Genomic DNA, 72089 nt, shown 5'->3' with positions numbered 1-72089 from the left:
CGTCGCGACGTTCGGGGAATCAGGTGGCTATGTCACCGATCGCGCCTCAGCACGATCGGGAAGGAGCACACCTGTTTAGCTCAAGGGACACCCCGAAATTGCCGTCGCGCAGTTCGGGGAGCCAGATGGCTAGGTCACCAGCCACACCTTGCTGTGGACTGAAAACAAAAAGTTGACAAACTGAAAAAAAACAAACCAAACGAAACAGAGCTAAAGGCATGACAACCTGTGGCTGCATGGTGCCTGCTTAAATAAGCAGGCACAGCTGCAGGTTGTCAGCCTTAATTAGGAGGCCTCTAATTTAAGGCCTTTGTTCCAGAGGATCTGTAATTCCTGTGACGCCGGGGACCAAGGTAGGTTAACCCCAACGCCACAGGAAACCTTACAAACAGCACTGCTTTTATCTGCGAGTACTAGATTTTCACTGCTTATTTCATGGACTGGGGGTGAGGGGGATATGGCCCAGAAGCTAGTACCCTGTCAAACACATGTTGGACCAAGATCTGATTTGGGAATTCCTCTGCAACCAAGCAAAATCTAAAAGCAAGGCTCTGTAATGGGTCACTGTAATTGCGGCTGTAATTGTTTCCAAAAAGGTTTCTACACAGTATTGAACAAAGGTTCTGAATATTTTTGTGAATAAAAGACTTAATTTTGCAGTGATTTTCAAAAGACTCCAACAGCACAATTAAACTTTGAGTGTAGACTGATGGGTAAAAAAGGTAATTACATCAATTTAAAATCTAATCCACAACTCAGTAAAGTGTGTATTTACCTGCATGTTTTGCATACAAAACACAGATTTTTTTCAGTGCATATTGTATTTATAATTCAAAAATATCCTCACCTTCAATGCATGAGGGTCGACTTTGACTGCAGAGCTTTAACTGATCTTCTGGTCTGAATTCCAATGGTTCATCCTCACCTTTTAAATAATCCAGCTGTGTTATTTTCTGCCTTCCTGACTGCATGTCAGGATGTGCAATGCTGATAAACTCCTACCCAAAAAGACAAAATGCTGTCAATTAATGAAAAGGTGCTTCAACAAAATATTAGATTGGGAGTGTGTGTTATAGGTTACATTAAAGGTGGAAACATTTTGAAATAATTCATCTAGGTTTCATTTTTTACATTACAAAAACTTCATCATAACAGGGATGTGAAAACATTTTATATCCACTGTAAGGACCTTCTCTAAACTGGTGCTGCAAAGTGTATAATTCGCTTTATACAAAATGTATATCAACATTTTTTTTTGTTTAAAATCCCAACAATACTGATACATATAATACACTTATTCTAGTACAACACACACTACCATGTTATAACTACGCTACCATTTACAAATGATACAAATGTAGAATGTACAAAAACACCAGGACCAAGTGAAGTACATTCAGATCTTTATTCTACGATTTTACTGTTTCATTTACATTCTCAGTATGAAAATGTTTAAAAGTATGATTCAGTATTAGTGATTAATTGTTGCAGTAGTTGGTCTAACAGCAGACGTTCCCTTTCCCTTGACAGTAAGCCATAGTGGTGCATCTTCTTGCAACTAGAGAAAGAAAAAGAATAATTGTGAAACATTATTTAAACAAAAAAAATAAAGAAGAGCAATCAGCTGTTGCAAAAAAATGAAAACAGCAATGAAGAAAAGAGTAATGATCATAATACATTAATTTAATTAATATACTGCACACATTGTAAACCAGCACATGTGGTTTTTAAAAAATCACATTAAATGATCACACCAAACAGACTGTAGGATCAAACCTCAGGTAGCTGACATTGTTATCACAGTAATATAAGCTCCAGATTTATAAAATGTAAATTATAACTATTTTTTTTTTATTAAATAGGTTAGATTTAGCTGTTTAGAACTAAATGTAAACAGTTAAAGTCTCCTCTCAGGTGACCTCATGTGGGGTCCATACCTCAATGTTGTGAACTGTTGCTCTAGGGGTTAACACTCTTTTCGTTTAATTAGAATTAATCCCAAACCAAACCAAGAACACATGAAGTACTGAACTCACTCAGATTTAACTTATTGATATTAAAAAATGGATAAGTTAAGTTATCCATGTGCTTGGATAAAGTTAAGGTGTTCAGTTAAGGTCTTCAGTTAAGGTCTTAACATTCTGTGCACAGATATCCTGTCTGTTTATCTGTCAGCCTGTTAAAGATTCCAAATGTTTAAATGTTAATAAATGTATTTTCTTTGTGAAGTGCCTCCATAAATGGTCTATGTAGTTTAGGTCATATTATAATAATAGCAGCAGCAGGTCAAAGTGCTTTACAGGACAGGTCATTCAGTTCTGCAGCAGGGTGATCCAAAATACAGACGTATGTTAACATAATATTAACAAAGTCAAAATTAAAATTTTGCAGCGGCCTAGCCCACATTTTGACATTTGAATTCAATAGACATGCTGTGGAATCACCTAAAATCAGATCCAAGCTAGTCTGCCTGCAGTACAGACCTGTATTTTATTGCATTATGATCTGCAAAATTAAAGAATATTTTGTATAGTTTTGCAGCTGAAGACAAACCAATGTCAAATAGCAAAACTTCCAAAACTGGACTAATTGTTGACTTTAGTCCCAAATGATTACCAAGTCCCAAATCCTTTGGTATGTGGGCATTAAATTACAATAAAAAAAATCTGCATTTCATTATCTGAAACTGATATCTGTATTTGTTTATAAAGGTGATGTCTTCTGATGTCTGAAAACCAGTAGACTGTCTGATTTATAACAGATTTAAAGATTTAGAGCAGAAGTAAAGTTGAGCTAAGTGGAGCTAAAATTCCTCAGAAGCCACGTGAAAGTGTAATATCTCCAATATCCCAACATGACATTGAATTTTATTTTTTATTCATTTTTTAAAGCTACACTTTAGGAGCTGATTGGCTTAATCTGTGTCAGCTGGGACAATGCCTTAAAGCATGTGTATGATTCTGCTCCCTAGACTGTAATTGTTTTTTACTCGAACTAATCAACATCAGTGCCAGTCATGCTTTTAGTTTGGAAAAGTATAACATGTCCTTTTCATAACTAAACATAAACATGAAAAACAAATTAAAACAGTGTTTCATTTTTAAAAAAGTTTTAAGGTCCAAAAGGCACCAAATCCCAGGAATGACCCATGTGTGAACTACTCGACAACTTGATTCTGGTGGCCCGCTCTGTGAAGTTTTACAGTAAAACTGATACATTTACAGTTGAACCATAATAGTTCATAGTTCTGCTGTCACCTTTACAGTTCGACCATGAGCACAACTGTGAACTGTCATGTTATTATGACGCTCGTGGTCATCTCTTCCAGTGTTTAATAATACTGAGTGTGAAGTTGGTAGTTCAACTGTAAACATGATATTGTTGAACTGTGAAATTCAGTTTTGACAGTTTTAGTCAACTTACAGTTATAAAATAACTAATACTCAACTTAAGTGTATATGTGTGTGTGAAAAAATACAAAAATAAAAACAAATATTCAGTATATTTAAAATATTTTAATAAGAAACAGTACAGCACACATCTACACATTTATAATACTTCGAATGATACAAAATTAAATTTGCAACATTTATATTATCGACAGTCAGGGAAGCAAACTCCCCAGGGTAAAAAAACAAAAGTGACCAGACATAAACCCTCATGCATACAGGAAAAATATTACATTATATAATAATTTAGATAGATGACTTTGAAGAGCCATTTATTATGCTTATCCTCTCTGATGCCATGTCAGTCTCTGTCTACGGACACTTCACACATTCTTGCATGCGCACTTGACTTGAGACCGTTTTCTCAACCAACCGTTTCTGCCTCCTCACAGAACTGCATCGGGTGTACTGCACAAAATACAAATTTAGCGTAAGTTTTCAGTTATTTCATTCTCAGACAATGTGTGCTCTTGTGTATTTCTTCAAAGATGAACTTCCTGCCAAAGGTGTTATTGAGTCAGAACTCATTGAAGGGCACAAAAATCTGATGATGGAAGATGTCGACGGTTAAACTGTTGTAGTGAACTGCAAAGTGAGAAAAGGAAAAAAGACGTTTGTCAATCATTGCCCTGCTAAATCAATGATGATAAGTCATAAACTTAAAAAGATTTATAAAAATAACAGGAATATCTATATTATCCCTGAAAATTTCTAAAATGAGTGGAAAGTCAAAAATAACCCAGGTCTCAGCCTGATATATCTTTAAATTTATTAATTGGAATGTTAGCCAAACGTTAACATTAGCATCACTATGTTAGCTGACGTTTGTTGATTCTTAATCTGCTTTTTAAATGCTTTGTAATGCTTGCAACATGTTAAGACTGTTGCAATTACTTAGATTGTCGTGCTGTTATAGTGCTGAACTGCACCATAATAAACAAATGCTTCTGATATTTCTTATGAGACAATTCATCTTTGATGTCATATCTATACACGTATCTTTTCACATAAAATTAAATAAGCTTCTACAAAGTATTTAATAAAGAATAAATGTATTTGTGAATAAGCTATTTATAAGACTCCAAAAGCACAATTACACTTTGAGGGTAGGTTGATGGGTAAAAAAGATAATTATAGCGATACAAAACCTGATCTTCTGGTCTGATTTCCAACGGTTCATTATGATCATTTAAATAATCCTACTATGTTAGTTCCTGCCTTCCTGACTGCATGTCAGGATGTGCAATGCTGATGGACTCCTACCCAGTTAATCAAAATGTCCTTCAACAAAGTATTAGATTAGTAGTGTGTGTATTTATTTTTATCCAAAAACCTGCCAAAAAAACGTTTGATTTTAGATTGATATTTAATTGAAAAAAATTGGTTAAGTTTTGAAATGATTTAACTAGGTTTCTTTTTTTACATTACAAAAACTGGGCATTATAACAGGGATGCAAGGACATTTTATATCCACTGTTAGGACATTCTCTAAACTGGTGCTGCAAAGTGTATAATTATCTTTATATGATAGATTTATTACACCTGTTACCATGATTTAATAACTAGAAGGTGTAGCCCAGCACTAATGCCCACAAGCTATATAGGCATAGTTTTTTTTTCTTTACATGAATGTTTAAAAATTATGTTGTTCTTTTTCTATTCTCTGTGTGCAATATTATGTTTAAACACTGTAACATATACTTATTAAAACGTAAAAACACCGTAAAATTTTTTAAAGATACATTTTACAAGCTTGAATATTTTAAATTTCTCAGTCACTTTAGCATTAATCTCTTTCAAAAAATTCACTGTCCATTTGATTAGCTTCATCTACTATATGAATTAGATGCGTGTGTGGTTATACAATCGTTTGTTGTTCTGTGTACTCACCATTCCACACATTCCATTCATAAAAGAAACTCCCCCACTGAGTTTATGTTCTGAACCATTCTAATAACTGCAATGACACAAACATGGTAATGACATGATGGTAGTGTGTGTTGTTCTGGTATGTGTGTAGCAGGTGCCGCCGTGCTGTTTGGATCCTTTACCCACTTAGCATTGGCTGTAGCTGTAGCTAGAGCTGTTCTTCCATGCACAATGATATTTTCTCTCTAGTTATTTATCAACAATTTCTGACACTTTCTGATAAGATAATGCTGTTGGCACCTATCTTGCCTTAGCATTAAGGTGTTTAATATCCCAACAACACTGCTACATCTAATTTGCTCATTCTAATACAACACACACTACCATGTTATAACTACGCTACTACCATTTACAAATCTAGAATGTACAAAAACACCAGGACCAAGTGAAGTACATGCAGATCTTTATTCTACGATTCTACTGTTTATTTTACATTTGCAATGTAAAAGCTGAATGTTTCTCAGTTTAAAAGTGTGATTCAGTATTCGTGATTAACTGTTGCAGAGGTTGGTCTGGCAGCAGTTTTTGTTCCAACATTCAGCCATTTTGACGCATGACCTTGAATCTAGAGAAAGAAAAAAAGTCTTTATAAACCATAGATCATATTTTAAAGTCATGTAGCTCATGTCATCATTTAGCAAACCTTTTAAAAAAATATTTTGGGTAGTTTGGTGCACCAGTCTGTCATAGCTGAGATCCGGGTTCAAATCTCAGGGGTGCTTTTGGTCGGCCATGCAGGCAGCTACGTGACTTTTTAAAGGCAAATTTTTAAAGGAAGGGGGGGGGGGGGGGGGGGGGGTTATTGCTCTGAACAGCATAGCCATTAGGAGGTGCATTTTTCAGTACACTCTCAGTGCCAAGTCCAAGATTAGATACAAATAGGAGGATTGTGTCAATTTTTACAGGGCAGCACGGTGGCTAAGTGGGTAGCACTGTCGCCTCACAGCAAGAAGGTTCTGGGTTCAATCCCCAGGTGGGGCGTTCCGGGTCCTTTCTGTGTGAAGTTTGCATGTTCTCCCCCTGTCTGCGTGGGTTTCCTCCGGGTGCTCCGGTTTCCTCCCACAGTCCAAAAACATGCAGCCAGGCTAATTGGAGACACTGAATTGTCCTATAGATACCAAGCCTCTAGGATGCATAAACCAGTGCATTGTAGTGCCGGTCCCAAGCCCAGATAAATAGGGAGGGTTGTGTCAGAACGGGCATCCGGCATAAGAACTGTGCCAAATCAATAATGCGGATCATGATCCTCCTGCAACCCCTAAACGAGAGCAGCCAAGGAAATAAATAGAACATCATGTTTTTACACACTTTGGTTACATTCATGACAGGACAGGTAATTACTGGTTACACAAAATTAATCAGTTCAGGTCTATAATGTCACACAGTTATGGACAATTTTGTATGTTAATCATAATAGATCTTAATAGATTCATTGTATTAATAAACTGCACATATTGTAATCCAGCACATGCGGTCAAACAGACTAGGCGATCAAACCTCATGCACCTGACATTGTTATAACAGTAAAATAAGCTTCAGATTTATGAAATCTGAATTATAATTTTATCATTTAATGAAATTGGTTTGATTTAGCTGTTTAGAACTTACTCATATTAGAAAATGAAATGGTTAACATTGTGCCTAGAATATGGTACATTCAGGCCTATTGCTAAGGCTTTTGGTCCTTTATTCCCACACTTGCATTTTAATGTTTTACTTTAACACTTTCTACATACCAACTTCACACACACACACACTTTTCTAAGCTACATCTTTACATACACACTCACACATCAACACAGGAATCTAAAACCTGGCTCTCACACACTCATCTTGATTATATATACTGTATATTGCCAAAAGTATTCACTCACCCATCAAAATTCAGGTGTTCCAATCACTTCCATGGCCACAGGTGTATAAAACCAAGCACCTAGGCATGCAGACTACTTCTACAAACATTAGTGAAAGGATGGGTCGGTCTCAGGAGCTCAGTGAATTCCAGTGTGGTACCATGATTGGATGCCACCTGTGCAACAAGTCCAGTCGTGAAATTTCCTCACTACTAAATATTCCACAGTCGACTGTCAGTGGTATTATAACAAAGTAGAAGTGATTGGGAACGACAGCAACTCAGCCACAAAGTGTTAGAGCCACGTGAAATGACAGAATGGGGTTACAGCTGAGGCACATAGTCACCAACTTTCTGCACAGTCAGTCGCTACAGACCTCCAAACTTCATGTGGCCTTCAGATGAGCTCAAGAACAGTGTGTAGAGAGCTTCATGGAATGGGTTTACATGGCCGAGCAGCTGCATCCAAGCCTTACATCACCAAGCGCAATGCAAAACGTCGTATGCGACACCACTGGACTCTAGAGCAGTGGAGACGTGTTCTCTGGAGGGAAAATCACGCTTCTTTGTCTGGCAATCTGATGGACGAGTCTGGGTTTAGCGGTTGCCAGGAGAACGGTACTTGTCTGACTGCATTGTGCCAAGTGTAAAGTTTGGTGGAGGGGGGATTATGGTGTGGAGATGTCTTTCAGGAGTTGGGCTCGGCCCCTTAGTTCCAGTAAAAGGAACTCTTAATGCTTCAGCATACCAAGAGACTTTGGACAATTTCATGCTCCCAACTTTGTGGAAACAGTTTGGGGATGGCCCCTTCCTGTTCCAACATGACTGCGCACCAGTGCACAAAGCAAGGTCCATAAAGACATGAATGAGCGAGTTTGGTGTGGAAGAACTTCACTGGCCTGCACAGAGTCCTGACCTCAACCCGATAGAACACCTTTGGGATGAATTAGAGCGGAGACTGCGAGCCAGGCCTTCTTGTCCAACATCAGTGTCTGACCTCACAAATGCGCTTCTGGAACAATGGTCAAAAATTCCCATAAACACACTCCTAAACCCTGTGATAAGCTTTCCCAGCAGAGTTAGCTGTTATAGATGCAAAGGGTGGGCCGACATCATATTAAACCCTATGAATTAAGAATGGAATGTCACTCAAGTTCATATGCGTGTGTGAAGGCAGACAAGCGAATACTTTTGGCAATATAGTGTATATACATATATACTGTATATTTATATATATATAGTGAGAGAGAGGGGGGGTACATACAACCAGTGGCCATAAACATTGATTGCCTAGTGCATGCGTCTTCTCCACCACTGCAAGTTTGAACAGTCTTTGTACTTTCATAAGCATTGGACTTGTAACATTGAAGAGCAGAACCTGTAACAGAGTTAGCACAAAAGAAATGGATATACTTGTAGTTTTTGTTCAAACCATTAAGTATCAGATTGCAGAGAATTTTGAGAGAATAAATTGATCACATTCACCAGGCAGGAAGTTTATGGCAAGGTTTCAATTTAGAGTACTTAATCCATACAAACATGCTTTTGAAGGTTAAAATTACAGCCAAAAAATTGGGTAGAGAATCAAATAAAACTTCTAGTTAAAGCAAAAGTGTTTTCTAAGTGTGTTATAGAGTATTAACAAAATGTCTTATAGAAAAGGTACTCAAGTACTGCATTAGTTTTTAGCTTTTGAAGCCGATAGGCCCAAATATAAGTCTATTGGGACTTCATTATTAAAGCTTAAATTTAAGCACATTTAAAGCTTAAATCACTTACCTCCCACTAAAAGCAGGGAAAGAACCAGAGTCACAAGCAGGAGCTTCATGATTCTGTAACATGAAAAGAATGAACAGTGATGTTCCTTTTTGCAGACAAAGTTCTGATGTTCCTCATTACTAACTACATGTTTAACATAAAAATAACACAGTTTACTCAGTACCAATTGCATGAACACTTTAAATGTGTGTGTGTGTGTGTATATATATATATTATGGCAAGCCAAAAAGGAAGTATATAGCAAACGCTGATATATATAAGTTGAAACTTGATATATATAAATTGAAACTTGATATATATAAATCGAAACCTGATATACATTAATTGAAACTTGATATATATAAATTGAAACTTGATATATATAAATCGAAACCTGATATATATAAATTGAAACTTGATATATATAAATTGAAACCTGATATATATAAATCGAAACTTTATATATATAAATTGAAACCTGATATATATAAATCAAAACCTGATATATATATAATTTGAAACTTGATATATATAAATTAAAACTTGATATATATAAATCGAAACCTGATATATATCAATCGAAACCTGATATATATAAATCGAAACCTGATATATATAAATTGAAACGCTGATATATATACATTGAAACCTGATATATATAAACTAAAACTTAAGTACCCCCATGCACAATGCAAGCAAAAGGGTTTGTGTAACTTTGGTCATTAATTTTTCACTTCAAATACCAAAATTGAAAAGGTTTCAGTCTTCAGTTTCGTTTCAAATAACAAACAAACACACATTGATAGTAATAACGTGACAACATGATCTGACTGTTGTGATTTTTGTGTATAAAACTAACATGACCACGTTACAACGTCCAGTACAAAAATCGCTTCCCCACATTGTTTTTTTTTTTGCAGAGCAAATATGTGCACGTCACAAATACAAACACAAAAGTCAGGACAACAGGACGCGTCGTTATTATGACTTTTTTAATACTTGTGCTTGCTTTACACTGTCTACATAATATTATAAGCATGTAAGCGCGTGCAGGCGCATGCGCGTTTATTTTTGATTGAACTGATATAAATGCTGATTTCGGAAAATTAAAATACAAGTTGTTCACAATGTGTGTTTGTTGTTATTTGAGAACAAACTGAAAACTGAAACCTTTTCAACTGTTTCGAATTATATATCTCAAGTTTCCATTTATATATATATCAGGTTTCAATTGATATATATCAGGTTTCAATTTATATATACAGTATATCTCAAGTTTCAATTTATATTGAAACCTTATATATATATATGGTTTCAATTTATATATATCAGCATTTGCTTTATATTTCCTGTTTGGTTTGCCCTAATATATATATATATATATATATATATATATATATATATATATATATATATATATATATACTGATCAGCCATAACATTAAAACCACCTCCTTGTTTCTACACTTACTGTACATCTGTCAATGTTATCAGTTCCACTTAACATAAAAAAGCACTTTGTAGTTCTACCTTTACTGACTGTAGTCCATCTGTCTCTCTACATGCTTTGTTAGCCTCCTTTCATGCTGTTCCTCAATGGTCAGGACCACCACAGAGCAGGTATTATTTAGGTGGTGGATCATTCTCAGCACTGCAGTGACACTGACATGCTGGTGGTGTGTTAGTGTTTGTTGTGCTGGTATGAGTGGACAAAACACAGCAGTGCTGCTGGGGTTTTTAAACACCTCACTGTCACTAGCGGAACTAAGAATAGTCAACCAACCAAAAATATCCAGACAACAGCACCACATGGGCAAAGTCCTGTGACCACTGATGAATGTCTAGAAGATGACCAACTCAAACAGCAGCAATAGATGAGCGATCGTCTCTGACTTTATTTACTGAATTTAAAAACTCCAGCAGTGCTGCTGTGTCTGATCCACTCATACCAGCACAACACACACTAACACACCACCACCATGTCAGTGTCACTGCAGTGCTGAGAATGATCCACCACCTAAATAATACTCTGTGGTGGTCCTGTGGGGGTCCTGATCATTGGAAAACAGGGTGAAAACAGGCTAAAAAAGTATGTAGAGAAACAGATGGACTACAGTCAGTAATTGAAGAACTTCAAAATGCTTTTATATGGTAAGTGGAGCTGATAAAATGTACAGTGAGTGTAGAAACAAGGAGGTGGTTTTAATGTTATGGCTGATCAGTGTATATATATATATATATATATATATATATATATATATATATATATATATATATTTATATACAAAATAAATAAATGAAGGCATTCTATTCGATTAATTTATTTAAAAAAAACTCCATGTATCATTCATTATTTAATTAATAATTAATCCACAGTAATTATAAACTAAATATGATTTGGTAAATGCAAGCACATTTCTCTTTCACAATTCCCCCAAATGAACAAATGCTGAAGCAATCACAGTAATCTCTTTTTGTAGTAGTACTAAATAACAGTAATGAATAAAGTGTTTGATTATGTTTGTAAGTCACTTTTAAAAGACTACAAAAGAATGTTTACACTTTGTACACTGATTTATAAAAATGGCAATTATATCCATTCAATATCAATACACAACACAGTAAAGTGTGAAAAAAGACAAAAGGTCTAAAAAACTTTCTAAATCCAGTATATTTAGCTGTATGTTTTGCAAAAAAATTCCAGTTTTTCCAGTACATATTGTATGTATAATGTAAAATATCCTCACCTTCAGAGTTTCACCAGCACTGTATGAGGGTTGACTTTTACTGCAGAGCTTGAACTGAATCTTCTGGTCTGAATCCCACTGGTTCATCACCTTTTAAATAATCCTGCTATGCAAGTTCCCGCCCTCCTGATTAGACAGACAAGCAAACAGACAGACTGACAGATAGATAGATTTAACTTTATTGTCATTGCTTAGTACAAATACAAGGATTTTGTGTTGTGTGATTATTAACAATAATTTGCAGTGTATCATCTTCACTGTATACAATCATGTACTGTAAATATTATTTTAATTAATTCATTAACTAATTAATGTTTAAGATTTAGCTGCCTACAACCCAGTCTAACCAGTTAAAATCTCTTCTCAGGTCACATGATGTGGGATCCCGACTCCAATATTGTGAACAGTTGCTCTAAAGGTTAACACTTTCTTTTTTTCATTACAGTCTTTAGAGGCAAACACTTAATATAAATGTCTTAATAAGAACATACCAGGTTTCAGCAACACATTTATATTTTAAACCAGCACATCTCTGACACTGAAGAGCAGAACCTGTAACAGAGTAGCACATGATATATCTGCAGTTTTTTGTTGAAGCCATTAGGTATCTGAGTACAGAGAATTTTATAAATGGGTTCATGGCACTATCATGACAATATCAATCTGCTTTATATAAGCAGCAGTGGGTGATGTGGGATGAAAAAACCATTAGCTATTAACCCATTTTTTATTTTTATAACATTTTAAAGCTTAAGTAGCTTAAAATTTAGATTAAAATTTTATGAATAATCCAAAAGTACTCTAATTGTTCTAATCCAAAAATGATGTGCTATAAAGACTAAAAAGCTGGTGAAACTTTCATCATAAGTGGAAAAACCTAAAATCTGTTTTTTCACTTAACATCAAAAAATTAATCCCAAGTTAGTATAAACTAAAACAGACAATGCGAGCACCTTCCTCTTTTAACATTTCCCAGCAAATAAACAAATTCTAAACAAAGTAATCTTTATTTGTAATTTATTTATAATGTTCTCACTCTACTTTCACTCTACTACTTTATATTAAGTCACAATATACACAATAGTTATTATATCTAATTATTATTTAATTTCGAAATCAGATGCCTGCTTAATAAAATAAAGAACGTATTTGAAAATAAAGAACGTATTTTTAGCCACACGCACTGCTCAGTGTATAAAGTCAATTATGTAAAATAAATTTGTTGGGTAAATTCACAAAGCAAGGTCTATAAAGACAAGGTTTGATAGGGTATGATGGTCTAGAGGAATGCCAGTAACTTGCATAGAGCTCTGAACTCAACCTCATGTGGGGTCCATACCCCAATGTTGTGAACTGTTGCTCTAGGGGTTAATATGCTTTTCCTTTAATTAGAATAAATCCCAAATCAAGAACACATGAAGTACTGAACTCACTCAGATATAACTTATTGATATTATAAAATTAAATGGTTAACATTGTGCCTAGATAAATTGGGCACCATTCACTTGATTTGTCTTCAGCAATGTGTGCAATATTATATGATAGTTAACCATTGGAACATTCCATTACAGAAGCTATGTTGTTTTTTGGTAAATCTCACCCTATCCTCTTATCAACACACATTCAGGGCTGTTGCTAAGGTTTCTGGTCCTTCTGCATTTTTATTTTTTTCACCTTAACAGTCTCTACACAGCAACTTCCAACTTCACACACACTTTTCAAAGCTACATCTTTACGCACACACACACACACACACACACACACACACACACACACACACACACACACACACATTCTAGATTAGAAACCTGACCTTCACATACTCTTCTTGTTACTATCCTTGCAGTAAGCCACTTGGAATTAAACCGTAAAACTACAGAGTAAAAGCTATATAAAAGTGTCTTAATAAAAAAACATACCACGGCCAGTCATGGGCATTACTGCTGTCCTCATGCATGTGTTGTTTCCATTAGTGCAAAATTCACCAATACATGTATCCTGATAATAATCACAGTAACATTGAAGAGCAGAACCTGTAGCACATAAGTTATCACATAAAAATTATATATTTGCAGTTTTTGTTAAAGACATTAAATGTCAGATTGCAGAGAGTTTTATAAATGGATCACATTCAACAGACAGGAAGTTCATGGCATAATTTGGGATATATTCTACTTTATACAAGCAACAGTGATGATGTTGAATATAAAGCTATATCGGCTATGATGATGCAGGGATGCAGTGCAATGCAGGGCCTCAAGCACTCCTTCCATTGGAAAAGGTTTCAATTTAGAGTACTTATTCCATATACAAGCATGCTTATGAAGGCCAACATTTCAGCCAAGAATAGATATGGCATCAAATAAAACCTCTAGTTTATGCAAGTGTCATAATTCATTAAGAGTCATAATTAGTGCATCATTTTGTACTTTTTTTAAAGCTTAAATCACTTACTCTCCACCAAAAGCAGGGAAAGAACCATAGTCACAAGCAGGAGCTTCATAATTCTGTAACATATAAAAGGAACAGTGATGTTACTTTCTGCAGACAAAGTTCTTCTGATGTTCCTTATTACTAACTACATGTTTAACATAAAAATAACACAGTTTTCTCAGTACCTATTGCATGACTAATCCAAAAATATATATCTATATATGACAAATAGAGGCATTGTATTTGATTATTCTATCCAAAAAGTGTCCAAGTCCCCAAGCTCTGCACCCTTGTCTACACTAGTCAAAAGCCTGAGAAAATAAATATGTTTTCAGTCTAGACTTAAACATTGAGACTGTGTCCGAATCCCGAACAGAGGCAGGAAGATTATTCCAAAGTTGTGGAGCTTTGTAAGAAAATGCTCTTCCACCAGCCGTGATCTTTTTAATTCTAGGAACTATAAGTAACCCTGCATCTTGTGAGCGAAGTGGGTTGTAGTGATTAATAAGTTCACTCAGATACTGTGGAGCCAGACCATGTAGCGCTTTATAGGTTAGTAAAAGTATTTTGTAATCAATGCGGAATTTAACTGGCAGCCAGTGTAGAGATTATAGAACAGGACTAATATGATCAAATTTTTTAGTTCTAGTTAGCACTGGAGCTGCTGTATTTTGAACTAACTGGAGTTTGTTTATGGATCTACCAGAGCATCCAGTTAGAAGAGCATTACGATAATCCAACCGAGAAGTTATAAACGCATGGATCAGTTTTTCGGTGTCATTAACAGATAGTATATTTCTTATTTTAGAAATATTATGCAAATGATTATTATTATTAAATGATAGAAAGCAACTCTAGTAATATTATTGACGTGTGTATCAAAGGAAAGATCTGAACCTAGTGTGACAGTTTTTTACATCTGGGCTGGGATTAACAGAGAAAGTGTTTAGGTTTAGCACCAGGTTAGACAACTTGTCTCTTGCAGCTTTAGAGCCAACAAGTAAAACCTCTGTTTTATCTGAATTAAGTTATAGAGTGTAAATAATAGCGGTCCCAGTACCGACCCTTGTGGAACACCACACTTTTGTAGTTTCCGAGCATTTATGATTTACATAAACCAATTGAGAGCGGTCAGTCAAATATGATTGAAACCAAGAGAGTGCGAGTCCTTTAACACCTACTGTATTTTCTAGCCTCTCCAGTAAAATGTTATGATCGACCGTATCAAATGCTGCACTAAGATCTAATAGAACAAGAAAAGAGACACATCCATTATCAGAAGACATTAACAACTTGTTAACTACTCTAATTAATGCGGTTTCGGTACTATGCTTGGGTCTAAAACCAGATTGCAATTTTTCATGAATACAATTTTCATTCAAATAAGAACATACAGTAATTGTTTGGAAACGACTTTTTCTAATATCTTAGAGACAAAAGGGAGGTTTGAAATTGGCCTATAATTAGATAAAACATGTGGATCAAGGTTAGGTTTTTTAATCAGAGGTTTAATAACAGCACTTTTAAACAACTTAGGAATGTACCCAAGGCTAAGGGATGCATTGATTAATGTAAGCAGGGGATCTACAATGGCTGGGAGTAAATCTTTAAGTAAACGAGTTGGAACAGGATCGAGTATACACGATGATGACTTTGATGATTTAATCAACGCAGTTAGTTCATTTTGGGAGATTGGATTAAAGTTTCAACATGAACATGAACACTGTTCTACAACTGTTTGACAGTCCAGCCTCTTAGATGCTGTAATTTCTGAACCTGTAGGCCTCTGTATAAATGAAATACTAAACCCCCGAAATATTAACTTGTTGTTATTAGAAAACGAATTGGTTACAGTCTTTAGAGTCAAACAATTTATAAAAATTAGCAGGATTACTGTATTTATTTAAAATGTCATCAAATCATTTTGGTTTGTCCACAATCCTGATGTTGCCTGCAGGTTATACAGAGACCTACAGGTTCAGAAATTACAGCATCTTGGAGGCTGGACTGTCAAACAGTTGTGAAACAGTGTTTATGTTCATGTTGAAACTTTAAGATTCTAGTATAACCCTCTTTGGGTTATAAAGTTAACACTTAAGGTTAACAGAAGCACGTAAGATGGCTGACTCCAGGAACCACCTGTGATTCAACATCAGATGCACACAGAGCAGGATCACATCTAAAAGCCTGCAACTTAAATCTTCTGTCAAGGGTCACCAAGTTAGCAAGATCATTTACTAAAGTGTTTTCAGTTTGAGTGTGTATAGACATAAGATACTTAACAGCAATAATTGATGTTTCAATTTACCAAAGAGCAAAATCTATTTGCACTGCAAACGCATTGTTTTCTTTGACCACCTCCACTAAATAAACAAATGTTGAATCACATCAATCTCTATTTGTAGTAGTACTAAATAATTATGTACTCACGTGTACTGTATATTGTCACAATATATTTACATGTACTGTATATAGATTTACAGTATATTTACTAAATGTGTATGTTCAATTATTGTTTAATTGTGTCTGGTAAAAGGGAACAACCAATATTTCATGGACTGGGAAAGATATGGCCCAGAAGCAAGTTCCCTGTCAGACAAATGTTGAACCAAGATCTGGGGTGCATTTCCCAAAATGTTTGTGATGCTAAGTACTTCGTAACCAGTGTTGCCAACTTAGCGGCTTTATTTAGTGAGTTTTCAGACCCCCCAGCGACTTTTTTTCAAAAAAGTGATTTTTATTGGAGACTTTTTGAGACTTGGACGTGAAAGCACATATCGCTCTGCAGTTACTGTCCTAAACGAGCAGTGGGTGCTCTGTAGATTTATCCTACCCATCGATTTGTCCTACCGAGCATGCGCACACCTGTTTTTGACTCGTTTAGTGGAACGCCTAAGGTTAGTAATGTGTGGTTTTAGTTTTAATTTCTTTAAAAGTTTAAAGTTTAAGTGTATGTAATGCCGTTATTATGTGACTTATTTTGTATTCTCTTTCAGAACTATGCAAGGTGCTCAAATGAGCTATTCTTGATTGAATACAGTTGAATAACTGTTGTTTATCTAATGCTGTGTTAACATTTAATTTAACCACGTTTATACATGCCTTGCATGCACGAAAGAGTTTGTTGCTCTGTGTACTCTACTCCATTCATAAAATAAACTCCTACAGGACCCCAACTTAAAAAGTTATGGACCATTCATATATCTGCAAAACCACAACCATGGTAATGACATGGTAGTGTGTGTTGTCCTGATATGAGTGTAGCAGGTGCCACCGTGCTGTTGGGATCTTTTACCCTGTTAGCACTGTCTGTAGCCACACAATGTTATTTATTTATCAATAGACACTTTCTAATAAGAGAATGCTGTTGGCACTTGTCTTGCCTTAGCATTAAGGTCTTTAAAATTCCAACAACACTGCTAGCTACATCTAATACACTTATTACAGTACAACACACACTAACATGTTATAACTACAATACCATTTACAAATGATACAATTGTAGAATGGACCAACTGAAGTACGTGCAGATCTTTATTGTACAATTAAACTGTTTTATTTACATTATCAGTATAAAAATGGAATGTTTCTCAGTTTAGAAGTATAATTCAGTATTAGTGATTATTTGTTGCAGAGGTCGGTCTTGCAGCAAACGCTCCCTCTGATAACACATTCAGTCAGAGTGGTGCATTTATTTAAAGCTAGAGAAAGAAAAAGAAAATAATCAGTCATTCTGAATCATAGAACATAATGCTTTAGCATAATGCGAGCTTTTTTAACAGTTACAGTGTATCACGAAGAACAATGTTAAATTAAATTAAATTTGTATGATTTATTATTAAATTTGTATGATTTATTATTTTTGTTTGACTGTGCTGGTGGGCCACAAATAATACAATTTAAGACGCGGACCGTATAAAATCTGACCTGGCCAGACTTAATCCATATACAAGCATGCTTTTAAAGGCCAAAATTTCAGCCAAATAGTTTGGTAGGGTATCAAATAAAAACTCACGTTAAAGCAAAAGTGTCCTCTAAATGTGTTGTGTAGAAGTAAGAAAGTTACTTGATGAAAAGGTACAAGTACTGCGTTAGTTTTTACATTTTGAAGCCAATAGGCTTGAATATGAGCCTGTAGGGGTGTAAGAGTCATAATTAGTTCATCATTATGTACTTTTTTAAAGCTTAAATCACTCACCCTCCACCAAAAGCAGAGAAAGAACCAGAGTCACAAGCAGGAGCTTCATAATTCTGTAACATATAAAAGGAACAGTGATGTTACTTTCTGCAGACAAAGTTCTTCTGATGTTCCTTATTACTAACTACATGTTTAACATAAAAATAACACAGTTTTCTCAGTACCTATTGCATGACTAATCCAAAAATATATATCTATATATGACAAATAGAGGCATTGTATTTGATTATTCTATCCAAAAAGTGTCCAAGTCCCCAAGCTCTGCACCCTTGTCTACACTAGTCAAAAGCCTGAGAAAATAAATATGTTTTCAGTCTAGACTTAAACATTGAGACTGTGTCCGAATCCCGAACAGAGGCAGGAAGATTATTCCAAAGTTGTGGAGCTTTGTAAGAAAATGCTCTTCCACCAGCCCTGATCTTTTTAATTCTAGGAACTATAAGTAACCCTGCATCTTGTGGGCGAAGTGGGTTGTAGTGATTAATAAGTTCACTCAGATACTGTGGAGCCAGACCATGTAGCGCTTTATAGGTTAGTAAAAGTATTTTGTAATCAATGCAGAATTTAACTGGCAGCCAGTGTAGAGATTATAGAACAGGACTAATATGATCAAATTTTTTAGTTCTAGTTAGCACTGGAGCTGCTGTATTTTGAACTAACTGGAGTTTGTTTATGGATCTACCAGAGCATCCAGTTAGAAGAGCATTACGATAATCCAACCGAGAAGTTATAAACGCATGGATCAGTTTTTCGGTGTCATTAACAGATAGTATATTTCTTATTTTAGAAATATTATGCAAATGATTATTATTATTAAATGATAGAAAGCAACTCTAGTAATATTATTGACGTGTGTATCAAAGGAAAGATCTGAACCTAGTGTGACAGTTTTTTACATCTGGGCTGGGATTAACAGAGAAAGTGTTTAGGTTTAGCACCAGGTTAGACAACTTGTCTCTTGCAGCTTTAGAGCCAACAAGTAAAACCTCTGTTTTATCTGAATTAAGTTATAGAGTGTAAATAATAGCGGTCCCAGTACCGACCCTTGTGGAACACCACACTTTTGTAGTTTCCGAGCATTTATGATTTACATAAACCAATTGAGAGCGGTCAGTCAAATATGATTGAAACCAAGAGAGTGCGAGTCCTTTAACACCTACTGTATTTTCTAGCCTCTCCAGTAAAATGTTATGATCGACCGTAACAAATGCTGCACTAAGATCTAATAGAACAAGAAAAGAGACACATCCATTATCAGAAGACATTAACAACTTGTTAACTACTCTAATTAATGCGGTTTCGGTACTATGCTTGGGTCTAAAACCAGATTGCAATTTTTCATGAATACAATTTTCATTCAAATAAGAACATACAGTAATTGTTTGGAAACGACTTTTTCTAATATCATAGAGACAAAAGGAAGGTTTGAAATTGGCCTATAATTAGATAAAACATGTGGATCAAGGTTAGGTTTTTTAATCAGGGGTTTAATAACAGCACTTTTAAACAACTTAGGTATGTACCCAAGGCTAAGGGATGCATTGATTAATGTAAGCAGGGGATCTACAATGGCTGGGAGTAAATCTTTAAGTAAACGAGTTGGAACAGGATCGAGTATACACGATGATGACTTTGATGATTTAATCAACGCAGTTAGTTCATTTTGGGAGATTGGATTAAAGTTTCAACATGAACATGAACACTGTTCCACAACTGTTTGACAGTCCAGCCTCTTAGATGCTGTAATTTCTGAACCTGTAGGCCTCTGTATAAATGAAATACTAAACCCCCGAAATATTAACTTGTTGTTATAAGAAAACGTATTGGTTACAGTCTTTAGAGTCAAACAATTTATAAAAATTAGCAGGGTTACTGTATTTATTTAAAATGTCATCAAATCATTTTGGTTTGTCCATAATCCTGATGTTACCTGCAGGTTATACAGAGACCTACAGGTTCAGAAATTACAGCATCTTGGAGGCTGGACTGTCAAACAGTTGTGAAACAGTGTTTATGTTCATGTTGAAACTTTAAGATTCTAGTATAACCCTCTTTGGGTTATAAAGTTAACACTTAAGGTTAACAGAAGCACGTAAGATGGCTGACTCCAGGAACCACCTGTGATTCAACATCAGATGCACACAGAGCAGGATCACATCTAAAAGCCTGCAACTTAAATCTTCTGTCAAGGGTCACCAAGTTAGCAAGATCATTTACTAAAGTGTTTTCAGTTTGAGTGTGTATAAACATAAGATACTTAACAGCAATAATTGATGTTTCAATTTACCAAAGAGCAAAATCTATTTGCACTGCAAACGCATTGTTTCCTTTAACCACCTCCACTAAATAAACAAATGTTGAATCACATCAATCTCTATTTGTAGTAGTACTAAATAATTATGTACTCACGTGTACTGTATATTGTCACAATATATTTACATGTACTGTATATAGATTTACAGTATATTTACTAAATGTGTATGTTCAATTATTGTTTAATTGTGTCTGGTAAAAGGGAACAACCAATATTTCATGGACTGGGAAAGATATGGCCCAGAAGCAAGTTCCCTGTCAGACAAATGTTGAACCAAGATCTGGGGTGCATTTCCCAAAATGTTTGTGATGCTAAGTACTTCGTAACCAGTGTTGCCAACTTAGCGGCTTTATTTAGTGAGTTTTCAGACCCCCCAGCGACTTTTTAAAAAAAAAGTGATTTTTATTGGAGACTTTTTGAGACTTGGACATGAAAGCACATATCGCTCTGCAGTTACTGTCCTAAACGAGCAGCGGTTGCTCTGTAGATTTATCCTACCCATCGATTTGTCCTACCGAGCATGCGCACACCTGTTTTTGACTCGTTTAGTGGAACGCCTAAGGTTAGTAATGTGTGGTTTTAGTTTTAATTTCTTTAAAAGTTTAAAGTTTAAGTGTATGTAATGCCGTTATTATGTGACTTATTTTGTATTCTCTTTCAGAACTATGCAAGGTGCTCAAATGAGCTATTCTTGATTGAATACAGTTGAATAACTGTTGTTTATCTAATGCTGTGTTAACGTTTAATTTAACCACGTTTATACATGCCTTGCATGCATGAAAGAGTTTGTTGCTCTGTGTACTCTACTCCATTCATAAAATAAACTCCTACAGGACCCCAACTTAAAAAGTTATGGACCATTCATATATCTGCAAAACCACAATCATGGTAATGACATGGTAGTGTGTGTTGTCCTGATATGAGTGTAGCAGGTGCCACCGTGCTGTTGGGATCTTTTACCCTGTTAGCACTGTCTGTAGCCACACAATGTTATTTATTTATCAATAGACACTTTCTAATAAGAGAATGCTGTTGGCACTTGTCTTGCCTTAGCATTAAGGTCTTTAAAATTCCAACAACACTGCTACATCTAATACACTTATTACAGTACAACACACACTAACATGTTATAACTACAATACCATTTACAAATGATACAATTGTAGAATGGACCAACTGAAGTACGTGCAGATCTTTATTGTACAATTAAACTGTTTTATTTACATTATCAGTATAAAAATGGAATGTTTCTCAGTTTAGAAGTATAATTCAGTATTAGTGATTATTTGTTGCAGAGGTCGGTCTTGCAGCAAACGCTCCCTCTGATAACACATTCAGTCAGAGTGGTGCATTTATTTAAAGCTAGAGAAAGAAAAAGAAAATAATCAGTCATTCTGAATCATAGAACATAATGCTTTAGCATAATGCGAGCTTTTTAAACAGTTATATAGCTCATGTCATCATTTTGCAAACTATTTAAAAAGTCAAATTTAGAGTAATGCTAGCCATTCATCACTGAGGTCCGGCTTCAAATCCCAGCTGTGCTTTTGGCCGACCAGGCATCTACACAGACATGATAGGCTAGTTTTAGGATTATTGTGCTGAACAGTGTAGCCATTCAGAGGTGCAGTTGTCAGTAAGCTCTCAGTGACAAGCCCAAGATTAGATAAAAATAAAGAGGGTTGCATCAGAAAAAAGCAAAGAAGAGCAATTAGACTGCTGACTTCTCTGGGCTCTGAGGCATCTAAGATGGACCATCACACAGAATTTTGAAACAAAAAAAGCGACAACGACGACATCTTAAGAAATGCAGGAATGGATGTTTATTAATAAATGAAATGAAGTTGAGCAGACAAAACATGAAATATCTCAGGTTCATACTGTCTGCAATCAAATAAAAGTCAAAGTAAATGTAAGAAATTTAGTATTTTTTATTATTTACATTTTTCATGCTGTCCCAACTTTTTCTGATTTGGGGTTGTAGATTAGGAACCTGACCTTTACACACTCTTCTTGTTACTCCACCATCAAACCATATAGTTTAAACAATTTCCTTACAGAAAACTACATATAGTCAACTACAGAGTAAAAGCTATATAAAAATGTCTTAATAATAAAACATACCACGGGCAGTCATGGTATTTACTGCTGTCTTCATGCATATGTTTCCATAAGTGCAAGTTTCAGATGTACATGTGAGGTCATTCACATCACGCTTGACACACTGAAGAGCAGAACCTGTAACAAAGTAAGCACATAAGAAATTGATATAATAAAGCAATAAGCCACGATAGGCCGTGCGTTACTGTGATTTTAGCACGGGAATGACTTCTATCCCGTGCTAAAATCATAGCAGTAACGCACGGTCTCGAGTGGCTTATTGCTTTTATAAAACGGCGGTCAACATAAAATACAATAAATACAACAATGTTTAATTCATAAATGTATTTATTGTGTATAAACTTACATTATAAAACGGATAGTTCCGGTCCTAAAATCTGATTGGCTGAGCCGCGTTCGAAGCCGTTGTAAAATCCCAGATAAACGCACACCTAGGACCACCTCACATCATTCCATATTAATACGCCACTGAATAGGAAAAGTTAATGTTATTTTCGCCCTCATGTTGCCTAGCAACACTGTTAATCGAACTATTTTGCGTTGCGGAAGAATGCTTTATTGTAAGTTTATACACAATAAATACATTTATGAATTAAACATTGTTGTATTTATTATATTTCATGTTGACCGCCGTTTTATAAAAGCAATAAGCCACTCGAGACCGTACGTTACTGTTATGATTTTAGCACGGGGAAAGAAGTTTTAGAACAAAAACGTCATCCCCGTGCTAAAATCACAGTAATGCACGGCCTCTCGTGGCTTATTGCTTTAATAAAGCATTCTTCCGCGACGCAAGGTAGTTCGATTAACAGTGTTGCTAGGCAACATGAGGGCGAACATAACATTATTTTTTTTCTTTTCAGTGGCGTATTAATATGGAATGATGTGAGGTGGTCATAGGTGTGCGTTTATCGGGGATTTTACAACAGCTTCGAACGCGGCTCAGCCAATCAGATTTTAGGACCGGAACTATCCGTTTTATAATTGTATAATAATAATTTTATAAATGGATCACATTCAACAGGCAGGTTGTGGCAAGTTAATGGCATTGTGTGGAATATGTTCTACTTTATACAAGCAACAGTGGGTGATGATGTTGAATATGATGATCATCAGCTATGATGAGTGCAATGCAGGGCCTCAGGAACACCTTCCATTGCAAAAATGTAGATCCATATGCAAGCATGCTTTTGAAAGCCAAAATTACAGCCAAAGAGTTAGGTAGGGTATCAAATAAAACTTCAAGTTTAAGTAAAAGTGTTCTCTAATTGTGTTGTGTAGAAGTAAGTTACAGTACTTATAAAAAGGAACTCAAGTACTGCATTAGTTTTTACATTTTAAAGTCAATAGGCCTCAATATGAGTCTATAGGTGTGTAAGAGTCATAATTAGTGCATCATTATGTACTTTTTTAAAGCTTAAATCACTTACCCTCCACCAAAAGCAGAGAAAGAACCAGAGTCACAAGCAGGAGCTTCATAATTCTGTAACAGGAAAAGAATGAACAGTGATGTTACTTTCTGCAGACAAAGTTCCTCAGATGTTCCTCATAACTAACTACATGTTTAACATAAAAATAACACAGTAAACTATTGCATGACTAATCCAAAAATATATATTGTTATATGACAAAGGCATTCTATTTGATTATTCTATGCCAAAAGGACTCTGTTTTTGCAGGGTAAATATGTTTTGTCATACAGCAAAATGTAACATTACACATGTACTGTAAATGTTATTTTAAGCTAAATAAGGTTATAATCACAGTTCATCACTGGTGCACCCTACTGGCAAATTTAACCAGCTTGTGTCTATTTACACTCAAACTGAAGTTGATTCAAGCCCTGCATCAGCCAGGTTGCCACTGTTGGGCCCTTGAGCAAGGCCCTTAACCCTCAATTGCTTGCAATGTATACTGTCTCAATTGTAAGTCGCTTTGGATAAAGGCATCTGCTAAATGCTTAAAATATAAATGTAAATGTTATCAATTAAGGTCTGTGTTCATGACACCACAAACATTAACAGACTATGTAAAATTAGGATTTATTTAATGGTAGCAATGAAACAAAATCAGTGCTAAAAAAAAAGCCATTTTAAAGAAGACTGGATGATTGGGATAGTGTTTTATAAAAAAAAAAAATACTTTACAATATTTTGTACCTTGTCTTTTTCTTTGAACAATGTAGAAACTAGGGCCAAACAGAAATGCTTTAATTGTCAACAGAATTCCGTGTGTCTTCACTCTTTACAGCAATTATATTAATAAAATGATTCCAGCTTTACAGCAACTCTTGAGAGAAGGTTTCCCTTGTGAAGAGACATAGAGGGACATAGACGTGTGGGTTTGGAGTGTGGAAGTCGGTCTGGCAGCAGAGGTTAGGGCTCGGTTCCTGCTCAGCAGACCAGAGCATTCTGACCAGAGCAGCAAAACAAAGAAAATAACACAGGATTATCTGTATAAATTAAGTTTATTAATACAGTGCACACATTTTATTACAAAAGCATGCCGTTTAAAAAAATAGAATTAAATGATCATATCAAACAGACTTATATCAAATTTCATGTACCACACATTGTTATGACAATTTTTAATTAATGCTTTTTTTTTTAGAATTTCATAAGTTAGATTTAGCTGCCTACAACCCAGTGTAACCAGTTAAAATTAACTAAATAATTAGTTAAATAATTAAATAACACAAAATTATTCAGTCGTCAAAGCATATTGATGATACATTCACCTCATGACACACTGCTCCTCCCTACATGAAAGTAAATAAGCTGCTTTATAAGTAAAAAGTATTGGTATCGGTATCTGCGATACTGGTCCTGTATTTACTTGGTATCGGATCGATACCAAATTTTGCAGTATCGCACACCACTACTAGCAAGATCCTTCACTAAAGTGTTTTCAGTTTGAGTGTATATAGACACAAGGTGGTTAAAAGTTTTACAGCAATAATTGATGTTTCCATTTACCAAAGAGCAAAACATATTTCGTTCTGGCAATTAAATCCAAATGATTTGCTAGAAAACAGAACTGACCATGAAGCCACACTGTTGTAGGATGTACACAGGAAATGCTAAACAAAATTTTAAATTAATGTTTTTGTAATTTTATAAGTTAGATTTAGCTGCCTACAACCCAGTGTAACCAGTTAAAATCTCTTCTCAGGTGACCTGATGTGGATTCCGACCCTGGTGTTGTTGCTCTAACAGCAGGCACGTGCACAGATAGACCCCTAGTGGTGCTCAAGCACCTGCCCTTTTGCCATGGATGAGAAAAGTGCCCTTTCTGCTGGAGCCCAGTTTTTTTCTACATTCATCAATATTTAAAAATAAAAATGACCCTCTCTGTCATCAATTCCCCCCAAAAGTGTTTTGATATCTGACAGGCATTTATTTGAGTTCTTGTGAGAATTCTGCCCCGATCTGATCCGCGGCGCGCACAAGCTCCCGTCTTGCCCCTTCCTCCTCCTCCTCCGGTTAGCACTCATGCAGTGCTGAGTGCCAGGCCAAACCGCTGCTACACACTTCTCCTCTGACCCGCAGCATCAGACAGACAGGTAATGACAGTGTTTCATACAAAGGGCATCCATGCATAACGCATGGCCTACACGTTTTGTACTCATGAGTCATGAAATACGTGATTTCAAAGCCTCGTCCAGCTGTTTACTGATGTTTGTCATGTTTAATGAAGGGGGAGGGGGACAAACTGCAGCAGACAGACAGACAGACAAAGAATTTAAAGACAGTTTTACTGTTTTACAAATTAGACAAGTTCACTGGTTTTGTTTCATTTAAAATCTTACTTATTTTGTGAAAGCCTGAAGACAAAAAAAGCATGAGCACAAACATTTTGCAGGAGAATGTCAAGTAGCTCTCACAGTAAAGTGTTGAAAATAGATACAAACATACAATATTTTATAATTACAGCATCCTGGCCCAAACGCTGTGTAGCAAAAGCCACCTTTAGTCAAGGAGTTATTTTCATGCAAGCATTTATACTTCAACAGTTTACAAATGAGAAATAATTTTGCTAGGTAATTAACATTACAAACTAATATATGTAGAAGGCTAAATATAATGCTCTATGATATAGAACAGCATACAAAAAATTATGAATAAATGGGAAAATGTTATTTAGATGTCTATTTGATTTTATTGGCATAATAATAGGCCCATTGTTAACATTAACTACCCAAAGTGGGTTTCTGATTTGAAATCAAAGGTAGGTCTTAAGTTGAGCTACATGACAGTCTGGTGAGGTATATTTGGTTTAATGTTTCAACAGTAAAATGATGTATACTGTGTTCTCCCCTTTATGGAGATTCAGTAAGTCACTCTTGATTATTATGCACAACATTGATTTATCTCATTTACAAATTTTGCAGCATAATGCCAAGAAAAGAAAGGTTACAAAAACAGAAAGAAAAGGAACTACGGGTAGCAGCTCTCTTTTATCCTGGATTAGGCCATCTACCAGTAAAGCAAATGAGGGAGATGTATCAGTATCTTACATTGACTTTTACTATAATTTCATAGCAGACAGTGGGTGTGTTCAAAAACCTAGGGAGCTCTCTACATAAACAGCATTTTACGAAAGGCTGTCCGAAATCCTAGTAAGGTACAGTGGTGTTCAAAAAAATAGCAGTCCAACACCATTAACTTGATAAATCAAAGTTTTTAGTAGAAATGCTATTTCTACATAGCAAAAAATTTACTTGAAAGTGTAGTAGAGTATTGAAAACAAAACAAACCCAACAATTAGGACATGCATGCCGCTCATTCTGAGTAATCGAAGCATTGATTGAAAGGGGGTTGTTCAAAATAATAGCAGTGAGGAGTTCAATTGGTGAAGTCATTCATTCTGCAGAAGAATGGGTGTCAATTTTGGCCCTTATTTAAGGTAGGAGGGTGGCAAATGTTGCACAGGTTGGTCATAGCGCATTTCCTTCTGAAATACTGGGTAACATTTCAGGGTTGTTTCAAAAATACTGGGTTGTTCCAGACATTGTTCTGATGAACAGCGTACTTTGATTAAAAAGTTGATTTTAGAGGGAAAAAACATACAGAGAAGTGCAGCAAATGATAGGCTGCTCAGCTAAAATGATCTCAAATGCCTTAAAGTGACAACCAAAACCTGAAAGACGCAGAAGGAAGCATGGAACTACTGTTTGAATGGATCAAAGAATAGCCAGAATGGCAAAGGTTCAGCCAGTGATCACCTCCAGAAAGATCAAGGAACATCTGAAGTTCCCAGTGAGTACAGAAGATGATTAAGTGAAGCCAATTTACCAGAAAGAACTCCTTGCAAAGTCCCGTTGTTAAGAAAAAGACAAGTCCTGAATGGGTTAACATTTGCGAAGAACACATTGACTGGTCCAAAGAGAAATGGCTCAACATTTTGTGGACTGGTCAAAGCAAAATTGTTCTTTTTGGGTCAAGTGGCCATAGACAGTATGTCAGATGACCCTCGAGCACTGAATTCGAGCCAAAGTACACTGTGAAGGTAGTAAAGCATGGTGGTACAAAACTATGATATGAGGATGTTTTTCATACCATGGTGTTATGTCTATTTATCACATACGAGGGATCATGGATCAGTTTAAATATATCAGAATACTTGAGGAGATCATGTTGCCCTATGTCGAAGAAGAAATGCCCTTAAAATGGGTGTTTTAACATGACAATGACCCAAAACATCTTGGTTACAGACAAACAAGATTGAGGTAATAGAGTGGCCAGCCCAATCCCCTGACTTCAATCCCATAGAGAACTTGTGGGCTGAAATCTGAAACGCGTTTTTTTGAGGCAAAACCCAAAATTGCAGAAGAACTGTGGAATGTAGTCTAATCATCCTGGACTGGAATACCTGTTCAGAGGAGCCAGAAGTTGGTCGACTCCATGCAACACAGATCTCAGAAACAATTGTTATGCCACTAAATATTAGTTCAGTAATTTAAAGTAAAGTGAAACCTCAAACATTTTTTCATGTTATAGATACATTTTTTGAGTTTTTAAAGAAAAATGCTGGCACTGCTATTATTTTGAACAGCCTAATATTAATTTTTCTTAACTTTCTGTAAAGGATTAACACAAACTGGTTTGATTTAGAATTAAAAGTGTAGTATTTTCAGTGCATTTGCATTTATGGAAATAAAAGTTATTATAATGATTTTGTGCTTTATTCACTTTTTTAAAATCACTGCTATTTTTTTGAACACTACTGTATCTTAAAATTTCAACGCTATTTTGACTCAAGAACGAGTGAGGATCCGATGCTGCCTTAGCAGTGGAGACAATCCCAGCATTCAAAGAGGCACTTTTCTCATAGAAAAATACGGCGGACGATGCAAAGCAAAGAACGGACTTATTTTCAAACGTTAATAAATTATCATTGATTTTTAATTTGTATAAACATGTACAAGTGTATATATTTGCAAGTTCAGGGACAGTTGAACCATTTTTGGTACACGGAGGGAGATGTAATGACTTATTAGAATCCTCTCTTAGGCAGCTGCTTATGTCGACAGTAAGACAGCAAGGCAGCTCCCCAGGTTTTTGATGCCTTATGAGTCGATGACTTATTAGAATCCCCTCTACTTAGGCAGCTGCCTATGTCGACAGTAAGACAGCAAGGCAGCTCCCCAGGTTTTCGAACACACCCAGTGTAAACCTGAGATATTTCATGTTTTGTTTGGTAAACCTCATTTCATTTGTTAATATCCATCCACTCCTGCATGTCAGGTCTGCAACATATTTTTAAAAAAGTTGGGACAGGGCAATTAGGGCTAGTAATAATATCTATCCCTTTTTATCCTATTTGCTCTTAATCTATTTGTCTTCAACTTTCTCCTGTTGGAATTATGGCACTTAGCATTGTGTTCCATCACATTTCCTATTAATTACATTATTTAATGGTTTAAGAACTGAGGACACTAATTGTTACAGTTTTGCAAGTAGAATTTCTGCTCCATGGTGATCATTGACTGATTCTCTTTTTTATGATGCATTCTGGAGGGGTCAAGCACACCCTCTGTGACTACAAAGCCAAACTATTGTAGGATATGCAGAATGAGGCCTGGTATGTCTTGCTTAAATAACCACTGACCTCCAGGAAAGGAAAGATGTTGCCTTGATGCCAGGATATATCTCTCTAAAATCCCAATATATGTCCTAGCATCAATTGTACCTTTAAACATTTGCAAGTCACCCATGTTGTGGGAATGAATGCAACACACACCCCAAGTATGTTTGTTTGTTTGTTTTTACTGTTCCTCATTACTTGCCAAGAACCTGACAGTTCCTCATGAGCAAACGAATTAGCCTATAACGACTTTTCTCTTACAGGTTCTGCTGCACCTTGTGCCAACTGTGGCACTTCAAACAAAATGTGTCCTCATGAAACTTGTGGACAAGACCCCAGTATGGCCAATCCCGCCAAACCACAAGCTAAAGGTTTTATGCTTTCTTTTTGTTATTTTTTTTCTTTTGTAATTTTGCCAGACCTTTAAAAAACGACCATAGCAGATGAGCTGCCTAACATTGTTAACTTGAATTATTTATGGGTTTTATTTTCTATCTGGGATGTGGCAATCAGTGTAATATTTAAAAGTGTAAAATGTTAAACATTAGGGATGTAACAATGCATTCTACACACGATGCGATACGATTCACGATACTGGGTTCACAATGTGATTTTTTTCCCAATTTTTTTAAACAAAATGAAATTGAAGACAAATTATGACAAAGTTTCTTTTTATTATTTCTCTTTAAAAAAATTAAATAAAATACTGTATTTGTGCTTATCTTTTATTTATCTAAATAATGAATGTCCTTTTATTTCTGAAGTAGGTACAAACTATGCCGAACTATGCTTATTGTGTAAAAAAAACTGAAATGAAATTGTAAAACAAATCCATCATGATATAAATACGTGAATGATACAAATAAAGAAAGTGTCCTCACATAAATAAATTTGGCTGGAAAATTTGGTCGGGGACCTGGCAACTTTGTGAAGTGCCGTCAACCAGGCGAGGTGAATAGCGTCAGTGCCCTCTGCTGTTTAAAGTGAATACTGATTAATCTTAAATGAATAACCTATTCTTGTGGTGCATCGTTACATCCCTATTAAACATAATTGAATACTTTTGTTTTTTAATGGATGCATGTGAGCCTGTGTTGACATTAACATTTGTAATTGATTTTATGTCCTCAGCTGCTAATCCAAGGACTGGCCTGAACTTTAACACTTTCCATTAAAATGGGACTCATGCTGCAAGTTCAACCTTTGTTTGTTTGAGTTGTTGCTTTAATATAAATCAAATTTGTGAAATAAAGATGTTCTGAAAGTGAATCACATTGGTGTGGTATTACTGTAAACCCAAATAACAATATTTAATTATTTTATGACAGTGACAATTATGACAATCTTGAATTTTAAGAATTTCTGCTACTTTTTTAAATTAAATTACCAGACACTTTCATGTTTAAAAAGCTTTTTACTTTTTTCATTAGATTATGAGGGGTTTTCTAAAAAATATGACTTTCTGCTGGGTCAAAAACATACTGCCAAGTAGGGAAGAAAAGAATTTTGAAGTTTGAATAACATAACTATATATGTTAAATATATTAAAAAATTGTTGATGTGTTGCATTCTTTACACCACTGGGACAAAAGCAGTGATGTACTGCTACTGAAAAAGGAAATACACAAAGCAGATAAATCGATATACTTCAGATACTGTGACATAACAATTTAGTGTGACTCCAGTCAGTGACTCTAATGATCAATTCACATAATGAACTCCAAAAAAATAGACCCTAAAAAGTGTATCTACATGTAAACTGTGTTACAAACCTCTAAGCACATTTTCCTAGTACTACAGGTGCTCAAAAATGTTACCACCTTGTGTAAATCTTGTCCCATTATCCTTTAAACCACACCTGGGAGTTGCACGGCCCCCGGGCCACATCCGGCCAGTAGGGTGTCTCTGACCGGTCTTTTTCTTTATCTTTACTTTTCTTTTTTTTTGTTCTTTCTTTTCTTTACTTTACTTTCTTTTCTTTACTTTACTTTTTTCTTTTTCTTTATCTTTATCGTTACTTTTCTTTCTTTTTTTACTTTAACTTTTGTACTTTCTTTTCTTTTGCAAGAGAGAGAGCGCGAGAAACTTCCGTCCTCTACCCAGGTTATCAGCTGTGTGTGTTTACTCACATGAGACAAAAACCCAGCGATGTCTGATTGCCTCTCTGTCTTTTTATAGGCCTGTGCAGTGTGCACAGGTGTTGTGTATTAGGCCTGATTGCCAGCTCGCTGTTGGCCCCTAGTGGCTGGAGTCTGCCTAGCCCCAAGGCCACCCCTTACATATACAGTGATAATTACACTCGGATATTCAGCAGAACCCTTTTCCATAGCTTCTTACAGTTCTAACTGTAAATCCACTACTGTCTTAATTTGATCTACTCAAATCTAGGCTGTCCTTTAAAGTAGGAACACGTGGAACAAAATGTATTCACACAATAAAATGTATCTGATAAGTGCTTGGAAGACGCAGGAAACAGGAAAGACTGACTATTGGAAACTGTTCATAATAAAAGGTACAGTAAGGAGGTGAGTAATCAAACATTAATATACCTAAACTCAAAAACTAAAAGTAGAACCTAATCTAAAACAAGTCTTCTTTACTAAAAGTATGCAATAAATCACCATAAAATATTTAGCCACAATATTCTAACCTTGCTGTATCAGGCTGCACACAGGCAACGGCAGATTCCTGTTAAAGAAACATTTAAAAGTGTTGGTTGTCCTGCACTGAGCTGCTAAGGCAGCAATAATTATCTTTGTCCCCAAAATCTTTAATGGTAATCACCTCAAATCCTGGATTGTCAATGCCATGCTGGGCATGCTTGTGAAGTACAGGATCTTTAAAGCAACTAAAACAGTGTGGTGTGCTCACTGCAACAGTCTTCGAAACGTTGGAGAAATCAACAAAGTATTTGCCACCCCTGGTTCGCGAAATAACCGGCAGGAAGCTGTATCCCCACTGGATCTCACGCGGGATGAAGGAGGTGCGGACCTGGCAAGACGAGCTGGTGGACTCAGCCATGCCATCCAGGAAGACCACCAGCTCAAAGTCCTGCTTCTGCAGTGTGTCGGCAGCCATCTCCGAAAAGGGGCTTGAACTGTCAATCACATGGTAGAGAGTGAGGGGACTGACAAAGAAGAGGTTGTCCTTGCCTGCATCTACTTGGAATTCAACATTTACTTGGTCCAGGATGACGGGCTCTCCGTCGGGAGGGATGCTAGTCCTCACGAACTTGCCATAAATATGGCTCCTGATAAGCAGCGTCTTCCGGAGGTTGGCAACCCGGATCTGCAGGCAGAGCTTTTCATTTTTCAAACTGATCACTGCAGTGTCGCTAAAGGTAACAGTCTTTGCTCGCTTTTTAGGGAGGGACAATTTGGCCAAAATCAGGCCACACATGAAGCAGTTTATGATGGTGCCCATTAGAGATTGGATGATGAGAAGGACTACTGTTTTGGCACAGTTCCCTGTTAAGGCTCGTCCACCATATCCAATTGTTGTTTGCGTTTCTAAAGAGTAAAGAAAGGCGCTTGTGAGACTGTTGATATTTTCTACGCACTTTAAATGGCCATTAGGAGTACCCCCAACGTCAAGGTCTCCATTGCTTTTGGCAATCGAGTACCACAGCAGGCCAAAGATGAACCAGCTTCCCGTAAAAGCAGTGATGAAAAAAAGTATAACAAACCGCCATGGAAATTCAACAAAGGTGGTCCAAAAGTCTTTCAGGTACACTAAATAGTTCTGATACGTAACATTGTCATATTCTATGTTGCAGTGGCCGTCTTTGGTCACGAGCCGCCTCTTGCGAATCCTTCGTTCTGTTAAGTGATCCTGAATCGGCTTCCGGATGAACTTCAACATACCTGAAATGTATTTAACAGATTAGTCAATGGTCAGAGAGGTCAACTAAACAGACCTAATTTAGCTCATTTCATCTCTGTATTTGCAGGTGTATTTCATTTCTGTATAAGTTTTAGAGCCCTTTGAAAATGCCATTGATTAATCTTACAGTGCAAAGGCTGGAAACATTTGAACCCTTTGTACTCACTTATTTTGCAGCAATAACCTCCACCAACTTATATTTTATTTTATACATGCACACTACTTGTCTAAAATAAAATATCAGCATGTTTCTTTAATAAACTATGAGTATAAGTCCGTACTTTATCTAGCCGAATATGTACACCAATCAGCCATAATATTAAAACCACCTCCTTGTTTCTACACATATTGTCCATTTTATCAGCTCCACTTACCATTAAGAAGCACTTTCTAGTCCATCTGTTTCTCTACATACTTTTTAGCCTGCTTTCACCCTGTTCTTCAATGGTCAGGACTCTCCCAGGACCTCAGGATTATTTGGGTGGTGGGATATTCTCAGCACTGCAATGACACTGACATGGTGGTGGTGTGTTAGTGTGTGTTGTGCTGGTATGAGTGGAAAATACACAGCAGCGCTGATGGAGTTTTTAAACACCTCACTGTCCCTGCTGGACAGAGAATAGTCCACCAACCAAAAACATCCAGCCAACAGCGCCCCATGGGCAGCGTGCTGTGACCTCTGATGAAGGCCTAGAAGATGACCAACTCAAACATCAGCAATAGATGAGCGATCGTCTCTGACTTTACATCTACAAGGTGGACCAACTAGGTAGGAGTGTCTAATAGAGTGGACACAGTATTTAAAAACTCCAGCAGCGCTGCTGTGTCTGATCCACTCATACCAGCACAACACACACTAACACACCACCACCATGTCAGTGTCACTGCAGTGCTGGGAATGATCCACCACCCAAATAATACCTGCTCTGTGGCGGTCCCGTGGAGGTCCTGACCATTGAAGAACAGGGTGAAATCAGTCTAAAAAGGTATGTAGAGAAACAGATGGACTACAGTCAGTAATTGTAGAACTTCAAAGTGCTTCTATATGGTAAGCGGAGCTGATAAAATGTACAGTGAGTGTAGAAACAAAGAGGTGGTTTTAATGTTACGGCTGATCAGTGTATATGTAAGCTATACATTAACTATCCATTTGTACTTCCTCTATGAAATTAACAATAAATAAAAGGTTTTTATTTCTAGTTTTCCCCTATTCACTTTTTAATTTGGTACATATTTAGTTCATGCTTGCCCTATTAGCAAGATATAAGAATAAATGAATAAAAATGTAATCTTACCTTCACTCAGACAGAAGTTATCAGCAGATCTTCTCAGACTGGAACTCAGTCTTCATCAGCTCTCATTTAATTATATTACTTCCCAAAATATTAATAGGACTACAGTCAGGTTTCATAAAATTCAGCAGTTTCATTTCCCCTCCAAGCAAACAACCACCGGAGTGTTGATAAAAAATAATCCTCAGTGAAATGCCCTAATCCCAGGCACATGCCACTCATTACACAAAGAAAGTAACAAGTTGTTGATTTTTTTTACACTCATATTCAGCATAAAAGGTTTTAGTTAGTAAGAACATTCAGATAAACGTCTTAACAATATTACACTGCTTTTCATTTCACACATGGTCCCCCAACGGTCAGTGCAACAGTGGAATTTGGGAAAAAGTGTACCCCATCTGAAGAAAAAACCTCCCAACTCCCCACTGCTTGGTTTTAGTAAAGCTTCACATGGGGCCACAAAATGAAAAGCATTTCTTCAAACACAATTCCTTTTATTTCCTGCCCCCATGTTACAACAGCCCTCATGGAATTTACATTATTGTAGTTAACTAACACTTTATGTATCTACACTTCAATACAACAGCTTGAATACTTAGACATTTATATATTAAATAAGCTGAACTATATTCAAAACTTTTAAGTCACCAAGCAGTAATTAAAAACTAACATTAATTATCCTAGCTGCTACCTGATCAGCAGTTAGCACTAATCTCCAATAAATCTTGCTTATTTTTTACGATTATAAACTACATACACAACAGAACCTTTTTTCTAAGGGGAACATGCATTTGTGCTGGAGATACACAGTGTTACCCATTATGCAAAAAGTACATCAGTGTATTTGAGAGAACTGAAACAAATGGTATGCCTATTTCTAAACAATACATTTAAAAGGAGTTTAAGTTTGTGTGCTGAAGTTGGAGACAGTGTTGCTGCTAATCTGGATTGAAGTCCCATGGTGTTGAAACATAAGTGGGTTTAGAAAGTCTGCAGGTAAAGGTCATGGCCAACTTTTGGTATAAGTAGATTCCACACCTGATCAGCTTTTTCATGATATACACTGGATCATGTGGTAAAATCTGACAGAACTTTAAGTACAGTTAAATACACTAGCACACCAGAGTTGGGGTTTCGACTACATCGTATCGAATCTCAGCTCTGCCTTTCCGACTGGGCTGGGCGGCTGCATGAACAACGATTGGCTGTTGTTCAGGGTTAGGGGTAAAAAAAAAAGTCGGATCATAGGTCCTCATAACTGGTGCAACTGCGGCCCGTGCTGGCTGACTGATGGTGCCTGCACAGGGCTGAGGAATAACGCTCATGGGGGTGTGGCCCTCCGTACACAGTGCCCGTCGGTGTATGAACTCGACTCGTGCAGGTGAAAAATGCAGTCTGTACTGACTGTACGTGCCAGAGGGGGCGTATGTCAGTTGAGAGGCGTCCTCAGTCAGCGGTGAAGGGTCGAATCAGTATAGAGGACGCAATCAAGGTAATTGGACACGACTAGATTAGGGGAGAAAACTGGGGGGGATCAGAAATTTCAGAGAACGGACAAAGTCTTTAGTCTGATTTAACTGGCATACTGGAACATTCGTTTTGGACATAATCTCTTCAGAAGAGTTCTCGACTCTCAGTATGAGGCCCAGAAACCACAAAGCTTTGGCTTTACCACAAAATGAATTCACATCATGAAGCCATTCAGACTTTGTATACCTACATTTAAAATGATAAACCACTCAAAGCGTCTTTATTGTACAAAAAAAATTTCTATTAAACACTGCAGGATTTCTGAAATTATGACAAAATCTATTCATTCATTCACTGTGTTTTGCCACCGCTTTATCCTGGTCTGGGTCATGGTGGGTCTGATTCATTGGGCGAAGGGCAGAAAACACCAGTCCATCACAGGGCAGACACACACTCACACCTAGGGCAGTTAAATAGCTGACCTGACTGCATGTCTTTAGACAAAGGGAGATCATGCAAACCCCAAACAGAAAGGAACCCCAAACCCTGCCTGCCTGATTGGGGAATCAAACCCATACCCGCTACCCACTGCACTGTGTGCCACACAAAATCTACATATTGTTGCATGAATGACTTCTCTGTATAGTCCTCATATTTCCAAAGAACACTGGGGTCAGGATGTTAAAATTTTAATCCTAGTCTGATTTAGAAAAACAAACCCTCACCCTCCACACACCCACACACACACACACACACACACAAAGCAGCTAAATCTTTCCTGCTTCTCTGAACTTGGTCAGCAGTGCATCATCTGCCCGTATGGGGAAGGTGAGGGTGCGTTTTTGGTAATACTCAGGTTGGACCTGCAGGTTCTGTATAACATCTGTAAGCAGATGTGCTCTCTCTACTCCACATCCTGGAGCTTCATAATCTAGAGAGGTGAAGTGCACATGGATGTGGTAGTAGGACGGCTGGTAGTGCAGGTACATCCGCAGCTTAGACGAGGGAACATTGTACTTCTTCCCAATGGCTTCCTGTGAAAGTAGTGATGCATTTTAATAAAAAGCAGTTTTAACATTTTCTTCGCTTACTTAACTAGTCTTTCACCATCTACTATTCATAATATTGTGGAAAGATTTGGAAAATCCAGATACATTTTTATCTGACAGCCTTATTTTTTGCCAAATATGACAATACCCCATATTAATTAAACAGGTCACAATTAGTATTGTAACATAATTTAATTGGCTTGCACTGCACATATTTATAAAATATGGCAAGTTTACTTTTTGACACAATTAATTTATGTCTTGGTAAATATTTGTGTCAGTATTCTTTAGTACTTACCACTCCAGGCACTAAATTACACTAGCCCACTATCACTGGAATTTAGAATTTAAATATCCAGAGAGACTATCGGATGGCCAGGCATCTACATACAAACATGATTGGCTATGTATGAAAAGGGGGAGATAGCCAAGGGTGGATTGGCCTCCTATCCGGGGTAAGTTACTGCTTTGCACCCAGTGATTCTGGGGAAACTGGATCCACCATGACCCAGACCAAGATAAAGCTGGGGTAAAACATAAAATGAAATGAAATGACTTACCACCCCCTTTTCAAGGATGTTTCTTAATAAAGGAAGATTGTCTGGAGTAAGATCTCTTAAACTCTTCAGGTCCCGCCGATGTACAATGGCAATCAGATATAAATCCTCCAGCTGAAAAAGAAGAAGAATTAAATAAACATTTCAAATTATTACATGAAGCAGTAAATCTGTAACTCTGATATTAAATGAATGCTGTATTTGTCCTTATATCTTGATTTAGCTAAGAAAACACATCTTTCTCGTCAGCTCCCGTATTTAGGTTTCGCCACAGCGGATCATTCTAGTCTGCATACCAGATTTAGCACAGTTTTTACACTGGATGCCCTTTCTGACACAATCCTTCTTTTAATATGGGTTCAGGACTGGCACTAAGACCCCACCCCCCTCTCCACGCCTCAGACGTAGCCAATTATGTCTTTGCAGACACCTGACTGGCCGATAGCAATGCTGAGCTTTGAACCCTGGCTCTCATCAGAAGTGGGTTAGTGTATTTTACTTCTGCACCACCTGAGGGTCACAACTTAGAAAATGCTAAAGCATTCACTCACCTGCTTCTGGTCCCATTTAAAATCTGGCAGGAGGACAAAGCCGACATGAGGGTCTGGATCTTCAAACACAATCCTGTCAGCTTCAGCTTTCTTTTCCAGAATGTTGTAAACCCACTGCAGAACAAAAATGCACCTTATGAAGTACAGGTCTAACACATTTACATTTCTGCTCAAATGCAATATGAGCAGTGTAGGGTTCGGGGCCATGTTCGTTGGCCCAACGATAGCAACTTGGCAGTGGTGGGGTTTGAATCAGCAACCTTCTGATCCGTAGTCAGGTATGTTTGTTTATTGGGATTTTAACGTCATGTTTTACACTCTTCGGTTACATTCATGACAGGAACGGTAGTTACTCATTCACTGATGTCAGTAACGCGTTACTCTAATCTGACCACATTTTTCAGTAACAAGTAATCTTACGCGTTACTATTTCCAATCCAGTAATCAGATTAAAGTTACTTATCCAAGTTACTGTGCGTTACTATTTTTGTCATTTTCCTTAGTAAAAAGATATATTTTTGCTTTCTTCTTGTGTCTCGGGGAGTGACGTCTGGCCTATGCGACAATTAAGTCACGTTTTCAGCATGAGGACAACTCACGTGTAATACCACGCAACGACACAAACGTAAACAATGGAGGGAGGAGAGAGATGCGCGTTTTCTAGCTGGAAATACAGGCACTATTTTGAATGTGTCAGCTAAAGATTTTATATTTTATAAAAACAAGTATTTTTTTCAGGAAATAGTTTTTCAGTTCAACTTTAAATGTCAGGAGATACATTGTTACTGTTAAAAACTTCCAATAAAGTGAGTATTGGCAAAACTGGTTGTCATTTTTACGTTGAGGCGGCGGGGGGTGTCGGCAGCTGCTGAATGTAACTAATAAAGTAACTTGTAATCTAACTTACTTAGTTACTTTTAAAATCAAGTAATCAATAAAGTAACTAAGTTACTTTTTAAAGGAGTAATCATTATCATAAATCAGATTACTTTTTCAAGGTAACTATGCCATCACTGTACTCATTACACAAGATTCATCACTTCACAGGTTTAATGTCAAACACAGACAGTTTTGTATCTCCATTTCACCTCACTTGCATGTCTTTGGACTGTGGGAGGAAACTGGAGCACCCGGAGGAAACCCACGCAGACACGCGGAGAACATGCAAACTCCACACAGAAAGGCCTAGACCGCCCCACCTGGGGATCGAACCCAGGACCTTCTTGCTGTGAGGCGACAGTGCTACCCACTAAGCCACCGTGCCGCCCTGTAGTCACTGACCAACAACACAACATGATGCACTACTTTGGAGGAAATGATAGAAGCAGGTGTGATAATGTGAAGAAGACCAACCTGCACACTGAAGCTTTGTTGGGTTATGTGAGGAAGAGTGATGGAACGATAATCATCCTCAGTTTCGTTGATGAGGAAGGTCTCCTGGCGCAGGTATTTCTTCACATGCTTCTCTGTTGCTGGGCAGATCACAGTGGTTTTGATTCCTATCCGCTTGTTAAGTCGTGACGTGTCGACCTTATGAAACGTCACATCCGGGTCCAAGTTGGCTGAGACCCCTCGTATTTTCAATATACCACAGTGCTGTGTCCGAGTCGGAAAAAAACTACCCAACTGTCTTTCTACCGCTTTTCTTGCAATTAGATATCATGAAGTAATATTTTTGTTCATAATTTAATGTAAACTGTCAAATTCTATATTCATTACACGTGTTTCAAGCTGTTTTTAATTTACATGTAATATGTTCATATAATTTACATGTGATATCCTGGATTTTTGATTTTTATAAGCTATAAGCTATACTGATTAAAAGTAAAACCAAAGAGTCAGAAATGTCAGTTTTCATGTAATGAATTAAAAATATGACTGAATAGTCATTAGGAGGTGCATTTTTCAGTACGCTCTCAGTTCCAAGCCCAAGATTAGATACAAATAGGAGGGTTGTGTCAGGAAAAGCAGAATTATTTCATATTTTATTTTTTAGGATTTTAACATCATGTTTTTACAGGGCGGCATGGTGGGTAGCACTGTTGCCTCACAGCAAGAAGGTCCGTGTCCTTTCTGTGTGAAGTTTGTATGTTCTCCCCCTGTCTGCGTGGGTTTCCTCCGGGTGCTCCGGTTTCCTCCCACAGTCCAAAAACATGCAGCCAGGCTAATTGGAGACACTGAATTGTCCTATAGATACCAAGCCTCCAGGATGCATAAACCAGTGCATTGTAGTGCCGGTCCCAAGCCCAGATAAATAGGGAGGGTTGTGTCAGAACAGGCATCCGGCATAAGAACTGTGCCAAATCAATAATGCGGATCACGCCGCTCAGGTGGCGCAGCAGTAAAAACATGCGCTGCAACCAGAGCTGGATTTCGAAAGTGCGTCGTTTCGATTCCAGCTCTGCCTTCAGCCGGTCGAAGGCTGGGTGGCTATATGAACAAAGATTGGCCTGTTGTTTAGGTGGGGGGTGGGATTGGAGACCGGAGGGGTTGGGTCTCTCTCTGTCAGAATGCGATTACGATCTCTGCCGGCTGATTAAGAGGCGCCTACACAAGAGATGAGGGAGGGTGCCCTTAGGGTGTGTCTCTCCGCATGCAGCGCTAGGTGGCGCCAAACTCATCAATGTGTGGATGGCAAAGATGCATCCGGCTGCTGCCAGTGTTTCGGAGGGGATATGGGTTAGCTTCGATCTCCTCTGTCAGGGCAGGGTTCGGCATAGACAGAGAGGAAGCACGATACTAATTGGACAATTGGATGCGCTAAAGGGGGAGAAATTAAAAAAATAATAATAATAATAAAAAATAATAATAATAATAATAATGCGGATCACGGTCCGCCTGCAACCCCTAAACGGGAGCAGCCGAGGAAATAGATAGAACATCATGTTTTTACACCCTTTGGTTACATTCATAAAAGGACAGGTAATTACTGGTTACACAAAATTCATCAGTTCAAGTCTATAATGTCAAACACAGTCATGGACAATTTTGTATGTTAATCATAATAGATCTTAATAGATTCATTGTATTAATAAACTGCGCATATTGTAATCCAGCACATGTGGACAAACAGACTGTACGATCAAACCTCATGTACCTGACATTCAGATTTATAAAATGCTAATCATATTTTATTATTTAATGAAATTGGTTAGATTTAGCTGTTAAAATAATTAAAATCTCTTCTCAGGTGACCTCATGTGGGGTCCCCGCTCCATTGTTGTAAACTGTTGCTCTAGGGGTTAACACTTTTTCTTTTAATTAGAATGAATTCCAAATTAAGAACACATGAAGTACTGAACTGAATTTAACTTATTGATATTAGAAAATGAAATGGTTAACATTGTGCCTAGATAAATTGGGCACCATTCTTGGGCACTTGATTCGTCTTCAGTTATCTGTGCAATATTATATGATAGTTAACCATTTCATTACAGAACGAGATATGTAGTTTTTTGGTAAATATCACCTTATGCTCTTATCAACACACATTCAGGGCTGTTGCTAAGGCATTTGGTCCCTTATTCCAGCAGATGACATGGCACTCCAAACCATCACTGACTGTGGAAACTTTACACTGGACCTCAAGCAACGTGGATTCTGTGCCTCTCCTTCTCTTCCAAAGGTAATGCAAAATTTACTTTCATCAGAGAACATAACTTGGGACCACTCAGCAGTCCTTTTTGTCTTTAGCCCAGGCGAGACGCTTCTGACGCTGTCTCTTGTTCAAGAGTGGCTTGACACAAGGAATGCGACAGCTGAAACCCATGTCTTGCATACGTCTGTGTGTGGTGGTTCTTGAAGGACTGACTCCAGCTGCAGTCCACTCTTTGTGAATCTCCCCCACATTTTTGAATGGGTTTTGTTTCACAATCCTCTCCAGGGTGCGGTTATCCCTATTGCTTGTACACTTTTTCCTACCACATCTTTTCCTTCCCTTCGCCTCTCTATTAATGTGCTTGGACACAGAGCTCTGTGAACAGCCAGCCTCTTTAGCAATGACCTTTTGTGACTTGCCCTCCTTGTGCAAGGTGTCAATGGTCGTCTTTTGGACAACTGTCAAGTCAGCAGTTCCCCATGATTGTGTAGCATACAGAACTAGACTGAGAGACCATTTAAAGGCCTTTGCAGGTGTTTTGAGTTAATTAGCTGATTAGAGTGTGGCACCAGGTGTCTTCAATATTGTACCTTGTCACAATATTCTAATTTTCTGAGATACTGAATTTGGGGTTTTCATTAGTTGTCAGTTATAATCATCAACATTAAAAGAAATAAACATTTGAAATATATCAGTATGCATTTCACAACACAGCTGGTGATAGAGCCGATCTGTAGGACACGAGAGAAAAGTCCGAACTCGCCTCAGCGTAGTCCGGGGAAACCGGTGGCTCTGTCACCAGTCGCACCTTGCTGTCACCGGGTAGAAGCACACCTATAGCACAAGGAACACCCCAAACGCGCCGCAGCGTAGTTCGGGGAATCAGACGGCTTTGTCGTCAGCCGCAGCTGGAAAGAAGCCAATCTGTTTAGCGCAAAGAATACGCCAAACTCGCCGTCGCGACGTTCGGGGAATCAGGTGGCTATGTCACCGATCGCGCCTCAGCACGATCGGGAAGGAGCACACCTGTTTAGCTCAAGGGACACCCCGAAATTGCCGTCGCGCAGTTCGGGGAGCCAGATGGCTAGGTCACCAGCCACACCTTGCTGTGGACTGAAAACAAAAAGTTGACAAACTGAAAAAAACCAAACCAAACGAAACAGAGCTAAAGGCATGACAACCTGTGGCTGCATGGTGCCTGCTTAAATAAGCAGGCACAGCTGCAGGTTGTCAGCCTTAATTAGGAGGCCTCTAATTTAAGGCCTTTGTTCCAGAGGATCTGTAATTCCTGTGACGCCGGGGACCAAGGTAGGTTAACCCCAACGCCACAGGAAACCTTACAAACAGCACTGCTTTTATCTGCGAGTACTAGATTTTCACTGCTTATTTCATGGACTGGGGGTGAGGGGGATATGGCCCAGAAGCTAGTACCCTGTCAAACACATGTTGGACCAAGATCTGATTTGGGAATTCCTCTGCAACCAAGCAAAATCTAAAAGCAAGGCTCTGTAATGGGTCACTGTAATTGCGGCTGTAATTGTTTCCAAAAAGGTTTCTACACAGTATTGAACAAAGGTTCTGAATATTTTTGTGAATAAAAGACTTAATTTTGCAGTGATTTTCAAAAGACTCCAACAGCACAATTAAACTTTGAGTGTAGACTGATGGGTAAAAAAGGTAATTACATCAATTTAAAATCTAATCCACAACTCAGTAAAGTGTGTATTTACCTGCATGTTTTGCATACAAAACACAGATTTTTTTCAGTGCATATTGTATTTATAATTCAAAAATATCCTCACCTTCAATGCATGAGGGTCGACTTTGACTGCAGAGCTTTAACTGATCTTCTGGTCTGAATTCCAATGGTTCATCCTCACCTTTTAAATAATCCAGCTGTGTTATTTTCTGCCTTCCTGACTGCATGTCAGGATGTGCAATGCTGATAAACTCCTACCCAAAAAGACAAAATGCTGTCAATTAATGAAAAGGTGCTTCAACAAAATATTAGATTGGGAGTGTGTGTTATAGGTTACATTAAAGGTGGAAACATTTTGAAATAATTCATCTAGGTTTCATTTTTTACATTACAAAAACTTCATCATAACAGGGATGTGAAAACATTTTATATCCACTGTAAGGACCTTCTCTAAACTGGTGCTGCAAAGTGTATAATTCGCTTTATACAAAATGTATATCAACATTTTTTTTTGTTTAAAATCCCAACAATACTGATACATATAATACACTTATTCTAGTACAACACACACTACCATGTTATAACTACGCTACCATTTACAAATGATACAAATGTAGAATGTACAAAAACACCAGGACCAAGTGAAGTACATTCAGATCTTTATTCTACGATTTTACTGTTTCATTTACATTCTCAGTATGAAAATGTTTAAAAGTATGATTCAGTATTAGTGATTAATTGTTGCAGTAGTTGGTCTAACAGCAGACGTTCCCTTTCCCTTGACAGTAAGCCATAGTGGTGCATCTTCTTGCAACTAGAGAAAGAAAAAGAATAATTGTGAAACATTATTTAAACAAAAAAAATAAAGAAGAGCAATCAGCTGTTGCAAAAAAATGAAAACAGCAATGAAGAAAAGAGTAATGATCATAATACATTAATTTAATTAATATACTGCACACATTGTAAACCAGCACATGTGGTTTTTAAAAAATCACATTAAATGATCACACCAAACAGACTGTAGGATCAAACCTCAGGTAGCTGACATTGTTATCACAGTAATATAAGCTCCAGATTTATAAAATGTAAATTATAACTATTTTTTTTTTATTAAATAGGTTAGATTTAGCTGTTTAGAACTAAATGTAAACAGTTAAAGTCTCCTCTCAGGTGACCTCATGTGGGGTCCATACCTCAATGTTGTGAACTGTTGCTCTAGGGGTTAACACTCTTTTCGTTTAATTAGAATTAATCCCAAACCAAACCAAGAACACATGAAGTACTGAACTCACTCAGATTTAACTTATTGATATTAAAAAATGGATAAGTTAAGTTATCCATGTGCTTGGATAAAGTTAAGGTGTTCAGTTAAGGTCTTCAGTTAAGGTCTTAACATTCTGTGCACAGATATCCTGTCTGTTTATCTGTCAGCCTGTTAAAGATTCCAAATGTTTAAATGTTAATAAATGTATTTTCTTTGTGAAGTGCCTCCATAAATGGTCTATGTAGTTTAGGTCATATTATAATAATAGCAGCAGCAGGTCAAAGTGCTTTACAGGACAGGTCATTCAGTTCTGCAGCAGGGTGATCCAAAATACAGACGTATGTTAACATAATATTAACAAAGTCAAAATTAAAATTTTGCAGCGGCCTAGCCCACATTTTGACATTTGAATTCAATAGACATGCTGTGGAATCACCTAAAATCAGATCCAAGCTAGTCTGCCTGCAGTACAGACCTGTATTTTATTGCATTATGATCTGCAAAATTAAAGAATATTTTGTATAGTTTTGCAGCTGAAGACAAACCAATGTCAAATAGCAAAACTTCCAAAACTGGACTAATTGTTGACTTTAGTCCCAAATGATTACCAAGTCCCAAATCCTTTGGTATGTGGGCATTAAATTACAATAAAAAAAATCTGCATTTCATTATCTGAAACTGATATCTGTATTTGTTTATAAAGGTGATGTCTTCTGATGTCTGAAAACCAGTAGACTGTCTGATTTATAACAGATTTAAAGATTTAGAGCAGAAGTAAAGTTGAGCTAAGTGGAGCTAAAATTCCTCAGAAGCCACGTGAAAGTGTAATATCTCCAATATCCCAACATGACATTGAATTTTATTTTTTATTCATTTTTTAAAGCTACACTTTAGGAGCTGATTGGCTTAATCTGTGTCAGCTGGGACAATGCCTTAAAGCATGTGTATGATTCTGCTCCCTAGACTGTAATTGTTTTTTACTCGAACTAATCAACATCAGTGCCAGTCATGCTTTTAGTTTGGAAAAGTATAACATGTCCTTTTCATAACTAAACATAAACATGAAAAACAAATTAAAACAGTGTTTCATTTTTAAAAAAGTTTTAAGGTCCAAAAGGCACCAAATCCCAGGAATGACCCATGTGTGAACTACTCGACAACTTGATTCTGGTGGCCCGCTCTGTGAAGTTTTACAGTAAAACTGATACATTTACAGTTGAACCATAATAGTTCATAGTTCTGCTGTCACCTTTACAGTTCGACCATGAGCACAACTGTGAACTGTCATGTTATTATGACGCTCGTGGTCATCTCTTCCAGTGTTTAATAATACTGAGTGTGAAGTTGGTAGTTCAACTGTAAACATGATATTGTTGAACTGTGAAATTCAGTTTTGACAGTTTTAGTCAACTTACAGTTATAAAATAACTAATACTCAACTTAAGTGTATATGTGTGTGTGAAAAAATACAAAAATAAAAACAAATATTCAGTATATTTAAAATATTTTAATAAGAAACAGTACAGCACACATCTACACATTTATAATACTTCGAATGATACAAAATTAAATTTGCAACATTTATATTATCGACAGTCAGGGAAGCAAACTCCCCAGGGTAAAAAAACAAAAGTGACCAGACATAAACCCTCATGCATACAGGAAAAATATTACATTATATAATAATTTAGATAGATGACTTTGAAGAGCCATTTATTATGCTTATCCTCTCTGATGCCATGTCAGTCTCTGTCTACGGACACTTCACACATTCTTGCATGCGCACTTGACTTGAGACCGTTTTCTCAACCAACCGTTTCTGCCTCCTCACAGAACTGCATCGGGTGTACTGCACAAAATACAAATTTAGCGTAAGTTTTCAGTTATTTCATTCTCAGACAATGTGTGCTCTTGTGTATTTCTTCAAAGATGAACTTCCTGCCAAAGGTGTTATTGAGTCAGAACTCATTGAAGGGCACAAAAATCTGATGATGGAAGATGTCGACGGTTAAACTGTTGTAGTGAACTGCAAAGTGAGAAAAGGAAAAAAGACGTTTGTCAATCATTGCCCTGCTAAATCAATGATGATAAGTCATAAACTTAAAAAGATTTATAAAAATAACAGGAATATCTATATTATCCCTGAAAATTTCTAAAATGAGTGGAAAGTCAAAAATAACCCAGGTCTCAGCCTGATATATCTTTAAATTTATTAATTGGAATGTTAGCCAAACGTTAACATTAGCATCACTATGTTAGCTGACGTTTGTTGATTCTTAATCTGCTTTTTAAATGCTTTGTAATGCTTGCAACATGTTAAGACTGTTGCAATTACTTAGATTGTCGTGCTGTTATAGTGCTGAACTGCACCATAATAAACAAATGCTTCTGATATTTCTTATGAGACAATTCATCTTTGATGTCATATCTATACACGTATCTTTTCACATAAAATTAAATAAGCTTCTACAAAGTATTTAATAAAGAATAAATGTATTTGTGAATAAGCTATTTATAAGACTCCAAAAGCACAATTACACTTTGAGGGTAGGTTGATGGGTAAAAAAGATAATTATAGCGATACAAAACCTGATCTTCTGGTCTGATTTCCAACGGTTCATTATGATCATTTAAATAATCCTACTATGTTAGTTCCTGCCTTCCTGACTGCATGTCAGGATGTGCAATGCTGATGGACTCCTACCCAGTTAATCAAAATGTCCTTCAACAAAGTATTAGATTAGTAGTGTGTGTATTTATTTTTATCCAAAAACCTGCCAAAAAAACGTTTGATTTTAGATTGATATTTAATTGAAAAAAATTGGTTAAGTTTTGAAATGATTTAACTAGGTTTCTTTTTTTACATTACAAAAACTGGGCATTATAACAGGGATGCAAGGACATTTTATATCCACTGTTAGGACATTCTCTAAACTGGTGCTGCAAAGTGTATAATTATCTTTATATGATAGATTTATTACACCTGTTACCATGATTTAATAACTAGAAGGTGTAGCCCAGCACTAATGCCCACAAGCTATATAGGCATAGTTTTTTTTTCTTTACATGAATGTTTAAAAATTATGTTGTTCTTTTTCTATTCTCTGTGTGCAATATTATGTTTAAACACTGTAACATATACTTATTAAAACGTAAAAACACCGTAACATTTTTTAAAGATACATTTTACAAGCTTGAATATTTTAAATTTCTCAGTCACTTTAGCATTAATCTCTTTCAAAAAATTCACTGTCCATTTGATTAGCTTCATCTACTATATGAATTAGATGCGTGTGTGGTTATACAATCGTTTGTTGTTCTGTGTACTCACCATTCCACACATTCCATTCATAAAAGAAACTCCCCCACTGAGTTTATGTTCTGAACCATTCTAATAACTGCAATGACACAAACATGGTAATGACATGATGGTAGTGTGTGTTGTTCTGGTATGTGTGTAGCAGGTGCCGCCGTGCTGTTTGGATCCTTTACCCACTTAGCATTGGCTGTAGCTGTAGCTAGAGCTGTTCTTCCATGCACAATGATATTTTCTCTCTAGTTATTTATCAACAATTTCTGACACTTTCTGATAAGATAATGCTGTTGGCACCTATCTTGCCTTAGCATTAAGGTGTTTAATATCCCAACAACACTGCTACATCTAATTTGCTCATTCTAATACAACACACACTACCATGTTATAACTACGCTACTACCATTTACAAATCTAGAATGTACAAAAACACCAGGACCAAGTGAAGTACATGCAGATCTTTATTCTACGATTCTACTGTTTATTTTACATTTGCAATGTAAAAGCTGAATGTTTCTCAGTTTAAAAGTGTGATTCAGTATTCGTGATTAACTGTTGCAGAGGTTGGTCTGGCAGCAGTTTTTGTTCCAACATTCAGCCATTTTGACGCATGACCTTGAATCTAGAGAAAGAAAAAAAGTCTTTATAAACCATAGATCATATTTTATGATCTATGGTTATATGGGGGGGTTATTGCTCTGAACAGCATAGCCATTAGGAGGTGCATTTTTCAGTACACTCTCAGTGCCAAGTCCAAGATTAGATACAAATAGGAGGGTTGTGTCAATTTTTACAGGGCAGCACGGTGGCTAAGTGGGTAGCACTGTCGCCTCACAGCAAGAAGGTTCTGGGTTCAATCCCCAGGTGGGGCGTTCCGGGTCCTTTCTGTGTGAAGTTTGCATGTTCTCCCCCTGTCTGCGTGGGTTTCCTCCGGGTGCTCCGGTTTCCTCCCACAGTCCAAAAACATGCAGCCAGGCTAATTGGAGACACTGAATTGTCCTATAGATACCAAGCCTCTAGGATGCATAAACCAGTGCATTGTAGTGCCGGTCCCAAGCCCAGATAAATAGGGAGGGTTGTGTCAGAACGGGCATCCGGCATAAGAACTGTGCCAAATCAATAATGCGGATCATGATCCTCCTGCAACCCCTAAACGAGAGCAGCCAAGGAAATAAATAGAACATCATGTTTTTACACACTTTGGTTACATTCATGACAGGACAGGTAATTACTGGTTACACAAAATTAATCAGTTCAGGTCTATAATGTCACACAGTTATGGACAATTTTGTATGTTAATCATAATAGATCTTAATAGATTCATTGTATTAATAAACTGCACATATTGTAATCCAGCACATGCGGTCAAACAGACTAGGCGATCAAACCTCATGCACCTGACATTGTTATAACAGTAAAATAAGCTTCAGATTTATGAAATCTGAATTATAATTTTATCATTTAATGAAATTGGTTTGATTTAGCTGTTTAGAACTTACTCATATTAGAAAATGAAATGGTTAACATTGTGCCTAGAATATGGTACATTCAGGCCTATTGCTAAGGCTTTTGGTCCTTTATTCCCACACTTGCATTTTAATGTTTTACTTTAACACTTTCTACATACCAACTTCACACACACACACACTTTTCTAAGCTACATCTTTACATATACACTCACACATCAACACAGGAATCTAAAACCTGGCTCTCACACACTCATCTTGATTATATATACTGTATATTGCCAAAAGTATTCACTCACCCATCAAAATTCAGGTGTTCCAATCACTTCCATGGCCACAGGTGTATAAAACCAAGCACCTAGGCATGCAGACTACTTCTACAAACATTAGTGAAAGGATGGGTCGGTCTCAGGAGCTCAGTGAATTCCAGTGTGGTACCATGATTGGATGCCACCTGTGCAACAAGTCCAGTCGTGAAATTTCCTCACTACTAAATATTCCACAGTCGACTGTCAGTGGTATTATAACAAAGTAGAAGTGATTGGGAACGACAGCAACTCAGCCACAAAGTGTTAGAGCCACGTGAAATGACAGAATGGGGTTACAGCTGAGGCACATAGTCACCAACTTTCTGCACAGTCAGTCGCTACAGACCTCCAAACTTCATGTGGCCTTCAGATGAGCTCAAGAACAGTGTGTAGAGAGCTTCATGGAATGGGTTTACATGGCCGAGCAGCTGCATCCAAGCCTTACATCACCAAGCGCAATGCAAAACGTCGTATGCGACACCACTGGACTCTAGAGCAGTGGAGACGTGTTCTCTGGAGGGAAAATCACGCTTCTTTGTCTGGCAATCTGATGGACGAGTCTGGGTTTAGCGGTTGCCAGGAGAACGGTACTTGTCTGACTGCATTGTGCCAAGTGTAAAGTTTGGTGGAGGGGGGATTATGGTGTGGAGATGTCTTTCAGGAGTTGGGCTCGGCCCCTTAGTTCCAGTAAAAGGAACTCTTAATGCTTCAGCATACCAAGAGACTTTGGACAATTTCATGCTCCCAACTTTGTGGAAACAGTTTGGGGATGGCCCCTTCCTGTTCCAACATGACTGCGCACCAGTGCACAAAGCAAGGTCCATAAAGACATGAATGAGCGAGTTTGGTGTGGAAGAACTTCACTGGCCTGCACAGAGTCCTGACCTCAACCCGATAGAACACCTTTGGGATGAATTAGAGCGGAGACTGCGAGCCAGGCCTTCTTGTCCAACATCAGTGTCTGACCTCACAAATGCGCTTCTGGAACAATGGTCAAAAATTCCCATAAACACACTCCTAAACCCTGTGATAAGCTTTCCCAGCAGAGTTAGCTGTTATAGATGCAAAGGGTGGGCCGACATCATATTAAACCCTATGAATTAAGAATGGAATGTCACTCAAGTTCATATGCGTGTGTGAAGGCAGACAAGCGAATACTTTTGGCAATATAGTGTATATACATATATACTGTATATTTATATATATATATAGTGAGAGAGAGGGGGGGTACATACAACCAGTGGCCATAAACATTGATTGCCTAGTGCATGCGTCTTCTCCACCACTGCAAGTTTGAACAGTCTTTGTACTTTCATAAGCATTGGACTTGTAACATTGAAGAGCAGAACCTGTAACAGAGTTAGCACAAAAGAAATGGATATACTTGTAGTTTTTGTTCAAACCATTAAGTATCAGATTGCAGAGAATTTTGAGAGAATAAATTGATCACATTCACCAGGCAGGAAGTTTATGGCAAGGTTTCAATTTAGAGTACTTAATCCATACAAACATGCTTTTGAAGGTTAAAATTACAGCCAAAAAATTGGGTAGAGAATCAAATAAAACTTCTAGTTAAAGCAAAAGTGTTTTCTAAGTGTGTTATAGAGTATTAACAAAATGTCTTATAGAAAAGGTACTCAAGTACTGCATTAGTTTTTAGCTTTTGAAGCCGATAGGCCCAAATATAAGTCTATTGGGACTTCATTATTAAAGCTTAAATTTAAGCACATTTAAAGCTTAAATCACTTACCTCCCACTAAAAGCAGGGAAAGAACCAGAGTCACAAGCAGGAGCTTCATGATTCTGTAACATGAAAAGAATGAACAGTGATGTTCCTTTTTGCAGACAAAGTTCTGATGTTCCTCATTACTAACTACATGTTTAACATAAAAATAACACAGTTTACTCAGTACCAATTGCATGAACACTTTAAATGTGTGTGTGTGTGTGTGTGTATATATATATATATATATATATATATATATATATTATGGCAAGCCAAAAAGGAAGTATATAGCAAACGCTGATATATATAAGTTGAAACTTGATATATATAAATTGAAACTTGATATATATAAATCGAGACCTGATATACATTAATTGAAACTTGATATATATAAATTGAAACTTGATATATATAAATCGAAACCTGATATATATAAATTGAAACTTGATATATATAAATTGAAACCTGATATATATAAATCGAAACTTTATATATATAAATTGAAACCTGATATATATAAATCAAAACCTGATATATATATAATTTGAAACTTGATATATATAAATTAAAACTTGATATATATAAATCGAAACCTGATATATATCAATCGAAACCTGATATATATAAATCGAAACCTGATATATATAAATTGAAACGCTGATATATATACATTGAAACCTGATATATATAAACTAAAACTTAAGTACCCCCATGCACAATGCAAGCAAAAGGGTTTGTGTAACTTTGGTCATTAATTTTTCACTTCAAATACCAAAATTGAAAAGGTTTCAGTCTTCAGTTTCGTTTCAAATAACAAACAAACACACATTGATAGTAATAACGTGACAACATGATCTGACTGTTGTGATTTTTGTGTATAAAACTAACATGACCACGTTACAACGTCCAGTACAAAAATCGCTTCCCCACATTGTTTATTTTTTTGCAGAGCAAATATGTGCACGTCACAAATACAAACACAAAAGTCAGGACAACAGGACGCGTCGTTATTATGACTTTTTTAATACTTGTGCTTGCTTTACACTGTCTACATAATATTATAAGCATGTAAGCGCGTGCAGGCGCATGCGCGTTTATTTTTGATTGAACTGATATAAATGCTGATTTCGGAAAATTAAAATACAAGTTGTTCACAATGTGTGTTTGTTGTTATTTGAGAACAAACTGAAAACTGAAACCTTTTCAACTGTTTCGAATTATATATCTCAAGTTTCCATTTATATATATATCAGGTTTCAATTGATATATATCAGGTTTCAATTTATATATACAGTATATCTCAAGTTTCAATTTATATATATATAAAAAACCTTATATATATATATAAGGTTTCAATTTATATATATCAGCATTTGCTTTATATTTCCTGTTTGGTTTGCCCTAATATATATATATATACTGATCAGCCATAACATTAAAACCACCTCCTTGTTTCTACACTTACTGTACATCTGTCAATGTTATCAGTTCCACTTAACATAAAAAAGCACTTTGTAGTTCTACCTTTACTGACTGTAGTCCATCTGTCTCTCTACATGCTTTGTTAGCCTCCTTTCATGCTGTTCCTCAATGGTCAGGACCACCACAGAGCAGGTATTATTTAGGTGGTGGATCATTCTCAGCACTGCAGTGACACTGACATGCTGGTGGTGTGTTAGTGTTTGTTGTGCTGGTATGAGTGGACAAAACACAGCAGTGCTGCTGGGGTTTTTAAACACCTCACTGTCACTAGCGGAACTAAGAATAGTCAACCAACCAAAAATATCCAGACAACAGCACCACATGGGCAAAGTCCTGTGACCACTGATGAATGTCTAGAAGATGACCAACTCAAACAGCAGCAATAGATGAGCGATCGTCTCTGACTTTATTTACTGAATTTAAAAACTCCAGCAGTGCTGCTGTGTCTGATCCACTCATACCAGCACAACACACACTAACACACCACCACCATGTCAGTGTCACTGCAGTGCTGAGAATGATCCACCACCTAAATAATATTCTGTGGTGGTCCTGTGGGGGTCCTGATCATTGGAAAACAGGGTGAAAACAGGCTAAAAAAGTATGTAGAGAAACAGATGGACTACAGTCAGTAATTGAAGAACTTCAAAATGCTTTTATATGGTAAGTGGAGCTGATAAAATGTACAGTGAGTGTAGAAACAAGGAGGTGGTTTTAATGTTATGGCTGATCAGTGTATATATATATATATATATATATATATATATATATATATATATATATATATATATATATATATATATATATATATATATATATATATTTATATACAAAATAAATAAATGAAGGCATTCTATTCGATTAATTTATTTAAAAAAAACTCCATGTATCATTCATTATTTAATTAATAATTAATCCACAGTAATTATAAACTAAATATGATTTGGTAAATGCAAGCACATTTCTCTTTCACAATTCCCCCAAATGAACAAATGCTGAAGCAATCACAGTAATCTCTTTTTGTAGTAGTACTAAATAACAGTAATGAATAAAGTGTTTGATTATGTTTGTAAGTCACTTTTAAAAGACTACAAAAGAATGTTTACACTTTGTACACTGATTTATAAAAATGGCAATTATATCCATTCAATATCAATACACAACACAGTAAAGTGTGAAAAAAGACAAAAGGTCTAAAAAACTTTCTAAATCCAGTATATTTAGCTGTATGTTTTGCAAAAAAATTCCAGTTTTTCCAGTACATATTGTATGTATAATGTAAAATATCCTCACCTTCAGAGTTTCACCAGCACTGTATGAGGGTTGACTTTTACTGCAGAGCTTGAACTGAATCTTCTGGTCTGAATCCCACTGGTTCATCACCTTTTAAATAATCCTGCTATGCAAGTTCCCGCCCTCCTGATTAGACAGACAAGCAAACAGACAGACTGACAGATAGATAGATTTAACTTTATTGTCATTGCTTAGTACAAATACAAGGATTTTGTGTTGTGTGATTATTAACAATGGTTTGCAGTGTATCATCTTCACTGTATACAATCATGTACTGTAAATATTATTTTAATTAATTCATTAACTAATTAATGTTTAAGATTTAGCTGCCTACAACCCAGTCTAACCAGTTAAAATCTCTTCTCAGGTCACATGATGTGGGATCCCGACTCCAATATTGTGAACAGTTGCTCTAAAGGTTAACACTTTCTTTTTTTCATTACAGTCTTTAGAGGCAAACACTTAATATAAATGTCTTAATAAGAACATACCAGGTTTCAGCAACACATTTATATTTTAAACCAGCACATCTCTGACACTGAAGAGCAGAACCTGTAACAGAGTAGCACATGATATATCTGCAGTTTTTTGTTGAAGCCATTAGGTATCTGAGTACAGAGAATTTTATAAATGGGTTCATGGCACTATCATGACAATATCAATCTGCTTTATATAAGCAGCAGTGGGTGATGTGGGATGAAAAAACCATTAGCTATTAACCCATTTTTAATTTTTATAACATTTTAAAGCTTAAGTAGCTTAAAATTTAGATTAAAATTCTATGAATAATCCAAAAGTACTCTAATTGTTCTAATCCAAAAATGATGTGCTATAAAGACTAAAAAGCTGGTGAAACTTTCATCATAAGTGGAAAAACCTAAAATCTGTTTTTTCACTTAACATCAAAAAATTAATCCCAAGTTAGTATAAACTAAAACAGACAATGCGAGCACCTTCCTCTTTTAACATTTCCCAGCAAATAAACAAATTCTAAACAAAGTAATCTTTATTTGTAATTTATTTATAATGTTCTCACTCTACTTTCACTCTACTACTTTATATTAAGTCACAATATACACAATAGTTATTATATCTAATTATTATTTAATTTCGAAATCAGATGCCTGCTTAATAAAATAAAGAACGTATTTGAAAATAAAGAACGTATTTTTAGCCACACGCACTGCTCAGTGTATAAAGTCAATTATGTAAAATAAATTTGTTGGGTAAATTCACAAAGCAAGGTCTATAAAGACAAGGTTTGATAGGGTATGATGGTCTAGAGGAATGCCAGTAACTTGCATAGAGCTCTGAACTCAACCTCATGTGGGGTCCATACCCCAATGTTGTGAACTGTTGCTCTAGGGGTTAATATGCTTTTCCTTTAATTAGAATAAATCCCAAATCAAGAACACATGAAGTACTGAACTCACTCAGATATAACTTATTGATATTATAAAATTAAATGGTTAACATTGTGCCTAGATAAATTGGGCACCATTCACTTGATTTGTCTTCAGCAATGTGTGCAATATTATATGATAGTTAACCATTGGAACATTCCATTACAGAAGCTATGTTGTTTTTTGGTAAATCTCACCCTATCCTCTTATCAACACACATTCAGGGCTGTTGCTAAGGTTTCTGGTCCTTCTGCATTTTTATTTTTTTCACCTTAACAGTCTCTACACAGCAACTTCCAACTTCACACACACTTTTCAAAGCTACATCTTTACGCACACACACACACACACACACACACACACATTCTAGATTAGAAACCTGACCTTCACATACTCTTCTTGTTACTATCCTTGCAGTAAGCCACTTGGAATTAAACCGTAAAACTACAGAGTAAAAGCTATATAAAAGTGTCTTAATAAAAAAACATACCACGGCCAGTCATGGGCATTACTGCTGTCCTCATGCATGTGTTGTTTCCATTAGTGCAAAATTCACCAATACATGTATCCTGATAATAATCACAGTAACATTGAAGAGCAGAACCTGTAGCACATAAGTTATCACATAAAAATTATATATTTGCAGATTTTGTTAAAGACATTAAATGTCAGATTGCAGAGAGTTTTATAAATGGATCACATTCAACAGACAGGAAGTTCATGGCATAATTTGGGATATATTCTACTTTATACAAGCAACAGTGATGATGTTGAATATAAAGCTATATCGGCTATGATGATGCAGGGATGCAGTGCAATGCAGGGCCTCAAGCACTCCTTCCATTGGAAAAGGTTTCAATTTGGAGTACTTATTCCATATACAAGCATGCTTATGAAGGCCAACATTTCAGCCAAGAATAGATATGGCATCAAATAAAACCTCTAGTTTATGCAAGTGTCATAATTCATTAAGAGTCATAATTAGTGCATCATTTTGTACTTTTTTTAAAGCTTAAATCACTTACTCTCCACCAAAAGCAGGGAAAGAACCATAGTCACAAGCAGGAGCTTCATAATTCTGTAACATATAAAAGGAACAGTGATGTTACTTTCTGCAGACAAAGTTCTTCTGATGTTCCTTATTACTAACTACATGTTTAACATAAAAATAACACAGTTTTCTCAGTACCTATTGCATGACTAATCCAAAAATATATATCTATATATGACAAATAGAGGCATTGTATTTGATTATTCTATCCAAAAAGTGTCCAAGTCCCCAAGCTCTGCACCCTTGTCTACACTAGTCAAAAGCCTGAGAAAATAAATATGTTTTCAGTCTAGACTTAAACATTGAGACTGTGTCCGAATCCCGAACAGAGGCAGGAAGATTATTCCAAAGTTGTGGAGCTTTGTAAGAAAATGCTCTTCCACCAGCCGTGATCTTTTTAATTCTAGGAACTATAAGTAACCCTGCATCTTGTGAGCGAAGTGGGTTGTAGTGATTAATAAGTTCACTCAGATACTGTGGAGCCAGACCATGTAGCGCTTTATAGGTTAGTAAAAGTATTTTGTAATCAATGCGGAATTTAACTGGCAGCCAGTGTAGAGATTATAGAACAGGACTAATATGATCAAATTTTTTAGTTCTAGTTAGCACTGGAGCTGCTGTATTTTGAACTAACTGGAGTTTGTTTATGGATCTACCAGAGCATCCAGTTAGAAGAGCATTACGATAATCCAACCGAGAAGTTATAAACGCATGGATCAGTTTTTCGGTGTCATTAACAGATAGTATATTTCTTATTTTAGAAATATTATGCAAATGATTATTATTATTAAATGATAGAAAGCAACTCTAGTAATATTATTGACGTGTGTATCAAAGGAAAGATCTGAACCTAGTGTGACAGTTTTTTACATCTGGGCTGGGATTAACAGAGAAAGTGTTTAGGTTTAGCACCAGGTTAGACAACTTGTCTCTTGCAGCTTTAGAGCCAACAAGTAAAACCTCTGTTTTATCTGAATTAAGTTATAGAGTGTAAATAATAGCGGTCCCAGTACCGACCCTTGTGGAACACCACACTTTTGTAGTTTCCGAGCATTTATGATTTACATAAACCAATTGAGAGCGGTCAGTCAAATATGATTGAAACCAAGAGAGTGCGAGTCCTTTAACACCTACTGTATTTTCTAGCCTCTCCAGTAAAATGTTATGATCGACCGTATCAAATGCTGCACTAAGATCTAATAGAACAAGAAAAGAGACACATCCATTATCAGAAGACATTAACAACTTGTTAACTACTCTAATTAATGCGGTTTCGGTACTATGCTTGGGTCTAAAACCAGATTGCAATTTTTCATGAATACAATTTTCATTCAAATAAGAACATACAGTAATTGTTTGGAAACGACTTTTTCTAATATCTTAGAGACAAAAGGGAGGTTTGAAATTGGCCTATAATTAGATAAAACATGTGGATCAAGGTTAGGTTTTTTAATCAGAGGTTTAATAACAGCACTTTTAAACAACTTAGGAATGTACCCAAGGCTAAGGGATGCATTGATTAATGTAAGCAGGGGATCTACAATGGCTGGGAGTAAATCTTTAAGTAAACGAGTTGGAACAGGATCGAGTATACACGATGATGACTTTGATGATTTAATCAACGCAGTTAGTTCATTTTGGGAGATTGGATTAAAGTTTCAACATGAACATGAACACTGTTCTACAACTGTTTGACAGTCCAGCCTCTTAGATGCTGTAATTTCTGAACCTGTAGGCCTCTGTATAAATGAAATACTAAACCCCCGAAATATTAACTTGTTGTTATTAGAAAACGAATTGGTTACAGTCTTTAGAGTCAAACAATTTATAAAAATTAGCAGGATTACTGTATTTATTTAAAATGTCATCAAATCATTTTGGTTTGTCCATAATCCTGATGTTGCCTGCAGGTTATACAGAGACCTACAGGTTCAGAAATTACAGCATCTTGGAGGCTGGACTGTCAAACAGTTGTAAAACAGTGTTTATGTTCATGTTGAAACTTTAAGATTCTAGTATAACCCTCTTTGGGTTATAAAGTTAACACTTAAGGTTAACAGAAGCACGTAAGATGGCTGACTCCAGGAACCACCTGTGATTCAACATCAGATGCACACAGAGCAGGATCACATCTAAAAGCCTGCAACTTAAATCTTCTGTCAAGGGTCACCAAGTTAGCAAGATCATTTACTAAAGTGTTTTCAGTTTGAGTGTGTATAGACATAAGATACTTAACAGCAATAATTGATGTTTCAATTTACCAAAGAGCAAAATCTATTTGCACTGCAAACGCATTGTTTTCTTTGACCACCTCCACTAAATAAACAAATGTTGAATCACATCAATCTCTATTTGTAGTAGTACTAAATAATTATGTACTCACGTGTACTGTATATTGTCACAATATATTTACATGTACTGTATATAGATTTACAGTATATTTACTAAATGTGTATGTTCAATTATTGTTTAATTGTGTCTGGTAAAAGGGAACAACCAATATTTCATGGACTGGGAAAGATATGGCCCAGAAGCAAGTTCCCTGTCAGACAAATGTTGAACCAAGATCTGGGGTGCATTTCCCAAAATGTTTGTGATGCTAAGTACTTCGTAACCAGTGTTGCCAACTTAGCGGCTTTATTTAGTGAGTTTTCAGACCCCCCAGCGACTTTTTTTCAAAAAAGTTATTTTTATTGGAGACTTTTTGAGACTTGGACGTGAAAGCACATATCGCTCTGCAGTTACTGTCCTAAACGAGCAGCGGGTGCTCTGTAGATTTATCCTACCCATCGATTTGTCCTACCGAGCATGCGCACACCTGTTTTTGACTCGTTTAGTGGAACGCCTAAGGTTAGTAATGTGTGGTTTTAGTTTTAATTTCTTTAAAAGTTTAAAGTTTAAGTGTATGTAATGCCGTTATTATGTGACTTATTTTGTATTCTCTTTCAGAACTATGCAAGGTGCTCAAATGAGCTATTCTTGATTGAATACAGTTGAATAACTGTTGTTTATCTAATGCTGTGTTAACATTTAATTTAACCACGTTTATACATGCCTTGCATGCATGAAAGAGTTTGTTGCTCTGTGTACTCTACTCCATTCATAAAATAAACTCCTACAGGACCCCAACTTAAAAAGTTATGGACCATTCATATATCTGCAAAACCACAATCATGGTAATGACATGGTAGTGGGTGTTGTCCTGATATGAGTGTAGCAGGTGCCACCGTGCTGTTGGGATCTTTTACCCTGTTAGCACTGTCTGTAGCCACACAATGTTATTTATTTATCAATAGACACTTTCTAATAAGAGAATGCTGTTGGCACTTGTCTTGCCATAGCATTAAGGTCTTTAAAATTCCAACAACACTGCTACATCTAATACACTTATTACAGTACAACACACACTAACATGTTATAACTACAATACCATTTACAAATGATACAATTGTAGAATGGACCAACTGAAGTACGTGCAGATCTTTATTGTACAATTAAACTGTTTTATTTACATTATCAGTATAAAAATGGAATGTTTCTCAGTTTAGAAGTATAATTCAGTATTAGTGATTATTTGTTGCAGAGGTCGGTCTTGCAGCAAACGCTCCCTCTGATAACACATTCAGTCAGAGTGGTGCATTTATTTAAAGCTAGAGAAAGAAAAAGAAAATAATCAGTCATTCTGAATCATAGAACATAATGCTTTAGCATAATGTGAGCTTTTTTAACAGTTACAGTGTATCACGAAGAACAATGTTAAATTAAATTAAATTTGTATGATTTATTATTAAATTTGTATGATTTATTATTTTTGTTTGACTGTGCTGGTGGGCCACAAATAATACAATTTAAGACGCGGACCGTATAAAATCTGACCTGGCCAGACTTAATCCATATACAAGCATGCTTTTAAAGGCCAAAATTTCAGCCAAATAGTTTGGTAGGGTATCAAATAAAAACTCACGTTAAAGCAAAAGTGTCCTCTAAATGTGTTGTGTAGAAGTAAGAAAGTTACTTGATGAAAAGGTACAAGTACTGCGTTAGTTTTTACATTTTGAAGCCAATAGGCTTGAATATGAGCCTGTAGGGGTGTAAGAGTCATAATTAGTTCATCATTATGTACTTTTTTAAAGCTTAAATCACTCACCCTCCACCAAAAGCAGAGAAAGAACCAGAGTCACAAGCAGGAGCTTCATAATTCTGTAACATATAAAAGGAACAGTGATGTTACTTTCTGCAGACAAAGTTCTTCTGATGTTCCTTATTACTAACTACATGTTTAACATAAAAATAACACAGTTTTCTCAGTACCTATTGCATGACTAATCCAAAAATATATATCTATATATGACAAATAGAGGCATTGTATTTGATTATTCTATCCAAAAAGTGTCCAAGTCCCCAAGCTCTGCACCCTTGTCTACACTAGTCAAAAGCCTGAGAAAATAAATATGTTTTCAGTCTAGACTTAAACATTGAGACTGTGTCCGAATCCCGAACAGAGGCAGGAAGATTATTCCAAAGTTGTGGAGCTTTGTAAGAAAATGCTCTTCCACCAGCCGTGATCTTTTTAATTCTAGGAACTATAAGTAACCCTGCATCTTGTGAGCGAAGTGGGTTGTAGTGATTAATAAGTTCACTCAGATACTGTGGAGCCAGACCATGTAGCGCTTTATAGGTTAGTAAAAGTATTTTGTAATCAATGCAGAATTTAACTGGCAGCCAGTGTAGAGATTATAGAACAGGACTAATATGATCAAATTTTTTAGTTCTAGTTAGCACTGGAGCTGCTGTATTTTGAACTAACTGGAGTTTGTTTATGGATCTACCAGAGCATCCAGTTAGAAGAGCATTACGATAATCCAACCGAGAAGTTATAAACGCATGGATCAGTTTTTCGGTGTCATTAACAGATAGTATATTTCTTATTTTAGAAATATTATGCAAATGATTATTATTATTAAATGATAGAAAGCAACTCTAGTAATATTATTGACGTGTGTATCAAAGGAAAGATCTGAACCTAGTGTGACAGTTTTTTACATCTGGGCTGTGATTAACAGAGAAAGTGTTTAGGTTTAGCACCAGGTTAGACAACTTGTCTCTTGCAGCTTTAGAGCCAACAAGTAAAACCTCTGTTTTATCTGAATTAAGTTATAGAGTGTAAATAATAGCGGTCCCAGTACCGACCCTTGTGGAACACCACACTTTTGTAGTTTCTGAGCATTTATGATTTACATAAACCAATTGAGAGCGGTCAGTCAAATATGATTTAAACCAAGAGAGTGCGAGTCCTTTAACACCTACTGTATTTTCTAGCCTCTCCAGTAAAATGTTATGATCGACCGTATCAAATGCTGCACTAAGATCTAATAGAACAAGAAAAGAGACACATCCATTATCAGAAGACATTAACAACTTGTTAACTACTCTAATTAATGCGGTTTCGGTACTATGCTTGGGTCTAAAACCAGATTGCAATTTTTCATGAATACAATTTTCATTCAAATAAGAACATACAGTAATTGTTTGGAAACGACTTTTTCTAATATCTTAGAGACAAAAGGGAGGTTTGAAATTGGCCTATAATTAGATAAAACATGTGGATCAAGGTTAGGTTTTTTAATCAGGGGTTTAATAACAGCACTTTTAAACAACTTAGGTATGTACCCAAGGCTAAGGGATGCATTGATTAATGTAAGCAGGGGATCTACAATGGCTGGGAGTAAATCTTTAAGTAAACGAGTTGGAACAGGATCGAGTATACACGATGATGACTTTGATGATTTAATCAACGCAGTTAGTTCATTTTGGGAGATTGGATTAAAGTTTCAACATGAACATGAACACTGTTCTACAACTGTTTGACAGTCCAGCCTCTTAGATGCTGTAATTTCTGAACCTGTAGGCCTCTGTATAAATGAAATACTAAACCCCCGAAATATTAACTTGTTGTTATTAGAAAACGAATTGGTTACAGTCTTTAGAGTCAAACAATTTATAAAAATTAGCAGGATTACTGTATTTATTTAAAATGTCATCAAATCATTTTGGTTTGTCCATAATCCTGATGTTGCCTGCAGGTTATACAGAGACCTACAGGTTCAGAAATTACAGCATCTTGGAGGCTGGACTGTCAAACAGTTGTGAAACAGTGTTTATGTTCATGTTGAAACTTTAAGATTCTAGTATAACCCTCTTTGGGTTATAAAGTTAACACTTAAGGTTAACAGAAGCACGTAAGATGGCTGACTCCAGGAGCCACCTGTGATTCAACATCAGATGCACACAGAGCAGGATCACATCTAAAAGCCTGCAACTTAAATCTTCTGTCAAGGGTCACCAAGTTAGCAAGATCATTTACTAAAGTGTTTTCAGTTTGAGTGTGTATAGACATAAGATACTTAACAGCAATAATTGATGTTTCAATTTACCAAAGAGCAAAATCTATTTGCACTGCAAACGCATTGTTTTCTTTGACCACCTCCACTAAATAAACAAATGTTGAATCACATCAATCTCTATTTGTAGTAGTACTAAATAATTATGTACTCACGTGTACTGTATATTGTCACAATATATTTACATGTACTGTATATAGATTTACAGTATATTTACTAAATGTGTATGTTCAATTATTGTTTAATTGTGTCTGGTAAAAGGGAACAACCAATATTTCATGGACTGGGAAAGATATGGCCCAGAAGCAAGTTCCCTGTCAGACAAATGTTGAACCAAGATCTGGGGTGCATTTCCCAAAATGTTTGTGATGCTAAGTACTTCGTAACCAGTGTTGCCAACTTAGCGGCTTTATTTAGTGAGTTTTCAGACCCCCCAGCGACTTTTTTTCAAAAAAGTTATTTTTATTGGAGACTTTTTGAGACTTGGACGTGAAAGCACATATCGCTCTGCAGTTACTGTCCTAAACGAGCAGCGGGTGCTCTGTAGATTTATCCTACCCATCGATTTGTCCTACCGAGCATGCGCACACCTGTTTTTGACTCGTTTAGTGGAACGCCTAAGGTTAGTAATGTGTGGTTTTAGTTTTAATTTCTTTAAAAGTTTAAAGTTTAAGTGTATGTAATGCCGTTATTATGTGACTTATTTTGTATTCTCTTTCAGAACTATGCAAGGTGCTCAAATGAGCTATTCTTGATTGAATACAGTTGAATAACTGTTGTTTATCTAATGCTGTGTTAACGTTTAATTTAACCACGTTTATACATGCCTTGCATGCATGAAAGAGTTTGTTGCTCTGTGTACTCTACTCCATTCATAAAATAAACTCCTACAGGACCCCAACTTAAAAAGTTATGGACCATTCATATATCTGCAAAACCACAATCATGGTAATGACATGGTAGTGTGTGTTGTCCTGATATGAGTGTAGCAGGTGCCACCGTGCTGTTGGGATCTTTTACCCTGTTAGCACTGTCTGTAGCCACACAATGTTATTTATTTATCAATAGACACTTTCTAATAAGAGAATGCTGTTGGCACTTGTCTTGCCTTAGCATTAAGGTCTTTAAAATTCCAACAACACTGCTACATCTAATACACTTATTACAGTACAACACACACTAACATGTTATAACTACAATACCATTTACAAATGATACAATTGTAGAATGGACCAACTGAAGTACGTGCAGATCTTTATTGTACAATTAAACTGTTTTATTTACATTATCAGTATAAAAATGGAATGTTTCTCAGTTTAGAAGTATAATTCAGTATTAGTGATTATTTGTTGCAGAGGTCGGTCTTGCAGCAAACGCTCCCTCTGATAACACATTCAGTCAGAGTGGTGCATTTATTTAAAGCTAGAGAAAGAAAAAGAAAATAATCAGTCATTCTGAATCATAGAACATAATGCTTTAGCATAATGTGAGCTTTTTTAACAGTTACAGTGTATCACGAAGAACAATGTTAAATTAAATTAAATTTGTATGATTTATTATTAAATTTGTATGATTTATTATTTTTGTTTGACTGTGCTGGTGGGCCACAAATAATACAATTTAAGACGCGGACCGTATAAAATCTGACCTGGCCAGACTTAATCCATATACAAGCATGCTTTTAAAGGCCAAAATTTCAGCCAAATAGTTTGGTAGGGTATCAAATAAAAACTCACGTTAAAGCAAAAGTGTCCTCTAAATGTGTTGTGTAGAAGTAAGAAAGTTACTTGATGAAAAGGTACAAGTACTGCGTTAGTTTTTACATTTTGAAGCCAATAGGCTTGAATATGAGCCTGTAGGGGTGTAAGAGTCATAATTAGTTCATCATTATGTACTTTTTTAAAGCTTAAATCACTCACCCTCCACCAAAAGCAGAGAAAGAACCAGAGTCACAAGCAGGAGCTTCATAATTCTGTAACATATAAAAGGAACAGTGATGTTACTTTCTGCAGACAAAGTTCTTCTGATGTTCCTTATTACTAACTACATGTTTAACATAAAAATAACACAGTTTTCTCAGTACCTATTGCATGACTAATCCAAAAATATATATCTATATATGACAAATAGAGGCATTGTATTTGATTATTCTATCCAAAAAGTGTCCAAGTCCCCAAGCTCTGCACCCTTGTCTACACTAGTCAAAAGCCTGAGAAAATAAATATGTTTTCAGTCTAGACTTAAACATTGAGACTGTGTCCGAATCCCGAACAGAGGCAGGAAGATTATTCCAAAGTTGTGGAGCTTTGTAAGAAAATGCTCTTCCACCAGCCCTGATCTTTTTAATTCTAGGAACTATAAGTAACCCTGCATCTTGTGAGCGAAGTGGGTTGTAGTGATTAATAAGTTCACTCAGATACTGTGGAGCCAGACCATGTAGCGCTTTATAGGTTAGTAAAAGTATTTTGTAATCAATGCAGAATTTAACTGGCAGCCAGTGTAGAGATTATAGAACAGGACTAATATGATCAAATTTTTTAGTTCTAGTTAGCACTGGAGCTGCTGTATTTTGAACTAACTGGAGTTTGTTTATGGATCTACCAGAGCATCCAGTTAGAAGAGCATTACGATAATCCAACCGAGAAGTTATAAACGCATGGATCAGTTTTTCGGTGTCATTAACAGATAGTATATTTCTTATTTTAGAAATATTATGCAAATGATTATTATTATTAAATGATAGAAAGCAACTCTAGTAATATTATTGACGTGTGTATCAAAGGAAAGATCTGAACCTAGTGTGACAGTTTTTTACATCTGGGCTGTGATTAACAGAGAAAGTGTTTAGGTTTAGCACCAGGTTAGACAACTTGTCTCTTGCAGCTTTAGAGCCAACAAGTAAAACCTCTGTTTTATCTGAATTAAGTTATAGAGTGTAAATAATAGCGGTCCCAGTACCGACCCTTGTGGAACACCACACTTTTGTAGTTTCTGAGCATTTATGATTTACATAAACCAATTGAGAGCGGTCAGTCAAATATGATTTAAACCAAGAGAGTGCGAGTCCTTTAACACCTACTGTATTTTCTAGCCTCTCCAGTAAAATGTTATGATCGACCGTATCAAATGCTGCACTAAGATCTAATAGAACAAGAAAAGAGACACATCCATTATCAGAAGACATTAACAACTTGTTAACTACTCTAATTAATGCGGTTTCGGTACTATGCTTGGGTCTAAAACCAGATTGCAATTTTTCATGAATACAATTTTCATTCAAATAAGAACATACAGTAATTGTTTGGAAACGACTTTTTCTAATATCTTAGAGACAAAAGGGAGGTTTGAAATTGGCCTATAATTAGATAAAACATGTGGATCAAGGTTAGGTTTTTTAATCAGGGGTTTAATAACAGCACTTTTAAACAACTTAGGTATGTACCCAAGGCTAAGGGATGCATTGATTAATGTAAGCAGGGGATCTACAATGGCTGGGAGTAAATCTTTAAGTAAACGAGTTGGAACAGGATCGAGTATACACGATGATGACTTTGATGATTTAATCAACGCAGTTAGTTCATTTTGGGAGATTGGATTAAAGTTTCAACATGAACATGAACACTGTTCTACAACTGTTTGACAGTCCAGCCTCTTAGATGCTGTAATTTCTGAACCTGTAGGCCTCTGTATAAATGAAATACTAAACCCCCGAAATATTAACTTGTTGTTATTAGAAAACGAATTGGTTACAGTCTTTAGAGTCAAACAATTTATAAAAATTAGCAGGATTACTGTATTTATTTAAAATGTCATCAAATCATTTTGGTTTGTCCATAATCCTGATGTTGCCTGCAGGTTATACAGAGACCTACAGGTTCAGAAATTACAGCATCTTGGAGGCTGGACTGTCAAACAGTTGTGAAACAGTGTTTATGTTCATGTTGAAACTTTAAGATTCTAGTATAACCCTCTTTGGGTTATAAAGTTAACACTTAAGGTTAACAGAAGCACGTAAGATGGCTGACTCCAGGAGCCACCTGTGATTCAACATCAGATGCACACAGAGCAGGATCACATCTAAAAGCCTGCAACTTAAATCTTCTGTCAAGGGTCACCAAGTTAGCAAGATCATTTACTAAAGTGTTTTCAGTTTGAGTGTGTATAGACATAAGATACTTAACAGCAATAATTGATGTTTCAATTTACCAAAGAGCAAAATCTATTTGCACTGCAAACGCATTGTTTTCTTTGACCACCTCCACTAAATAAACAAATGTTGAATCACATCAATCTCTATTTGTAGTAGTACTAAATAATTATGTACTCACGTGTACTGTATATTGTCACAATATATTTACATGTACTGTATATAGATTTACAGTATATTTACTAAATGTGTATGTTCAATTATTGTTTAATTGTGTCTGGTAAAAGGGAACAACCAATATTTCATGGACTGGGAAAGATATGGCCCAGAAGCAAGTTCCCTGTCAGACAAATGTTGAACCAAGATCTGGGGTGCATTTCCCAAAATGTTTGTGATGCTAAGTACTTCGTAACCAGTGTTGCCAACTTAGCGGCTTTATTTAGTGAGTTTTCAGACCCCCCAGCGACTTTTTTTCAAAAAAGTTATTTTTATTGGAGACTTTTTGAGACTTGGACGTGAAAGCACATATCGCTCTGCAGTTACTGTCCTAAACGAGCAGCGGGTGCTCTGTAGATTTATCCTACCCATCGATTTGTCCTACCGAGCATGCGCACACCTGTTTTTGACTCGTTTAGTGGAACGCCTAAGGTTAGTAATGTGTGGTTTTAGTTTTAATTTCTTTAAAAGTTTAAAGTTTAAGTGTATGTAATGCTGTTATTATGTGACTTATTTTGTATTCTCTTTCAGAACTATGCAAGGTGCTCAAATGAGCTATTCTTGATTGAATACAGTTGAATAACTGTTGTTTATCTAATGCTGTGTTAACGTTTAATTTAACCACGTTTATACATGCCTTGCATGCATGAAAGAGTTTGTTGCTCTGTGTACTCTACTCCATTCATAAAATAAACTCCTACAGGACCCCAACTTAAAAAGTTATGGACCATTCATATATCTGCAAAACCACAATCATGGTAATGACATGGTAGTGTGTGTTGTCCTGATATGAGTGTAGCAGGTGCCACCGTGCTGTTGGGATCTTTTACCCTGTTAGCACTGTCTGTAGCCACACAATGTTATTTATTTATCAATAGACACTTTCTAATAAGAGAATGCTGTTGGCACTTGTCTTGCCTTAGCATTAAGGTCTTTAAAATTCCAACAACACTGCTACATCTAATACACTTATTACAGTACAACACACACTAACATGTTATAACTACAATACCATTTACAAATGATACAATTGTAGAATGGACCAACTGAAGTACGTGCAGATCTTTATTGTACAATTAAACTGTTTTATTTACATTATCAGTATAAAAATGGAATGTTTCTCAGTTTAGAAGTATAATTCAGTATTAGTGATTATTTGTTGCAGAGGTCGGTCTTGCAGCAAACGCTCCCTCTGATAACACATTCAGTCAGAGTGGTGCATTTATTTAAAGCTAGAGAAAGAAAAAGAAAATAATCAGTCATTCTGAATCATAGAACATAATGCTTTAGCATAATGTGAGCTTTTTTAACAGTTACAGTGTATCACGAAGAACAATGTTAAATTAAATTAAATTTGTATGATTTATTATTAAATTTGTATGATTTATTATTTTTGTTTGACTGTGCTGGTGGGCCACAAATAATACAATTTAAGACGCGGACCGTATAAAATCTGACCTGGCCAGACTTAATCCATATACAAGCATGCTTTTAAAGGCCAAAATTTCAGCCAAATAGTTTGGTAGGGTATCAAATAAAAACTCACGTTAAAGCAAAAGTGTCCTCTAAATGTGTTGTGTAGAAGTAAGAAAGTTACTTGATGAAAAGGTACAAGTACTGCGTTAGTTTTTACATTTTGAAGCCAATAGGCTTGAATATGAGCCTGTAGGGGTGTAAGAGTCATAATTAGTTCATCATTATGTACTTTTTTAAAGCTTAAATCACTCACCCTCCACCAAAAGCAGAGAAAGAACCAGAGTCACAAGCAGGAGCTTCATAATTCTGTAACATATAAAAGGAACAGTGATGTTACTTTCTGCAGACAAAGTTCTTCTGATGTTCCTTATTACTAACTACATGTTTAACATAAAAATAACACAGTTTTCTCAGTACCTATTGCATGACTAATCCAAAAATATATATCTATATATGACAAATAGAGGCATTGTATTTGATTATTCTATCCAAAAAGTGTCCAAGTCCCCAAGCTCTGCACCCTTGTCTACACTAGTCAAAAGCCTGAGAAAATAAATATGTTTTCAGTCTAGACTTAAACATTGAGACTGTGTCCGAATCCCGAACAGAGGCAGGAAGATTATTCCAAAGTTGTGGAGCTTTGTAAGAAAATGCTCTTCCACCAGCCGTGATCTTTTTAATTCTAGGAACTATAAGTAACCCTGCATCTTGTGAGCGAAGTGGGTTGTAGTGATTAATAAGTTCACTCAGATACTGTGGAGCCAGACCATGTAGCGCTTTATAGGTTAGTAAAAGTATTTTGTAATCAATGCGGAATTTAACTGGCAGCCAGTGTAGAGATTATAGAACAGGACTAATATGATCAAATTTTTTAGTTCTAGTTAGCACTGGAGCTGCTGTATTTTGAACTAACTGGAGTTTGTTTATGGATCTACCAGAGCATCCAGTTAGAAGAGCATTACGATAATCCAACCGAGAAGTTATAAACGCATGGATCAGTTTTTCGGTGTCATTAACAGATAGTATATTTCTTATTTTAGAAATATTATGCAAATGATTATTATTATTAAATGATAGAAAGCAACTCTAGTAATATTATTGACGTGTGTATCAAAGGAAAGATCTGAACCTAGTGTGACAGTTTTTTACATCTGGGCTGGGATTAACAGAGAAAGTGTTTAGGTTTAGCACCAGGTTAGACAACTTGTCTCTTGCAGCTTTAGAGCCAACAAGTAAAACCTCTGTTTTATCTGAATTAAGTTATAGAGTGTAAATAATAGCGGTCCCAGTACCGACCCTTGTGGAACACCACACTTTTGTAGTTTCCGAGCATTTATGATTTACATAAACCAATTGAGAGCGGTCAGTCAAATATGATTGAAACCAAGAGAGTGCGAGTCCTTTAACACCTACTGTATTTTCTAGCCTCTCCAGTAAAATGTTATGATCGACCGTATCAAATGCTGCACTAAGATCTAATAGAACAAGAAAAGAGACACATCCATTATCAGAAGACATTAACAACTTGTTAACTACTCTAATTAATGCGGTTTCGGTACTATGCTTGGGTCTAAAACCAGATTGCAATTTTTCATGAATACAATTTTCATTCAAATAAGAACATACAGTAATTGTTTGGAAACGACTTTTCTAATATCTTAGAGACAAAAGGGAGGTTTGAAATTGGCCTATAATTAGATAAAACATGTGGATCAAGGTTAGGTTTTTTAATCAGGGGTTTAATAACAGCACTTTTAAACAACTTAGGTATGTACCCAAGGCTAAGGGATGCATTGATTAATGTAAGCAGGGGATCTACAATGGCTGGGAGTAAATCTTTAAGTAAACGAGTTGGAACAGGATCGAGTATACACGATGATGACTTTGATGATTTAATCAACGCAGTTAGTTCATTTTGGGAGATTGGATTAAAGTTTCAACATGAACATGAACACTGTTCTACAACTGTTTGACAGTCCAGCCTCTTAGATGCTGTAATTTCTGAACCTGTAGGCCTCTGTATAAATGAAATACTAAACCCCCGAAATATTAACTTGTTGTTATTAGAAAACGAATTGGTTACAGTCTTTAGAGTCAAACAATTTATAAAAATTAGCAGGGTTACTGTATTTATTTAAAATGTCATCAAATCATTTTGGTTTGTCCATAATCCTGATGTTGCCTGCAGGTTATACAGAGACCTACAGGTTCAGAAATTACAGCATCTTGGAGGCTGGACTGTCAAACAGTTGTGAAACAGTGTTTATGTTCATGTTGAAACTTTAAGATTCTAGTATAACCCTCTTTGGGTTATAAAGTTAACACTTAAGGTTAACAGAAGCACGTAAGATGGCTGACTCCAGGAACCACCTGTGATTCAACATCAGATGCACACAGAGCAGGATCACATCTAAAAGCCTGCAACTTAAATCTTCTGTCAAGGGTCACCAAGTTAGCAAGATCATTTACTAAAGTGTTTTCAGTTTGAGTGTGTATAGACATAAGATACTTAACAGCAATAATTGATGTTTCAATTTACCAAAGAGCAAAATCTATTT

The 72089-nt window shown here is 36.3% G+C and overlaps 2 protein-coding genes and 3 long non-coding RNA genes across 5 annotated transcripts; 1 reads left to right on the top strand and 4 right to left on the bottom strand.

Moving 5' to 3' along the window:
• Nucleotides 1-5769: 5769 nt before the first annotated feature.
• On the bottom strand, nucleotides 5770-11847 carry LOC134306016 (uncharacterized). The gene is made up of 4 exons (XR_010008884.1): nucleotides 11736-11847; nucleotides 9010-9062; nucleotides 8495-8608; nucleotides 5770-5943 (listed from the first exon to the last, which is right to left on the bottom strand). It is a non-coding gene; the product is annotated as an uncharacterized LOC134306016 (long non-coding RNA).
• Nucleotides 11848-26307: 14460 nt separating this feature from the next.
• Nucleotides 26308-31080, top strand: LOC134306014 (uncharacterized). Its single transcript, XR_010008882.1, has 3 exons — nucleotides 26308-26363; nucleotides 30151-30258; nucleotides 31019-31080. It is a non-coding gene; the product is annotated as an uncharacterized LOC134306014 (long non-coding RNA).
• A 1418-nt stretch (nucleotides 31081-32498) lies between these two features.
• LOC134306013 (ATP-sensitive inward rectifier potassium channel 1-like) lies at nucleotides 32499-35123 on the bottom strand. The gene is made up of 2 exons (XM_062990278.1): nucleotides 35065-35123; nucleotides 32499-33750 (listed from the first exon to the last, which is right to left on the bottom strand). The coding sequence occupies exon 2, from the start codon at nucleotides 33746-33748 to the stop codon at nucleotides 32591-32593; it is 1158 nt and encodes a 385-aa protein (XP_062846348.1). The 5' UTR covers nucleotides 33749-33750; nucleotides 35065-35123; the 3' UTR covers nucleotides 32499-32590.
• Nucleotides 35124-36782: 1659 nt separating this feature from the next.
• Nucleotides 36783-44022, bottom strand: LOC134306010 (m7GpppX diphosphatase-like). The gene is made up of 5 exons (XM_062990276.1): nucleotides 44017-44022; nucleotides 40042-40218; nucleotides 38689-38802; nucleotides 38141-38251; nucleotides 36783-37565 (listed from the first exon to the last, which is right to left on the bottom strand). The coding sequence occupies exons 1-5, from the start codon at nucleotides 44020-44022 to the stop codon at nucleotides 37299-37301; spliced, it is 675 nt and encodes a 224-aa protein (XP_062846346.1). The 3' UTR covers nucleotides 36783-37298.
• A 4988-nt stretch (nucleotides 44023-49010) lies between these two features.
• LOC134306011 (uncharacterized) lies at nucleotides 49011-54949 on the bottom strand. The gene is made up of 4 exons (XR_010008881.1): nucleotides 54838-54949; nucleotides 52087-52139; nucleotides 51572-51685; nucleotides 49011-49184 (listed from the first exon to the last, which is right to left on the bottom strand). It is a non-coding gene; the product is annotated as an uncharacterized LOC134306011 (long non-coding RNA).
• Between the last annotated feature and the right edge of the window lie 17140 nt (nucleotides 54950-72089).

Source organism: Trichomycterus rosablanca, unplaced genomic scaffold, assembly GCF_030014385.1.
Source record: "Trichomycterus rosablanca isolate fTriRos1 unplaced genomic scaffold, fTriRos1.hap1 scaffold_180, whole genome shotgun sequence".
NCBI lineage: Eukaryota > Metazoa > Chordata > Actinopteri > Siluriformes > Trichomycteridae > Trichomycterus > Trichomycterus rosablanca.
The sequence above is the reverse complement of the archived record's forward strand: the minus strand, read 5'-3'. Positions and strand labels throughout refer to the sequence as shown.

Coding starts and splice junctions, on each gene's coding strand:
- LOC134306013 (XM_062990278.1), bottom strand. CDS start 33,748: ATGTTGAAGTTCATCCGGAAGCCGATTCAGGATCACTTAACAGAACGA.
- LOC134306010 (XM_062990276.1), bottom strand. Junction 38,252..38,688: donor TTAAATGGGACCAGAAGCAG/GTGAGTGAATGC, acceptor CTTCTTTTTCAG/CTGGAGGATTTATATCTGAT. Junction 37,566..38,140: donor ACATCCTTGAAAAGGGGGTG/GTAAGTCATTTC, acceptor CTACTTTCACAG/GAAGCCATTGGGAAGAAGTA.